This window comes from Neovison vison, chromosome 7 (genome assembly GCF_020171115.1).
Source record: "Neovison vison isolate M4711 chromosome 7, ASM_NN_V1, whole genome shotgun sequence".
NCBI lineage: Eukaryota > Metazoa > Chordata > Mammalia > Carnivora > Mustelidae > Neogale > Neogale vison.
The window spans coordinates 58,743,811-58,815,598 of NC_058097.1; the positions used below are offsets into that span (position 1 = coordinate 58,743,811).

General features: G+C 43.2%; 1 protein-coding gene and 1 long non-coding RNA gene across 3 annotated transcripts in view; both read left to right on the forward strand.

The window, feature by feature from the left end:
- Positions 1-17,303: 17,303 nt before the first annotated feature.
- Positions 17,304-51,017, forward strand: PEG3 (paternally expressed 3). 2 transcript variants are annotated; one of them, XM_044257505.1, is made up of 10 exons: positions 17,304-17,455; positions 22,359-22,445; positions 32,945-33,021; positions 35,433-35,912; positions 36,532-36,621; positions 37,646-37,801; positions 37,883-37,992; positions 42,178-42,280; positions 43,072-43,164; positions 43,340-51,017. In XM_044257505.1, exons 4-10 carry the CDS (start codon positions 35,519-35,521, stop codon positions 47,497-47,499), a joined length of 5,106 nt encoding a protein of 1,701 aa, XP_044113440.1. In that variant the 5' UTR covers positions 17,304-17,455; positions 22,359-22,445; positions 32,945-33,021; positions 35,433-35,518; the 3' UTR covers positions 47,500-51,017. The 2 variants fall into 2 exon arrangements, with proteins under 2 accessions (XP_044113440.1, XP_044113442.1); XM_044257507.1 differs by lacking the exons at positions 17,304-17,455; positions 22,359-22,445 and adding an exon at positions 29,051-29,138.
- A 16,292-nt stretch (positions 51,018-67,309) lies between these two features.
- The window catches only part of LOC122912140, a 4,668-nt gene continuing 189 nt past the window's right edge, over positions 67,310-71,788 (forward strand). The window contains exons 1-2 of the long non-coding RNA XR_006385556.1: positions 67,310-67,347; positions 70,351-70,436. This is a non-coding gene — a long non-coding RNA (uncharacterized LOC122912140). The remainder of the gene's footprint in view (positions 67,348-70,350; positions 70,437-71,788) is intronic.

Genomic DNA, 71,788 nt, shown 5'->3' on the forward strand with positions numbered 1-71,788 from the left:
CGCCATTTTTTCCTTCCTCCAAGAGGAATGCAGGCCCCTTCCCTCCCTACCTTACCGCGCGGCCTTGTCCCTAAGGCCCCGGATTAAATACAGGGGCCGCAGTGCACCCCAACGGGACTACCTAGTGCCAAGAAGACTGGAATTTATGGGAAATGCGATGGAAGCGGGTGGGCCGGTACCTGCGTTTGCTGGAGCCGTGGCCCCCTCCTCGCCCTAGGCTACTCTGCGACGGACGAAGCGCTGGTCTTGTCGGCCCACCTAGGTGACGGCTCCCTGACCACGGCTCCGCGTCCATTCAGCCCGCCGCTCCTCAGGGGCTCTCGCCCCGCCTTTGAAAGGCCGTTGCGGCGCGTCCCTTCCGGGCCAGGCGCCATGGACGCTCACCTCTGACAAGAGCCAGCCCCCGGGGCAGTCGTTCTAGGACGGGTGGAATCCGCTCTCTTTCCCCCAGAACGTATTCAATCCAGTAAACATGTGCCCTGATGGAATTCTAAAACCGGAGCTTACTTCCGGGTTAGCCAACACGTTGCCTCGTGCACCAGACACAGGTAACGGGTCTGTAAACACGTAGCGCAGGCCCTACCCCGGGTGCCTCAGGCCAGGGAAGGGCCGTACATCTGAGCAACCCTCAAGGCCCTAGACGGCGAGGCCCCTCTCCAGCCACGGCGGGTCTCCCAGGCACCCTTGCGCAGGGGCTCCAGGTGCGCCTGCGCACTCAGTACCCACGCTCCACCACGCCAATGCTTGTTTTCTGGGCCTCACCGCATCCTCCCTGGGGAGCCCGGGAAGGCCTAGAGACCTGCGACAGAAGGACCTTAGCAGACCCACGGCGTCGGTAGGATCTTAGCAAACCGACGCCGTGCTTCTACCGACTGTTCTCTGCAGCCGTGGGTGAACGCACAGAACTCTGTAGGCCCGGCTCCAGAGCCTAACCCCGAAGGCCGGGCCGGGTGCCTGCGCAGACGGCCGGGCTGGGGGCAGCGCCATCTTGGGCGGCCGCTGTCTCCCTCTCCTTCCGGCGCGAGGACTCCTGCAGATGAGGGCTTCGCGTCCCTCGCGTGACTCCTGTGGCATCCTCGGCCGGCGTCACAGCCTGGGTTCCGGCGCCGTTATTGTGGCCAGCCCCTGAAAGGCCTCCGGGCAGTCGGGAGCGGCGCGCTTCTCTGAGCCCGGGATTTGTGGAGAGGGCCGTGCGCCCGCAGGAGAGCACGCCCGGGCAGGGGTCTCGGAGGAGCACCGCTGCCGTGTCCACAGCAGCTTCCCGAAGATGGGAGCGCCCGTCCTCGGAAGCTCAGCCGCTGTAAGTGCACAGCCCCGTGGTGTTTGAAGCAGGTGTCAGAGTTGTGCATCCTGGCTCCGAGGCCGTGTTGCCCCCGGTGTGCCCTCCCTCGGCAGGGGTCCCAGCCCCCAAGCAGCCACCCACGTCCTTGATGTCTCTTCAGACGTCCCTTTCCTGGGCCTCTGGTGAGAATGGGGTCGTACGATGTGTGGTCTTTGGCTGCTGGCTTCTTGTACTTAGCAGAATGCTTTTGGGGTCCACGTGTTGGTCACGTGTCGTACGTTCACCCGGCATGGGGTCCCACCTCCCTTCAAGGAAAGTAGTTTTGGTTCAGAACTGCTCTGCGGGAGTTGAGACGGACTGTCAAGACTTGTTCAGACATTGTGGGAATGCGGCCGCACCTACACTGTCCCCCCAGTCCCCCTGAAAGTCTTAGCCAGTTTTGCCAATTTCTGTTTTCCCTGGGTCAAGCATATTTAATTCGGATTTATTACCATGGAATCCTAGGAAGTTATTAAAGATGCTGACTTTGTTTACTGCCTGGCTTCGCTTTGGATTCAGGTCCTCTCACTCGTCGGTGGAGAGACTGGACAGCCGCTCAATCTTTCTGCGTCTCTGTTTGCAGGAGATCATTGTTCCTAGACTGAAATTACTGCATAGAAAGTCTTCGTGCACTGGTGCATACCCCAGATTAGAATGTTAGCTCTTATTAACTTTTACGGATTCTTTTTTTGGGATAGCAAGGGTGGTGGGTCAAGAAATAGATGCTACTGCAACCCATGGGCTAAGGCATAAAGTTCGTTGAGAAACTCTTTTTTTATGACTAAGACCCTTTTGTGGCTTATAATTATTTGCTCCCTGGGAGTTGATAGGAGGTTTATAACCATCTCCCCCCAACCACCAGTATTGTTTTGATAGTTTGGGTACTTTTATTTTCTCAGGAAATTGTGCATTTCCTTAATCTTTGCAGATTTATTAGGTTAAAATTAAATGGCTTGCTCTTAAGAGTGTAGTCCCTGAAGGTAGAAACAAGGGTTAGAGGCCTGAGCCCTTACCAACTTTGGTGACTTGAACAGTGTCCTTGACCTCCTGAGGCTCCAATTTCGTGTTCAGAAATGGATAACAATAGCACCTACCTTCTCTTGTGGAGAGGATTAAGTGGAATTCTTTGACTTAACACTAAACCTGGCAGCATAGAGAAAGTTCCATAACTATCAGCTGTTGTTATTTTCATTATGCAGAATTCTTTCCAATTAAAACAGCTTAGGGATTGTAAACCTCTGTGAACTAGTTAATTAAAAGGAGTTGGGAAGCCTTCCACTGTTTCCTAGGCCTTGGAACATGTTATGGAACAGATAAATTACATGTTCCTTGAAAGTTGGAAGGAAGTTCCCATTCCTACCCCAGTCACCCTTCAAAGTTGTGCTTTTTCTTCCTTTTGGGAGGTATTTCTTATATTCTCCCCTTTCATTTTGCTAAGAGTTTTAAATTTAATACTAGAGAATGGGGGTCAGTAAACCCTTTCTGTAAAGGACCAAATAGTAAATATTTTAGGCTTTGTGGGGTATTTGATGTCTGTTGAAATTACTCAAGTCAGCCATTGTGGTATGAAAGCAGCCATAGATAGTATGTAAATATGGGTAGGGTTATGTCCAATGAGACTTTATTTATGGACATCGAAATTTGGATTTCATGTGACTTTTGTGTTTGATTATTCATTTGATTATTTTTTCAGCTATTTAACCACTTTTTAATTCAACTATATTGTATGTAGTCTGTCCAGAGAGAGGGCTGAATTTGGGTGTAGTTTGCTGACCCCACCATAGGATTTCATGGCACAGTGACTAGTGGTGTGATCTGGAGTCAGATAGGCATTATACTAATATACCTCCCTCCTTGGGCTGTTCAATTGCGATAATATATATGAAAGGTCTAGTGTTGGGAGTCAAGTGATCACATTTTAGCTATCTCACATTTCTGAGACTTAGTTGAATAGAATTAAGTGGTAGAGGTTGACACTAGATAACTTGAGTTTAAATCCTGGCCACTTACTAGCCATGTAACTCTGAGCTGGTCACTCAACCACTCTCCCTCCTATTTCTCATCCCTAAAATAGAGATTTTAATTGTACCCACTTCAGACAGTTGTCCTAAAGATTAAATAAGCTAACACTTTATAAAGTACTTAGAAAAACCCCTGGTGCATATAAATTCTCAATTAGCATTAGCTAATATTATTTCACAATACGATATATTTGGGGTTGAAAATCCCTGTGCTGTGTTGTTAAAATGAAAGATTTTTCATTTTACTGAAGTACAGTTTATAAAGCAGAGGAATTATTTGTTCCTTGGAAGTGTGAAGAAAGTTGCCAGAAAAAGGCAAGGGCTTAGAGAAATATTTCAAGAAAGTACTCCCTTGACATTTGCCAAATTTTTATTATCTGCCTTCCTTTCAAGAATGATATATTTCATTATGGCTTTCAAATTTAATAGCCTAGACATGTACCCAGTGGTGGTTGAGAGTTCAGGTGTCTCACAAATTTGGGTTTGATTCCTGACTCTACCACCTACTAGCATGTACCTGAGATGAGATAACTAACTTCTCAAGGCTTGCCTCTGATGCATAAAACTTGGATAATACTAGCATGTACTTCATAGAGTTGTGATGTGGGTTAGCCATCATAATGCACATAAAGGCTTGGTGCCAGGCTTTTCCCATTGTAAGAATTTAATGAATGATAGCTATTACTTTTATTATCCTCCAGGGCACTCTTAATGTAAGACCCATTTGAGATTGAAAACCATTTGCTAGGTTTTTAAATGGGCCTTCCCTCTTCTTCTAGGTTTGGAATGATTAGTATTATTATAGGAATTTTTGGTCTTAGGAGATTGCCTTCAGGAACCCATTAGTCACCAGTTTACTTCTCATAAAGGGGGCCATTTCTTGAAGATTTTCATTGTATTTGCATATCATTGTATTGGGAAGTAGAAAGCAGTGTAGACAAAAAGACCTAGGTTTGAAATCTGGCTTTCTCAACTGGTCAGATTATGACTTTGAGGAGATGACATCCTCTCTGAGCTGAAGATTTCTCATCTGTAAAACAAATATATTAGTTCTAGTTTCATTATGATGACTGGGAAAATACACCCAGATACGTAAATTTGCCAATAACTTCATCTAGATCTAATTACCCATTTAAAGTGTACAAATCAGTAGCATTTAGTATATTCACAGAATTGTGCAACCATCATCACAAGCAATTTTAGAACATTTGCATTACCCTGAAGGGAAATCTCACTCTCCATTCCTCTCTTCCCCAACCCTGGGCAACCATTAATCTACTTTCTGTCACTACAGGTGTGCCTGTTCTGGACAGTTTACATGAATGGAAGAGAGCTCTTCCGACTGGCTCCTTCACGAAGTGTAATGTTTTCAAAATGGATCCGTGTTGTGGTATGTCTCAGTGCTTCATTCTTTTTTCCCCCCAATACTCTTGTTGTATGGATATACCATAGTTTATTTGTCCACTCAGCACTGATGGGCATTTGTGTTGTTTCTACCTTTTGGCTGTTCTGATAATTCACGTATGTTTTCATGAGGACATACGTCTTCATTTCCTCCAGAAATGGAATTGCTGGGTCCTGTGGTAACTGTTTGACCTCTCAGGGAGCTGCCAGACTTTTCCAAGTGGTACCCAGATTGTTTTGTCAGAAAATGTTCTTGAAAGCCACTCTCCTAATTTAGTTAAGGGAATTGGCAAGCCTTCTGCCTTTTTTTAATGCCCTATAACAATTTGTGCAGACTAAGAATAATTAGTTTTCTTGGGCATTTGAAAGACACTCCAGTCAAACTGAGATTTCAAGTAATTGCTGCCTCCCTAGAAAATGATAGCATTTCTCTAAGTTTTTCCAATGTGTTAGCATAGAATTACATGGCATAGTGGTTGAAGAGCCTGACCTCCGGAATCATTTATGAGGTATGCAATTTTGAGTGAGACTCTGTGAGCTTCAGTCTCCTTGTATATAAAACAGATAAGGACACCTGTCTCACCTATTGTAAGGACGGGCTGCAAAACATGTAATGCTTGATGCAGTGTGGAGAGCCCAAGAAGTGTTAAATAAAGATTAGTTTTTAATCATATAGATCTTATGCAGTTGAAAATCCCTCTGCCGGGTTACTGAAATATATTGGAGAGCATCTTAACATAGTATTCTTTGTAAGAAGATCTTTCCCAATTTTTTTCCTTATCCTTCTAGTAGTCAATTTTGGTCATTTTTATTTTCTTTGAAAATGTTCCTTTTCATTGAATTTTCATATATATCATTTTAAAGTCTTATTTAATATTAATGTGTTTGCTTTAACTTTTAATTATTAATATATTTGTGTGATTCACAATTAAAAAGGAGAAAAGGGTATGTAGTGAAAATTTCCTTCCCACATGCAATCTCCAGCCACCAGTTTCTGTTCCTGTAGATAGCCAGTGTCACTAATTTTCTGAATAGTCTTTCAAAAGTTATCCTACGTATATAGTGGCAAATATAGATATGTTTCCCTTTTAATTTAACAAAGTGTTCAACTCCTTGGCTTTTCATTTAATAATGTGTCTTGGACATCATTCCATCAAATATTTCTCCTTTGGATTTTTTTTGGATAAAATATTTCTCCTTTGGATGGTAATATACTATGGGATTTTCTATTACATACAGAATTTGTAAAATCTTTATTTCCAGCTGTTTTTCTGCTTTCTGAGTCATTTTCTACTTTTATCTCAATGATTGTCTTTTTCTTTCTTTCTTTTGTAAGATTTTTATTTGTTTAGTTAGTTTACAGAGAGAGAGCGAGCCAGAGAGCACAAGGGGTAGAGGATAGCAGAGGGAGAAACAGAAGCTGGCTCCCACAGAGCAAGAGCCTGATGGGGGGCTTAATTCCAGGACCCTGGGATCATGGGGTCAGAGCCAGAGACAGGCACTTAACTGACTGAGCTACCCAGGCACCCCTGATTGGTCTTTTCTTGTTCTCTTTAGATGTATCTTGTGAGGGGCCTTTAGCAAAACCAGCCAGGCCTGCCTGGCCTGATGATCTGCGCTGTGGAAACCATATCACCTCTCCATACCATTTTAGTCACATTTGAGGTGTTGACATGTGAGTATGTGTGGAAATCGTGCCATTTTTCAGGAGACTTGGGTGAGATTTGAGTGTTGGTTGCCCCTAGGAGGATGTGCTGGAGGGTGTGATTGCCGGGGATCTCGTTTTTAAATGGTCTACAGGACCTGTATGGTCTGGCCTCTCTTTCTAGCATTTGTCTTATGCCCGTCTGTTTCCAGTTCTTTGGCTCTCCAGATTCCTCTCTGCCTCCTAACCTTCATACACGCCGTTAATTAGGCATCGGCTATCTTTTCTCAGCCCCAATCCAGGTCAGACTCTCCTGTTGTTCATGTATATCTTCATGACATTTACTGCTTGTCACTCACATTGTGTGGTTATATGTGATTGTTTGGCTTCACCATGGACCATATGGCCCATGACGGCAGAGACTGTTTCCTTGTTCGTTGTACCGCAAGTGTCTGGATGTAGTTGATATTCCCTGCCTGTTTGTTGAATGATTGAATAAATAAGCCTCTAGGATGTTGCCAGTTCAGGATTAGGGCTTTCGGGCTGATACACCAATTTGAGGGAAAGGTATGTGAATAACCCCTATTTTCTAGATAAGTATTTTGATTAACATGTGAAAACTTGACTTCTGAATGTTTTTGCCTCCAATGAGAGAAGGTGCCCAGTGCCCTCTGGATGGGAACATGTGAACAGAACATTGAGTAGGCAGGTGAGCCTTCTTGGCATACAGGAACTCCTGTGGTTCTAAACTTTAGCACTGTCTAGACTTGACATATTTTCCTGTTATAAACTCTGATTTCTGACAGGGTTGCCCTTTGTTTAGGTTTAATCTTATATATAGCTAATTGTTTGAGGGAGCTATTATTTTAATATTTCAATTTAGGGGCATTTTTTGTGAAAGAGTTGTTTGCTTTTATTTATTTATTTTTTTAAAAAAGGATTTTATTTATTTATTTATTTGTTGGGGGGAGAGAGAGAGAGAGAGAACGGACAAGCAGGCAGAGTGGCAGGCAGAGGCGGTGAGAGAAACAGGCTCCCTGCTGAGCAAGGAGCCCAATGTGGGGACTCAATCCCAGGACCCTGGGATCATGACCTGAGCTGAAGGCAGTGGTTTAACCAACGGAGCCACCCAGGTGTCCCAGTGCCTTTAATATAAATGGTTGGTTTTCAGTTGTCCTGACATCCTTTGAGAGGGTTAAAAAATAAAAGTAAGTTTACACTTAAGGAAAACTGCATTACTGAGGAATTTTATACAAATTTGTGTACTAAGATATTTACCCATTCAGCAATGAATATGTACGCAAGAGCCCTAAATACTGAAGACTGATTTCTTTCTTTATCTTGTAAAGTAGTGTTTATTTTAACCTACCTATTCGTATGTTGACCCAGCCCGGAACAGGAGCAGAGGACTCCCAGCACTAGCGCTCCAGCAGAGGCCTCTCAAGACTCCCTGCTTAAGCTCTCCACTTGATAGGAGCACAGGCATTTCAGTGGTGACATGTCCAAAAGAGCGCCCTTGATTTTAGGCTCTTCCCTAAACATGTAATTCAGAAACTCACTAAATTACACTTCCATTTACTAAGTTGCCCAAATGAGAAACATAAGAATCATTTCTGACACCTTTTTTCCTGGCCATGTGCACACAGACTGCCAGCAAGATCTCTCTCTTCTGTCTCCAAATTACATTGTATTTGTTTGCCTCTCCCTGTCTCCACTGCCACCAGGTTAGTTCAGAGCACCGTCATTCTTTGCTAGACAGCTGCCTCCTCTCTTCCCCATCTCTCATTCTCAACACAGCAACATAAATCTTCTCAGGATGGATTGAGACAGACCTTATGTATAAGTCTTTAATGGCTTCCCATCATATTTAGGATTAAATTCAAGATCATCTTGGTCCACAGTTCCTAAAGAGCTGGCTCTTGCACATTCGTACAACCTCATTTTATGTACCTCAACCTCATCCTAACTACCCTCCACCAATTCAGGTGTCTTTCTGTTGTTTCCCTTTATGGTCTTTGTATGTTGCTGTTTTGTCTGTTTAGAATGTCATTCCCCTTGCTTTTCTGGCCGGCTCTTTCCTACAACTGAGTCTTTGCTTCTCTTCGTCAGAAAAGCCTTTCCTGACTACGTTGTAACTACCATACAAACACATCCCTCCTCATTTCCACATCCTGGTTTTTTTTGTTGTTGTTGTTTGTTTTTTTTGTTGTTGTTGTTGTTGTTTTTTTTTGTTGTTGTTGTTCAGAGCCCTCAGCACAGTTTTTAAAGCTTTATTTTGCCAACTTACTTACTGTATGTATTTTCCTAGCTAGACTGAAGCTTGAAGACACATTTATCAAATGAATAAGGGCAGGGGTCATTTTAGTGGCACTCAAAATGAACCATGAACCTGGCCTTAGCATTGGTCCTTATACGTAGTGGGCACTCAAATAGTTGTTGAAAGAATGGATGAATAAGTATTTACTGAGACATTTCTATGTATTTAAGATCTGTATAAGCTATGGGATCAGAATACCCAGTTAGTCCAATCTATTGCAGATTTATTGCAGACCAGAGATTCTCAAACTCTGGTCTTAACACCCATTTACAATCTTGAAAATGATTGAGTCCTCCAAAGAAGAATTCTGTTAATGTGGGTTATACTTGCCACTATATATAGGTTTAGAAATTGAAACAGAAAAATTATAAATATTAGTTCACTTAAAAATAATTGTAGTAAATCCAATAGATGTTAATATAAGCAACTTTTTTTTTAACTGAAAATGTCTTAATTTCTAAAACAAAAGATTACTGAGGAGAGCAGCATTGTTTTACATCTTTGCTAATCTCTTTAACATCTGGCTTGAATGAAAATAGCTAAATCCTCATCTGTTTAAGCATTCCCTCTGTCAGCCTCAGGAGAACTCCACTATACACTTGGGAAAGAAATGAGATTACTGATGTAGATAACTTAGAAGATATTATTTTTGAGATGGTGCTGGGAGTTTTTGCTTTCACACTTCCACTTCTTTTTAATACGAACTTGGAATGATAGAGATATTTATGACATCTCTGTGGATCAAAAACTGAACAGAAAGACACAAAGATATGTGGGGTTCAAAGAGATAAACCTGCAGGACTTTTGCTCTTAAAATAGGCAGAGGAAGTTAATTCCACTGCTGTGGAGTAAGGAGGTCCAGGAGAAGCTGATGTGCACTGAGGTCCCAGGTTCACTGTGTCAAACGGGCTGGGGTGGAGTTGTCCTGACATAAAATGAGACTGGAAAAAGGCAGTGACGGTTATTCAGGCCTCCAGCTTATGATGGTTATACTCAGGGCAGTGGGGAAAAACATGACCATGTAGGGAGTACCTAGCCTAAACTGAAGTCTTGTTCAGTGAATAATATACTCTCTCTTCACATGGCACAAATTCCCTAATTGACAATATAAAACTTGTCTTGGGATTAAGTTTCTCACCGGCAGGTAGAGATTAACCCCACCCCACCCCCCAAAAAAAAGCTGGATGTGGAGGGAAGAGAAGTTCTGAGAGGAGGGGAAAAGATAATCCACAGGAGAAACACTTAGAAATTAAAATTGCAAAGCACTGAGTTAAACTTAGGAAAACCTGTAATAAGCAAGACAATAAAATCAACAGATAGGACATGAATTCACTCCTGACAAAATGCAATTCAAATTAGATAGTTTCAGTGTGATCTTAAGATTATTATTTTTTAAAGATTTTATTTATTTGAGAGAGAATGAGAGAGAGTTCGAGAGGGGGGAGGGTCAGAGGGAGAAGCAGATTCCTGAGCAGGGAGCCCATGTGGGACTCAGTGTAGGCCTCAATGCTGGGACACCGGATCATGACCTGAGCTGAAGGCAGTTACTTAACCAGTTAAGCCACCCAGGTGTCCTTGACCTTAAGATTCTTAAAAAGATGAAAGATAGTATTCATAACATGTTCATCCATTTGAGAAAGGTGGTCATAAAAGAGTACCAATTAAAAATCATAGACATAAAGAAAATATAGCCATTGTAAAACACATAAAGTGAAATACTATACTGGATGCAGATAAAAGGAGGAATTACAGGGGCACCTGGCTGGCTTAGTCTGTATAGCATGCAACTCTTGATCTTGGGGTCTTGTGTTCAAGTCCCATGTTGAGTATAGAGTTGACTTAATATAAAAAAAAAATGTGTGTGTGTGTGTTTAAAAAAGAAAAAAAGGAATTAGCAACCCAGAAAAGAATATGAAAAATAGAGAAATTAAGATAAATGGAGGATAGATGAAGAAAGGCCAGTATACCCCTCCAGTACAGAAGAAAATAGAATTGGAATGGCAGAAAAGCGATTTTGGCCAAGACATACTGGCATGAATTCTCCAAAAGGGAAGAAATACCTTCATCAAGCACACAAGTTCTGAGCAGGATAAACAGAAATAAATCCCACCACCTATTCTAAAAGCTCCAGGAACATTTAAATTGATATCAGACCTTCTTCTCAGCAGTGTCTGAAGACAGTGGAATATTATCTTCAAAATAAGGAGAAAAGATAAAGGTCACCTTAGAATTCCATACCTAGATAAACTGTCATTTAGAACTGTCTCCTAAAGCCATTTTTAGAAATACAAATAGAAAGACTGTCTTACACACTAACTAAAATTTTATTTAAGGATTTATTTCATTAAAAAAAGATGAATCTAGAGAGGAGTGAAATTTAAGCAAAAATGAATGAATAAATTATTAAAATATCAATAAATATAAAATTAGTCATTGAATATAAAAAACTTTTTGGTTTATTTAAAAAGTATGGCTAAATTTCTTGACAATAACTAGAAAGGGGGAATAGGAAATTCAAAAATTGCTAAGGTATTCCAGGATATCTTTTATTATTTATACTGTTAAATATATACTTGTATACAAATTAGGAATTTAAGGTGGACAATAAAATAACTGAAATATAATTGAGAGCTTCCATATTAGCAGACGGGATAAAAGGGGGGTAAAGAAAATTTGATCTACTCAGTAGAAAGTAAGAAAGGAAAAAATAAGCAGAGGAAAAAGCACAATCATCAAGCAAATATATCAGAAATTAATAATGCAAACAAATTAACTCCTCTGTGAAGAATAAACTCACAGAGTAATTTCGTTGATATCCGACTTAACAGAGGAAATCATGGACTTGTTTCTACCTAAAAATATGGCCTTGAAACATAAAGCAAAAGGTAAAGAATTAACCAGGAGCAGTGGATTAAAACCTTAGGCATAATGGGCGGTTTCATGATAATTACTTAGGACTGATATATTAAGCAGAGAGAAAATTAGTAAGAATTCTGAAAATGTGAACACATAGTTAATAAGCTTGTCTATGAACACAAACAGAAATTGGTAGCTAGTATTTATAGAATACTCATTATTTTCTAATGCATTGAACAATTAAAAATTGATTATATCAAGATCACAAAGGAAGTTTTAACAAAAACATCAAATAATAACATATAGGTGATGTCATTTGGCTATAATGTAGTTAAATTAGGAATCTGTAATTAAAGACTTTTGCAGAACTTAGAAACCTAAAGGCATTCTTAAATGTCATGAAGAGGAAGTGTGATGGAAACAATATAATACGGTACTGAACAGCAGTGAAATACATGCAAAGCCAGTCAAGTGGTACTTGGAGGGAAAGTTAACAGTTTTAAGTATATCTGTTAAAAATTAATGGATTAAAATATATGAGTTAAATATGCAACTCAAGATGCTAGGAAGAGAAACCCAAATAAGTAGGAGCTAGGAAATAATAAAATGAACAGAAATTAAATGGAAAAAAGGAATATGGTTTAAAAAGCCAAAAGTCACTTTAAAAACATAAAATTGTCAAATCTTTAATAAAACTGGTAACATCAGAGTAGATGAAATGGTATTAGTACTAGAAAAGGTGACATTTTACCAATGCAGAAGAGATTATAAATCGGAGAATACTGTGAATAGTTCTGTGCTAATAAATTTGAGTGAAATGAACAGTTTTCTTGTAAAATGTAAACGACCAAAATGACTCAAGACAGAGCAGAAATAAAAGTCCCAAACTTACAAGGAAACAAAATCTAAAATATTCTATGAAAGAAGACGTCAGATCTACATAATTTTATGGTGAGTTATACTAAGCTTTCAAAAGCAGAGAACCCTATTTTTTGTATAGACTGTTGTGGAGAATATAAGCAGCAAGATAACAATCCAAGTCATTTTATAAGGCTGGCATAACCTTGATAATGAAACCAGGCAAGGACAGTATAATTAAGAACTTAGATGCAAAAAACAAACATGAAATATAAGCCAGTAGTATCCAGCTGCATATATATATAAATCAGACTCTTGTAGTCATGCTCAAGTAGGATTTAGGAATGCAAACGTGTTTCAGCATCAGAAAATTAGATTTCATTCTCCACATTAACAGATTATATAAAATAATAAAGTATAATCTTCCCCCCAAATATAGAAAAGTCATTGTATGAAATTAAACTTATTCATGGTAAATTTTTTAGAAAATTAGAGCTTAAAGGAATTTCCTTAAACCCCAATAAATAGGCTCTACAAAAAAGCTTGTGAACATTTTTACTTGATAGTGAAAGGTAAGATGTATCCCCACCTCAGAGATCCTAACCAATGTGTTATGATAATGGAATGAGTTATGATTGTCAAGAGAAAAAAATTGTCATTAATAAAGATAGTGACATTACCAAAAACCAGAAAAATTTGTAGACAAACTAACAAGTGTTAGAGCTAACAGGACTGTAAACAAATTCACTGACTACGAAATCAAAAAAGCAATAGCAGATAATTCTTCTCAAAAGCTCATAATCTAATGCAAGTCATGAGAAAATATTAGATAAACTCATTGAGAGACATTCTATAAAATCTTACTGATACCTCAAAACTGCCAAAATCATGTAAAACAAGGAAGTACTGAGAGGCCGTCACAGCCCAAAGCCTAAGGAGAAGTAACAATGTGTCCTGGATAGGATTCTGGAACAAAAGGAAGATATTTACAGAAAAACCAGTAAGATAAAAATAAAGTCTGTAGTTTAATTAATAATTCTGTACTAATGTTAGTTTTTTCATTTTCACAACATTCCAAGGTTAGGCAAGATGTTAACATCGGGGAAACTGGGTGAGGAATCTTTATCTTTGCAATTTTCCTGTAAACCTGAAGTTACTTAAAAAAAAAAAAAAAAAGCTGTACCACATTGTAACCCCAAAATAACTGATTAAGTAATAGGGGGAAAAGATCTTCTAAAATAAAATTGAAATTCCAATAGGATATATTTTCTTCAGGTGTTTTTGTTTGTTTGTTTGTTTTTTTAAGTAATATTTGTACCCAACAAGGGGCTTGAACTCACAACCTTGAATCATCAAGAATCGCGTGCTCCACTGCCTGAGCCAGCCAGGTGCCCTTGCAGTAGTGTGTTTCATCAAACTTGACAAGCTAATTCCAAAACTCATTTGAAGATGGAGGGTGAAGAATAGTCAAAGACGCTTTCAGAAAGCAAGGTAGGGCAGATGCCCTTTCAGGTATCAAGATATTGAAAGCTATAACAATTACTATGATGTGTTAACACACAGAGATAGACAAATGGGCCAGTGGGACAGATGAGAGAATTTAGGAACAGGCCTGCCCATCTACAGAAACATGTCAGGAGAAAAATCAGATCCCAATCACAAAACATACAGAAAATTAAACATAAAAACTTCAGACTTTTAGAATAGCTTTATGACTTCAGTGTGGAAAGGGATTTCTTAAGGTACAAAAAGCAGAAATATGAAGGAAGAGATTGTTAAATTTTACAGCATCAGTATTTAACACCCATAGGAAAGGATTTTGATGGCTTTTCTTTAAACTTGTTTATGGTACATATTGTAGACTTATATTTAAGTGCAACTGGGCTAGGAAATGGGAGGTAATTCAAATTCATTATTTGCCTTTAAAGATCACCCTGGATGTTATGTAGAGAATGTTGGGAGGGAAGGGTTTGGACTAAAAGCAGTTTTTCCAAGTGAGTAGGCTAATGACCAAGGGAATTCATGGTGATTAGGATTGTCAGAAAGAGGGAAAACATTGGACAGATTTGGGATGGCTTAGATGTAGGGTCAGCAGGACTTGCTGATGAATTAGATGGTGTTATTAAGGAAAAGACAACTCAAGAACAATTGTGAGATTTTTGGTTACCACAACGGGTGCTGTTTATAGAAGCATATAGAAATATAGAATGAGGAAAAGGAAAATAAAATATTTGTTTTAAATGCTTTCAGTTCCTGTTAGATATCAAGGAGCAGTCAGCTGTTCAGCCTACAGATAAAGGAGATTGAGCTTCTGTGGAAAGTTCTGTGGCAGAGGATATAAACGTGGAAGCTGCTGGCATCTGGGTGATATTTAAACCATGCTACTAACCGAAACTGCTGCCTCGGGAGTAGATGTTGATGGAGAAGTCTAGTGACTGAGTTCTGAGCTTTTATAAGTTGAACAGAGCAGAAGCCAGCTAAAATGAGGAAGAAGAGGCCACTGAAAATCAGAGTGGTGTAAGGTCACCAAAAAGAAGATAGTGTGTGTTCTTGTTTGTTATTGTTTCTTTTAGTGAGGATGTTGAATATCACTGAAAGAGCCAGTGAAATTAAGATCAAGTGTCCTAACTGCATAGGGAATTGCTCAGCAATTTCTTTGGCTAGAAGGTATGGCATAGTAGAGGGAAAGAATGTGCAGTAAGGCCTTTGAGTTAGAAGACCACTCCATCAAGAGAGGATTTTGGGGAGCGTGGGAGGAAGGAGTGCTGAGGAAAGGGGTAGTAGCTGGAGGAGCTCAGAGGGGATGTGGTATCTGAACGGAATGAATGATCTAGGATGCAGAGAGACACTTGTATTGCAGATAGAGGACTATGAGGAGAGAGAGGATGGGGTCCATAGAATGTGTTAAAATCACCTTCAAAACCTTAATTAGACATTAACATCACCGGGAGCTCCAAAACAGCTAGAGTGCTCAACAGTTCCCCAGGTGATCCTAATGGGTGGCCAGATGTGTAAACCTCTGACCTAAGGGTAGTACCCCATTCACTTGCAGTGGTGCCTCTAGAATTTCTGTAGAGGCTGCTGGGGAATATGTTTCAAAGGTGCATAGCAAGCACAATGTTTTCATTCAGTTTTTATGTTTACTGTGGTGCGGCTGGCTGGCTGAGAAGAGACTGGTGAAGACTTGGGGAGTTTAAAACATCCTCCATCCCACGCCAGTAACTTCTTAATGTAACAAGCAACCACTGATTTCTATTTATACTTACTAAGTATAAATAGAAAATTTAATTTGGGGCATCATATTTTATGTGCTTGTAGGTAACCTGCATTTTATAATTAACTCATGAATTTTTTTCCTCTAAAATTAAAATCCTACATTTTTATTGGCCACATAAAATTGCAATGTATGGATTTACCAGAATACCATTTAATTCTCCTGCGGAGTACACTTTTCTAATAAAAGATGATGCTCCATGAATATGCTTGCGTATTATCTTTCATACAACACTGCTTATCTTCTTTGTCTTAGTCTTTTGAAGGTAGAATAGTTGGATCAATGAGTTTCACAAAATTCATTGATTTTATTGCTAGAAAAGAAATTGGTATTTCTATCAAGGATATTCAGACGGCATAGGTTGGAGAAGAGAAGAAAAATCCTTCCTTCGTCCTCCTCCCTTGCCCCCTCCATTCCTTTTCCCTCCAGGTAACCAGTTAACGAGTTCTTGTATTGTTTTGTGCAAGTTTTATCTGCAGATGTGTTCATCCTTAACAAACAAACAAATGAAAACACTTACCAGCTCATTCCTACAAACTTGAGCAACTTATGTGTTTACCTAACTCTGGGAGTCCTTGGTCCTTCCTAGTCCCGGACAGCTGCCCCTCACTGTTGTCCCGAGCTACCGGTCCCCTCCCTGGTGTCATCTGCGGTTCGGTGGTCTGCCACCCAGTGCGGCGGGGTTCTGCGGAGCGGCTTGCAGGGTGTGTGCGGGGCGCTGCAGGGTGTGTGCGGGGCGCTGGGTCTTCCGGGAGTCTGTTCAGGGATCTGTGCGGGTGCTGTGGGGTCTGTATGGGGACCGGTGCAGGTCTGCCAGGTGGCGGTAAGGTCTGCCGGGGTCTGTGCCCGGTACCGGCGGGGTCTGCGAGGGTCTCTGCAGGGATCTGTGCGGGACACTGGCAGGGTCTGCGGGGGTCTGTGCAGGTCTGTGCCAGGCAATGGCGGGGATGCGTGCGGGGATCCGCGCACCGCACTCGTCCGTGGCGCCCACCTCGCCGGGCTTTGAGGCAGCGCGGGATTTTTTTGCCGCGGGTCTGTCAGCCATTTGTGTCTTCCCATGAGGTACCAGCGTCTCCGTGGCCGCCCAGCTTTCTGGCGCGGCTGGTGTTTCCCGTACTGGTTCCGAGAGCGGCTCGTTTACTGAGGGAGCTGGCCCGCGTCTTTCCTGTGTCCCAGGCGGAGAAGTGTCGTCTCCCACCTTCTCGCTTGTCTTTGCACTTCTACATACTCGGTTTTGCCCGCTGGATTTTCACATTTTGGACAAATGTACGTTATTTTTCTAAGTTGGTTTTGTGTTTGGGCGTCATTAGTTGGCCCTTCTCGGTGTCACCCCCCTTTCTTTGTGTGGGGGTCACACACACCCGCCCACCGCCCCCTCCCCCCTTAGCAGACCCCTCACAGGGGCCCCTAGTATCAGCTCAGTTGACGTCAACCTCCAGCCTTCGCGCCAAGCTGTAGGCACGGCAACCACAGCCTGATTGGCAGGGTTCAGAGGCGTGGCGAAGGGGCCCGGGGTGGGAAACTTGGCTGCTGATTGGCCTGCGCTGGAGCCCCGCCTCTGCGGAGAGCCTGACAAGGAGTCGCGCGCAGAGGCTCGGTGCAGACGCCGGGAGCTTGCAGGAGGACGAGGTCGGAGCAGAGGAACTGGCATGTCCACCCTGGGCTGGTGGCGCCGCCGGGCGCCAGGGGTCCTGTGGGCGTGCTAGACCGTGCACGGCGGCTGTACCTTGGTCGGGCCCCAGGCCGTGTGGTGAGGGAGGTGAGTCAGACTGGCGCCCGTCCTGCACAGCCACATCAGGACGGTGTCAGGATGCAGCATGAGGCGGCACAGCGGTCACACGCCACAGTCTGGGACCCTGGTCAGCCGGGGGGTGGGGCCGGCGGACGTCGTCTGGCAGGGTCCTCCCTCAGCGGGTCTCAGGCAGGGTTGCCGTGCTTGCCGCAGGCGCCATCCTGTGTGGCCCACCAGGGTCCCGGGGACGGGTCATCCCTCTGAGGTGGCCCCGGGGCTGGGGGACTGCCGCGCCATCTTGCCTGTGGAAGTGGGGAACGGGGACGGGTTGGCCGCGGACTCCTGTCCAGCGAGCCAGCCAGAGTGGGCACTGGGGAAGTGGCGGGCTGGCGGGTTTCAGGGCGCCCCCTCCGTCCGCAGCTGGGTCTGGGGGCTGCAGACCGCTACGTCCATCCCACGGTGTCCCTGACAGGCTGGTTCGCTCCGGCTGTCCCTGCATCCCTGCTAGCCCTTGGGGGTGGGGCCTGTTTTGCCGCAGTGGCAGCGGGAGGAGCTACCGGCTGCAAGGGGCGGGGCCGAGGGCTTCATGCCTGTGGGGTAGTTTCTCTGGCTGTGAGAGGCTGGGAGCCCTCCTCCCTGCCTAGCGCCTTCTTCGGTGTGTGTGGTGACGTTAGCGGCACAGGCGCTTCCTGATTGGTTGGCTGCAGGCTGGGCGGGGCCAGGGGCTGTCAAGACTGCGGCTCAGCTGGGTTACCACTGTCTGCTGAGACCCGCCTACCTTGGCGCCATCTTTGGGGGGGAGTGGCCGAAGTTTGCCGCGCAGGCGTGGTGGTGGTGGCCGCAGGAGGGGGCGGGGCCAGGGGCTGTAGCGGCTTTTCCGAACCTGTGTTCCACGCAGTGATTGAAGGCTGCAGGGTCTCGACTACTTCGCAGCTCCTTTGGTAGTCATGGGTCTGGCTGCAGAGGCCGACTAGCGTGGGGTCTGGACTCTGACTTCTGAGAATGGGCCACGGCAAGTGACTGGGGGCCATTTTTATTGGCTCGCCCCATCTGTGTGGTCTGGAGAGGCAGTGTCTACTGAACGCCTGAAGTTTGCCGCGGAGACCGCGGCCGTCATGAAACCATCAGTTCTGAGGGACAGGGCTACAGACTGTTGGCGTGCCCGCTCTTTCTCCTAGACCACCCTTTTCCTACTGTCTGGGGACAGTTGGTGCCCTGGGTGTGTCTGGCCCCATCATTTGGCTAGGGGAATTGCTGGGGGTGCGGGAGCGGTGGAGCTGTGTTGCGCAGTTTCTGTTGGTGGGCTTGGGGTGGGGCCTGGCCTGAGAAGCCCCGCTCGCTCTGGCACTATTTTTGTTGGTCGACAGGGGGCAGCCGAGACTTACTGCGCAGGCGCCATCCTGCAGGCCTGCAGAGCTGCAGGGGGAGGATCCAAGGGGAGGGGCTGCAGAGCTCGGCCCACCTTAGCGCTGTTTGGCCAACAGGTGGCAGCCGAGACTTATTGCGCAAGCGCCATCTTGAGTGACAGTAGGGCTGGCCGCGGCGGTGGGGGTGGAGTAGGTGGGCCTAAGAGGAGGGGCTGCAGAGCTCGGCCCACTTTAGCGCTGTTTGGCCAACAGGTGGCAGCCGAGACTTATTGCGCAAGCGCCATCTTGAGTGACAGTGGGGCTGGCCCCGGCGCGGGGGCGCCGGGGGTAGGTGGGCCCAAGAAGAGGGGCTACAGAGTTCGGCCCACTAGCACTCTTCATTGGCCGACAGGTGGCAGCCGAGACTTATTGCACAGGCACCATCTTGAGTGACCGTGGGGCTGGCCGCGGCGGAGGTGGGGCAGGGAGTAGGTGGGCCCAAGAGGAGGGGCTGCACAGTTCGGCCGACTAGCACTCTTCGTTGGCCCATAGGTGGCAGCCGAGACTTACTGCAGGTGCCATCTTGAGTGACAGTGGGGCTGGCCGTAGAGGGTGCTCAAGAGGGTGGGCTGCAGAACTCAGTCCATTCTAGTACTGTTTGTTGGCCGACAGGTGGCAGTCGAGACTTATTGCGCAGGCTCCATCTTGAGTGACCTTGGGGCTCCTGCGGAGGGATGGGGTGGATCCAAGGGGAGGGGCTGAAGAACTCAGCCCACTCTAGTACTGTCGGCCAACAGGTGGCAGCCGGACTTACTGCGCAGGCTCCATCTTGAGTGACAGTGGGACTGGCCTGGGGGGGCGGGTCCAAGGCTCAAGGCCCACTCTAGTACTGTTAGCCGGCCAACAGGTGGCAGCTGAGACTTACTGCGCAGGCACCATCTTGAGTGACAGTGGGGCTGGCTGTGGAAGAGTGGGGTGAAACCAAGGGGAGGGGCTGCGGAGTTCGGCCCTCTGTAGTACTGCTTGTTGGCCAACAGGTGGCAGCTGAGATTTACTGCACAGGCGCCATCTTGAGTGACATTGGGGTGGGGGTGGGGCCAAGTGGAGGGCCTATGGAGCTCCGCCCACTCTAGCAGTGTGTTTTGGCTGCCACGTGGCGGCCAAGATTTACTGCGCAGGTACAATCTTAAGTGACGGTGGGACTGGCTGCTCCTGCTGGGGGTGTGGTCCCCACGAGGCCAAGGGGGTGCTTCGGAGCTCCACCCATTTGATGAACAGGTGACAGCTAGAGCTTATTGCTCAGATGTTACCATCAGTGATTTTATTTCTGGGAGCACACCGAAGGGCGGCTTTGATGTTTTGAGTGACTAACAGGAGACTGTAGACCCCATGTTGGCCTGGGATCGGCCCCCCCCCCCCCCGAGGTTTATTGCACAGGCACCATCTTGAGTGATGCCTCAGCTGCGGGGGAGGACGGCCCTGAGGGAGGGGCTGGCTTGTCCTGAATGACAGACAGGATCTGCAGACCCATACCCACCCTAGCGGTATGTTTGTTGGCCCGTAGATGGCTGCCGAGGCTCACTGCGCAGGTGCCATTTTGAGTGAGTGGCAGAACTACACGGGGCAGTTGTGAAGGACAGGCTGTCTTGTCCTGATTGATGGGACTGCAGACTCCTGCTTGTTCTTGTGCCATGTTGGCCAGTAGGTGACTCCGAGGGTTACTGCGCAGGCACCATCAGGAATGGCCATGGAGTTGGAGGGTGGGCCTGCAGGTGGTGTTGCCGTGTCTTGAGTGACTAAGGGCACCTGTGTAGCCCTGCTCACCTTTGCTGGCCAAAGGGAGTGTGAGGTTTGCTGTGCAGGCACCCGTTTGGCAGGCCCAGAGTGTTCGCCGCAGTGGCCATGCAGCATGGCGGGCGGCGCGTTTCCTTGGAAGGATACCAAAGCCAGCTCTCGGGGGAATGCGGGGGACAGGGCTCACCCGTACAGCTCGGAGGGTCAGTCTGGAAAACTGGGGTTCATATTTAGATCTTTTAATATGTTTGGGGAAGGGCAGGGTCTCAAGAAAATGGAGATGGCAGGCTGTGGATGTAAGGTTTGGGGTTTGGAGGCTCTGAGGGCAGTATGGAGGTTATGCAAAGAAAAAGGTCTAAAAGCCTATGAACTAGACAATTCAGAGCTACAGACCGTTACAAGAGGGGCGTGGTATGGGAGATTATGGAGTGGATGCTTTCTAGGCAAGTCCGGGCGTGGTTTTGGGTGGAGGCTGTGGGAGAGCTGGAGGGGCAGGGCTTCCTGCTTAGGTGAGGTGGGGCTGCTCCTGCGCAGAGCTTTTTGGGGCACTGTCACAGCGTCCTCTGGAGGGCAGTGATGCTTCCAACACTGAATTAGCTTTCACCATGTTTCCTTAAGTTTATTCTGGACTCCAGGGGGTGCTGCTTCTAGTCCTAGCTACAACAAAGGAGCCTGTAAGTCCCTACCTTTATTTATTTATTTATTTATTTATTTATTTTTAAGGTAGTAGGGAAGGTGACACATTGCATTCTTCCTTCCCAATGGTGGTGAGAGAAAATTAAGAATATACATCCACTGGTGAACAATGTTTCAATATATAGTAGAGTGTAATGGTGAAGATGCTTCCCCCAGGTGCTTCTAGTTGACTGAATGCATGCTCTGAGGCACAGAGGGACTTGAAATAGGAAGTATTAATCCATTGGAAGCGTGTTGATAATCTCTAAAATGTTACATAAGGTTAAGGAATGATGTTACTACTTAATGATAGTATTGAGTCCACATTTAAGTTAATTTTAAGTTAAGTTCATATTACTTAAATTTAAAGTAGAGTTAAGTGTCTGGCCCTGCATCACTGGCTGTTAAATGACAAAACTGGGATTTAATTCACTTTTCTAAAGGGTGCATATTGTTGCTGCTGTGCGTGGTGTTCATGGAAAATGTCAGATGTTCTGTTTTCCAAAATGACATTACGATGATCTATAATAGTCTGCCATGAGGTCTGAGATTGAGTTCTCTGAGCATCTGCTTTTCTGTGAACTGGGAACTAGAAAATTAATAATGTTGTGGTAAGGAGTGACAAATAATGAATAATAAAAGTAAGATGTTAAGCACTATATAGGGCATGTAACTAGTAAATCACTGTACTGCTTTAGCTATTCTTTCCTCCGATTTTTGCCTGCAACATGCATCCTTTGCTTTTAGAGGGACAGCCAATGTCACATAGCTAATAACTTCCGTTGAATTCTTGACTTGATTTCTTAATCCAAAGCACTGTGTCTTTACTATTTTGCTCTGTTTGTTAGAAAGGGTTCTGAGATACTCAGAAATTGGCTTGCCACCCATTGACATAACCTCATTGGAAAAGGGTTGTGGTTACAGTCCAAGGTGCATCTGCCTCAGGGAGCAATGCCCATGGGCCCTTCCATCCTGTAAGGAAGAGCTCTTCCTGGTCTGGTTTGACCTCTGTCACTGGAAGAAGTGGAGATGCATCTTTTATGCAGTCCTTTTCAGCCTGAGTAATGTATATACAAAGTAAATTTGATATCTCATGTTTTCGTTTCTTTCCCCAGCTTTGCCTTCTCGAGCTTCTACCCTTCTGAGAGACAGCTGGCAAGAGGACGAGGGACTAGGTCCAAACACTAGGTGGCCAGGTCCAGGTGAGCTGAATTCCCTTCTCACAGTGCTACACTCATCCTTGGAGCGAACACATTTTTCCTCATCCTGACACTTTCCTACTGCATAGGTGTTCCATATAGCCATGCAAGTGTCATTTGTGCTCTGAAAACTCACAGACTCTTCTGGTGAGTTTGTGTGTTCACCAGAAATTCTCCTTGGCTCCACGCTATCCTTTGCAACACTCAGTTGCACCTTCAGGCATGCTCTTTCTCTCTTGTTGGGTGATTAAAGAAGCATGAGAGATTCATTGGTTCATCTATCAAACGTGACCCCGAGTGGGAAAGGAGATGTTTTCTTAGAGCTCCTGCTCTATTGGGTAATGAAAATGTTGAAAAAACAATTGTATCTTTCATGTTTTGGGGACAGAACATTCATTATGAACAACAGTTAACCTGAGAAAGGCCACATAGGGCCTTCCTGGGAAAGTCATTGAGAGTCCTGAAGAAAGGAGGACAGTAGTATGCTTTAGGAAGTGTAGTCTTAAGCAGAGGGGACGGGACATTTCCTGAGGGATCCAGAGATAAAGACCAAAAGTCTAGGATACCTGGAGCAAAGGAAAGAATTGAGTAGCAGTTGAGCAAAATGTGGATTTTGAAGGTCAATAGGAACTGTATTGTGAAAGGCCTTGCAGTCAATGGTAAGTATATGTGCTTGATATGAAGCATAGTGGGAAACCATTGAGGTGTTTTAGCCATGAAAGTAACATGGGAATCAGATTTGTGTTTTAAACGTACCATCTGGTTGTCAGGTTTAGAAGGGGAGGGTGGAAATTGGTTGCACCCTCAGGTCTGGGTGAGAGGTGGTGGCGTGGATTCAGATCAGAGCATGGAGTTAAGTGAAGTGGATGGATTTGAGAGAGGTTCTAAGAGACTCAGGAGGGCCTGTACTCTTCTTTCATGGCTTGCTGACTGTTTCAGATAAGGTACAAGATATCACATTATGTGGAAAAAAGAGAAGAATAGCAAAAGTTGTTCATTCCATCAGCAAACATGGACACTATATGCCCAGTCTGGGATAGGACCATGTTAGATTCTGTGTCTCTGGAAGTGGGTAACGTAGTCACTGACATCAGTATCTTCTGAATGAGAACTCTATTTAGATGGAGAGTAAGAAAACATGCTCACCAAGATAGGTGGCCATGTTGATGGTATTATCATCTGGAGAAAGGCTTACATGATGTCCCAGGTGGGCCCCTGGGAATGGATTTGTTTATTCCTGGCCTCAGTGAATGCTCCAAGTAGCTAATGCCTGATGCTGAAGCCTGTGGAGACTCAGGAACCTTATTTTACTCATGTTAGTAGGTACACGTGACTGAAGCTCAGAAGACTTCTAGAAACCCTACTGACATAATAATTTATGTTGAAAAATAGTGTGGCTAAAGTACGATGTTCCTGTTTTCTCAATTTTGGTTTATCAGTTTTTGGTGGGAGATAAGTACAGCAGGGACCCGAATACTCAAAAGTATGTATGATCAGTAAATTCTTTCTCTGTATGCAGACCTACGTGGGAAGTGAAACCATAATGAGCAGGTTGCTTGGCGAGTATGGAATCAAGATGAGAGGATGCAGACAAGGTTTAATAGCACTGGCCTGTAAAGTAGGCTGGTGCTACCCTCTGGTGCAGTGAAGCTCTTGGTAGGATTACTAGGACACCAGAAGCTCCTTGTCTACAGTCCCTTTCCTTCCCAATTTCCATTCAGATTAGGTCTAGCCAGAGTAGCCCTTTTCTGTACATGGTTAAATGAACCATGCTTTGTGGCCTGCCTTTCCATGCTCTTTCTCTTTTGGGGAAAAAAAAGTCTGATCAGCTAATTATTGACATTTAAGTATGGTCAGATATATCATACTGGTTCAGAAGACATTTTCTTTAAGGTAGCTTTATTCATCTTGAACTGTTTGGAATCTGATAATTAAACTAAACTCTGAGATACTGTTTCCTCTCTTCTGAAATTTTTGGGGAACCCCCACAGGAATGGACAACAACAAGGAAATTTTGCTGCAGTGTGGTAAGTGCTGAGCTTATGTGAGAGAGGTAAGCCCAGAGTGATGTGGAGATTACCTGAGAGGAGCCATGTAAAAGACCAGAGAGTAGAGATTGAGGCCAGTGTGGTAGGGAGAGTGGTCATTTCCTCTTTGCAGACATTCTCATATAAAATTGGTTGCCCAACAGCTCCTGTTGGCCATATGGTGCTGTTCACGGTCAGTTGTACAAGACCACACATCTAAGTCTAGAGCAGTGGTTCTCACTGTATAGCTTCTGGAGGGCTTGTTTGAATGCCTCTTGCCTAGAGTTCCACAGACCTCCTAAGTCATCATACCTGGAAAGGCAGCTACATATTTCACAAGTAACTCAGAGAGCTTTTGGCACCCCCAAATTTGAGAACCACTACCCTAGAAGAACTTGAGCCATGGTGTGCACTTGCAAATTCAGAGAGCTTGAGTTGTTAGTCTCTCGGCACTGAGCACTTCACTGGGAGGTGAGGTAGGTCTGGGACAGGGGCAGCATTTACCCAGGTACATGCTGTAGTAGAGACTGTTGGTCTGCAGAAAGAGGCAGGAGAAGGGAGCAAATGAGAAGAGAGAGGAGACTGCACACCATGCTGTCCTTGAGAAATGAAGAAAGTAACTGCCTCGCTTCCTGACTTTAAAGTTCTCAATTCCAGCCCCCTTGGATGAGGTAGGTAGAATGAGTGAGGGGGCTAAATCTAGGTGCTCTGTGCTGAGGGACCAAAGTAAGTAAGTCGAGATGGGGATAAAGAAGCTCTCTTGGGGAAAAAAAAAAAAAAAGAAGCTCTCTTGGAGCTTCTTTCTCAACTGATGGGATGTGGGGAGCCTGAGGTCAAACAGTGGGGTCACAGGATTTTTTTTTATCTCTCCTTACACATCCCACTTAGGTATCCAAGCCTCTGGTATGTGTTCTTTGAGTTTTTCCAAGTTCAGTTAAATTCTTGACCCACTGATCCTTTGAGGCCAGAGACACTGCGCTTTGAGGCCAGAGACACTGCGCTTATAGCAGGGACACCTGATGAATTCCATCTTTGTTTCAGTTGAGACCCATATTTTTGTTTTCTATTCATGAAATAGAGAAGTGAAGTGCTTTAAAACTTCTAAAGAATAGTGCTAAAACTGCAGCATAAACCGCAATGGCAACACTGTTGTCCTGGCAGCAGCATTGTCCTGTGGTTTTGGGTGGTCAAGCTCATGTCTGAAATTCACTCCATATAAATGTATGTAGTGCATGTAACATTTCATGGTTAGACGTCCAGTGTGTGTAAGAACAGATATTTGGAGGTTAAAGAACAGCTAGAAATCTGGAAGCTCTTCTACCTGGTGTGGAGATTGAGACTGGTTTTCCCTCATATGTCTCCTCTCTTGGATTTCGTGGTCTCCCTTGGCCCCTAGGATCAGAGTTGGCCTGGTCCCTTTGTGTCTCCACCGTTGCCCCTGTCTGCAGAATGTGGTCAGACCTTTTAAGATCCTGCCTTTGGCTAGTACTTAACCCACTTACTACTCTAGAGAACAGAGGGAAATGCAGAAGCTTTAGTAACTAGGGGCATGTGAAGGTCCACCTTCAAGTCAGAAAAGGTGATGGGTGGGCCATGTGGCCAGAATTCAGTTTGAACTAAACAGGACAGAGGGGAGGCCCTACGTGAGGAGTGCCATCAAGTGGTGCACAGGCTCGAGGGGGGTTACAGATAGTGAGTGGAGGACTCCATGGGGGCAACGTGAGGTGGCCTGACGAGGAGGGGGAAGTGTCAGAGTAAGCAGAGGCCATGTCCCAAGCACCACCACAGCAGAGGGAGTGCTGATAAACAGTAACAAGCAGAAAGAAAAAGGACAAATAGCAATTAAATTTACTTTGGATTTTTATATTCAAAAAATGTTTTTCAATTGTGAACTTAGGAAAACATTTAAACTAAAATGCAAAAAGAAATGGAAGTATCTTTTATTACTTTTTAAAAAAATGTTTCAGGTTTATGTTTAAATATTTAAAAAATGTTTTTTAAAAAATGTTTCAGGTTTATGAAATCTTTACTCATGATTTATGTGGAAGTTTTCTTCTGGTTTATACTTCCATGTTTAAATATTTTTGTAATTTTTATTTTAACACAAATGAGAGATCATACCCAATTCATTAATGTTTCAGACAAGTTATAAGAGTGCAAGTTTGTAGGATGTGAGACAGTGGTTGGCAGGAAGGTGTGATATACCTTCTGGAGAGCTCAGAATGTGTCCACCACATTTTCAGTCTCCATTTACAAGGATGTGGTTTTTTATGCGTGTACATGTACTACTTTGTCACTGTTTAACAGTGTCTACAAGAATTTTTATATAAATACATTTCCACTTAAAGCTTTGCTTTCTAAAAATTGCATTATATTCTTTTGTGTGGATATTTTCATCATTTTCTAACATATAAATGTCATGTGTATGTACAAATTTATACCTTATTTTAACTTAATGCTTCAAAATTTTTTTACATTAGTGGTTTCTGTCAAGTTTAAATAAACCAGTGTGTTTGTAGAATGGAATACTATGTGGCCTTTAGAAAGAATGATGTAGATCTGTAAGTACTAGTACAGAAAGATAACCATCAAAAATTACTAAGTTTTACAGTGCACACATAAGGGACACCTGGCTGGGTCAGTGGGTAGAGCATGTGACTTTTGATCTTGGGATTGTGAGTTCAAGCCCCATGTTGGGTGGAAAGTTTATTTTAAAAAAACAAATTAAAAAAAAAACATACTCATGGAGAACTCCTAATGTGATCCCATTTAAGTAAAAATGAGATCCTACTCTATATATGGATGTTGAAAGGTTTAGAATAGCAACAAATTTGATCAATGGGTATGGCTTTTAGTTTCCCCATCAAATATTCTGTAACTGAACATTGCCCTATCTTCTGTGTTTGTAATCAGAAATAAAATTTTTTGAAAACATGACTTAATGGCTACATAACATTCTATTAAAGATTTTTATCTGTTTTCATTCCTTTCTGTTCGAAATTTTTGGAAGAATGCTGTGTTTTGAGTACAGTGATTTATTTTGGTGTGAACAAAGTATGTTTGTTATTGGCCTTAGTGGTCTTAGCCTTCTAGTGATGTTTTGAAATAAAGAATTTCTTGTCAGGAGGCCAGACACCAACACTGGTTTTATTATTCTTTCCTAATGTCAAAGGCTATCTCCAGCCTCCTTGGAAAACATACTTGAATAACTGGTCAGAAATTAAAGTGTTGGCTGTCGCCTCTTACCATGTTTGTTAAAATTACTTTACTACTTAGTCCTCAGAAAGTTTATAGTTTGTATTTAAACAGTTAATGCTCTTCTTGACTGAGAGACATTTCTTTATTGTAAACTAAATCCCGCATGCGTATATACTTCCTTGCAAGTCAGTTTTTCGACTGCGTTAGCTCTGTTAGTGTATTTGTCTTAACACTTGGATCATTGTGTTGAAAAGAATATGTTTTCATATGTTTGGGTCATTTTACAGACAACTCACTCCTCCCACCACACACATACCTTACTCAAAATTCTCCTGATATTTTTGTACATTTATTTACCTAGAGGAACTGGATTCTCATTTTGTTAAAACTCCGCACCCTGTTACTGAATCTTAATTTATGTTCAAGGAAGGATTGACAAAAATTTCCACATTCCCATCTGAAAACATATGTTTTCATTTATTAGGACTTGTTTTATGTTCTGTACGTCTAAAATTTTTGTTTGAGGTTCCAAATACTTTGGTGAATTTATGCAAATTTATTTTGTTATTAATGGACTTCTTTTCTTGTATTTATTGATGAGGTTTTTCAGTTCAAAATAATGCTTTTTTCACATCACACCTTTCATTTCTTCTGTTGTGTTTGCTAGGTTTTTTCCAGAATACCGTTGAATGGTAGTTTGGTGGAGGACCTCCTTTCCTTGTCTTCACCTTTAGTTGGAATAGCTTTAGTGTTTCACGTGCTTTCTTGTATTTATTTGAGATTAAATCTTTATTCTTAAATGGTCTCCTTTTTCTTTTGCTAAGAACAAAATAAGGAGAGGCTATTGAAGTTTGCAAATGCTTTCCAATGTGTAACAGTGCTCACGGGGTTCCCTCCCTTCCCCCTTTAATAGCTCATATAGAATAGTCCACTGGAATTGGGATATCTTCCTTGTATTCCTGGAATAGGCTTTCATGGTTATGGGCTATTTAGACTTTTCTAGATTGGATTTATTAAACATTTTTTGCATTGAAGTGCAAGCAAATATTTATTGAACACCTTTTCTGTGCCAGTCCTGTGAAGATAAAATACAATGATGGAAAAAGCAGCAGAGGCCTTGCCCTCAGGGACTTTGGGTATAAGTGTGGGCACTCATTTCTACTGGCTTCATGCATCTTCAAGCACATCTCATTATATGGGTAAATTGTTATTGTTGGCCTTTCTGAGCATCCTTGGAGGCGTTCCCCCTCAGCCTTAACATTTCATGTGATCATATCAGGCAAACCTTCAGTCGACTCCTTTTTGATGCTTTAGTCTCAGCCACTTCTTCACCTGTATCTTCTGTTTTCTTTAACTGTAGGCTGGACTGGGGAAGTGGGGACGAAGTGGGTAGAGCAGTTATGCTTCTGATTGGCCAGAGGTGCTGTCACAGGACAAGTTCACCTGGGATCTGGGTCTTCCCGAGGGTAAGGTGAGTATGGGGCCGTGGCAGGTACTAAGCATATCTGGCCCCATTCTTAGTTGCCCTTTGGACTGCAGATGGAGGACAGAGTGAGTCAGGGTTAAGGGCTGGGTCACGTGGCGAGTGGGGCATCTTACCTCATCTCACAGGGCTCACCTGCTCTTAGGTATCCCAGTAGGAGGATATTGACCAGTGTTTTGTTTTCCAGAGTTTGACTCTTAATGACTCTGGTAGGACTGCGTTATACAACAACACACCGACAGCAGAATACTTCCCTGACATGTGCTTGTCCCTTCCTCTGACTTTGTGTGTAAAATGATGTCACCTGCCGTCATTTACTGCCACAGGTTTTTAGCACCACAAGTGTTAGCTTTTATAAACTGGAAATTAGATATCCATATAAAGACTTAATTGTAGTGGGCAGCCAACTTTTTAGCTCTTATTTTTATCTTACTAATATTTTATTTACTTGACTATCCTTAAATGGAGACTTGCTGGTTCAAAAGGAATGGGTATTTTTAGTGTTTTTAAGCCATTTGCTGAAACAGCATTCAGAAATATGGTTCATGTCTGCACCAGCCAGCTTCTCACCAACATCAGGTTTTCTTTTTTTTATTTTGATTTTTGAAATATTTGCCCATTTGATAAGCCAAAAAATGTTCACCATCATATTTCACATTTCTTTGATTTCTGATGTAACTGTTGGATCTTACCACTGTGTGTTTTTATTTTCATGTTGAGACACTTACCTTTCTCTTACTATTTTCTAAGAGCTTTTCACATTTCAAATATTAACTGTCATCTATATTGTGAAATATTTTCCCCCTCACCTTCTGGTTTGTTTTTGTTTTGGTTGCTTTTTATAGTGCTATAGAAAATTTGTTACCCATTTTTAGTTTCAGGTCTGCTGAGTAGTGGTCTTTCAGTGGTCTCTGCTGTTGAGATTCTGCTTGAGCATTCTCCTTTCTGTACCTGTTCTTTGCTATTGTAAAGAGTGCCTCTGTGAACACACTGGTGAACTCTTGTCTTTGTGCAGTGGACAGATAAGTCTATTAGATTTCAGATGCGAAAGCACTAACATAGTAGGGGATGGCATTGCATTTATATAATAATAATTGTTGGATATCTGAGGAATATGTTCAACTTTGAGCTGCAATTTCCATATGTCATTCTTGGGTGTCAGAAGTTCCACAGTTGATTCTTGGCGTTTTTCTAAATTGACTGCCATCTGGTTTAGGGTGTGACCTGACTCCAGTAGGGTGGAATGGATAGGGAGAGGAGAAGACCCCGCTCAGCATTAAGGTGTCAGTGTTGTGTTACCTATGCAGTGGGCAGCACAGTCTTTAAGGCCTCCAGTGCTTTTGTTTATTGTTTTGTTTTAACTTAGAATATATTTTTTTGACTAGGTAGTACATGCTCATGGTAAAAAATAAATAAAAACAAAAAATAAAAGGAGAGTATACAGTGAAAAAGTAAGTTTCCCTTCTCTCCCTGGCCCCCAGTTCCCTTCCCCAGAGGCAGTCACTATTGATCACTAATAGCAGTCTCATATATATCCTTAGAGAAATAATCTGTTTAGGTAAATGTACCTGTTTTTATAGTTTCTTAGAATGCTCTACACATTGTTGTGTCCCATTTTGTCACTTAACTGCCTTAGAGAGCATCTCGTAGCCATTTATTTACAATTGCCTCATTATTTTAAAAGGTTTCATAATCATTAGATGAATATGTACTGTATTTTGTGCATTTTAGCAGTGCTTCAATGAATATATTTTGCACATGTCATTACATATATCTAGGATAAATTCATGGAAATAGAATTTAGAGGACAGGGTATGTGCATTTAAAATTTTGATAAGCTATCCAAATTGCCCTCCGTAGAATCTACATTGCCATAAGCACTATGTGAGTATCCCAGTTTTCTCATACAGATGTATATATTGTCCATCTTTATGATTACTCTGTTCTAAAGGCCCAAAACTCTCAGATCTCAAATGACTTTCCTCTGCCATTGTGGGAAGGAATTGTTAGGGTCTGATTCTTATTTTTTTTTTAAGGTTTTCCTGTTAAAATAAAAGTGATGGTCTTACTCACCAAGGGCTGTTTATTCCCCTGGTTAGAAAAATCTATGAACACATTTAATGAAGATTGTATTTGTTTGCTCTAGTCCTGAATTTCTTGAGAAAAGAAATGAGTGAATTTTTTGTATAGAACTCGGCATCTACCTTGTGATAGGATTCATAAGGACATTTAAATGGTCAAATTATTAATGAATAGAAAGTCCTTCATCTCTTTTCTGTGTTCTGGAAGGGTTTTTATAACATGGTAGATTCATTGCTCATGGAAATTTTACGGGAGGTTGCTCCTTAAATCAGTTCATCTTTTAAAGTTTCTTCCCTAGATTTTGCTCTGCTTTCTGATCAGATTGTCTGTTTCTATGTTCTTAGAAAAATTGTTGATTCCCTATCAAACTTTTTAACCCATAGAGTTCTTATATATAGTTCACTTACTGGTGCTTTATGCTTCAAATACATGCCTACTGGGAAGAAAAGTTAACATAGTAAGTAAGTACCTATGTGGATTGGGAGTTACCCTTTATATCTCCTGATTTTATTGTCAGGTTAGACAAGCCCGCCTTTGTTCCATAATTATAAAAATTAAACTTTTGTTTATTTTTATTTTAGTTTTAGTATATATATATTGTATATAGTATGACCTTTTCCCCTAAGTGAATGATAGGCTAGTTTTCCTATATACCAATCACCAAAGTAATTTGTACATTCTTTACTAGTTTGAAATGTCACTTTTCATGCCACTACTGGATACTTGACTATATATGGTCGACTCAGACTAAGATTCCTAAATGAATTCATTTTTTTGGTCATAAGTTACAAGTGCATCTTTTTTGTTGTTTTATTTCTTTGATGGTATAAACAAAACCATAATTTGTTATTTTTCTGTAGTCTTTCTGCCTTTAGGCATATTATAAAAGAACTTTCTTACCTGAGATTATGTTAAAATATTTTTTAAATGTTGTGTTTGGTTTGTTGACCTTTGATACATGAATTCTTAAAATATTGATCCAAATGGAATTCCTCTAGGTCAACCTTAGAACCATTGCCAAGTTACCCAATGTTAATATTCTTTGAAGTTCCATATATTATAGATTGATTTGGGGGAGGTTTTAGAACTTTGATACACCAGATCTATACATCTCCCATGATTATATTGTGTCTCTCCAGTTATTGCCTTTTATTACTATAATTTATAATTTTATTCACATGGTTGCGGTTGTCTTTTATTAAATCTTTCCTATCTTTATAATAGGAGTTCTCTTCCCATTTATTAAAATTTATAATTGCTGAGACATTTTTAGGAAGTTGTTATAAGTGATTTCCATATTCTTATAAGGTCTGTTTGCATTGATTCACAGTGTCTGAGTGGATAGTCTTATATAAGTGAATGATAGTTTTACATCTTTATGCTTCAGATTTTTTTCTCTTACCTTGTTCTAATTGGCTAGAACTTTGTAGAATCATGTTCAGTAGTGATAGTGTTAAAGATTTGTGTCTGCTTTTATAACTGAGTTCAGTCTGTGGTTTGTTAGCGCTAGCTCTATCTTGGGTTTTTACAATTTGAAAGTTATTTCTCTCTGGTTGGTTTACATGACATGGGAATTGGCCTTTTCTTGAATATGATATATAATGCTCTCACCTCTAATGCTATCTGAATTCGCAGCCATTTGGAGAGTTCTCTGACACTCTTTTTACATTTTTTCCACGTTTGTCTTTTTTTTTTTTTTTAACTGTCTGCAGGTTTGTTTCATTTTGGCTCACTTCCTGTGGAAAGCTGCTTATTCTGAAGTTCCAGAAAGGATCCTGTTCCCAAACAGGTACCCTGTTGCCTCCAAGAAGTTGGACTAGTGTTTTCTAGGGGACTGGAGTGTTGCTCTGGAATCTGGATGCCAAAGAGCAGACTTGGGCTTTCTGCCCTTTTGTCCTTGCCATTCAGGCATGCCGCTCTTTGGGAACTCTGCTCTTATCAGAGGCGGTCCCTCTTAGCCAAATCCTGGATAAAATGGACTGTTCTCTCATCCAGATTATCATACCAGTTCCCCAGAGCCTTTTCCTTTGCCCTTTTCCTTTCCCTGCTTTGAAAGTCTTCTGTCCAGAAGTGCCTTGGTCTCTGTTACTGCTTGTCCTCCTCAAGGAGGGCAGGGCAGTCAGGGAAACGGTGCTTCATTCATGAGGGTCTTGATGATGGATGTGTGTTTGTGAGGCTTGGTTCTCCCGGAGATAGTGGTGGGAGAGGGCATGGGAGGGCAGTTTGCGCATGAGTAGCATGCAAGCCCATCACTGCCAGGGGAACATAACGTGGCAGAGTTTGCTACATTTATTCCCAAATAATAAAGGAAACACCTCATTTTCTCTTTAGACATTAAAAAATAAAACCTTAATTTTAAACATACTTGGTTTCCTTTTAAAACAAAAACAAAACAAAACCAAAAAAGCAGAGAATTTTTGCTGCATATGATTTTGTTCTTCTGTGGAAGTAAAGCCAGAAGTACAGAACTGTCGGGTGAGTTAATTGACCCACCCAAAGCTAGATTTTGTTTCCATAGTGCCTGCTTCCTTGTACCATTTGTGGCTGTCCACAGGGAGACATGTATAACCTTAATTGGTTACATTAGAAAAAAGATGAAAGCGTTTTTACTCTGTCTAAAGCGTTTTTCTAAAAAGAGGGGGCAGATAATAAAAGAAAAATAAAGAACTAGGGGAATAAATGAAACCATACAGAGGATTATCAAAGCTGGTTCTTTCACGACAAACTTTGGCAAGATTGATCAAGGTAGAAGAATGTGTAATAGCATGAGGAAGCCTGACGGCCACTGCATCATATTCTTACTGTTCATGTGAATAACATACGTTTATCACCTTGGTTTCACCACTATTATGTTTAATTTCCCCCCAGTGTACTAGGCAGGACAGAGGCTTCCCATATACCCACCAGGGCTTCCCACCCAGTTGTTTGGAGATACGGAGAAGGGGCTGATAGAACAGTTGGCAGGTGAGGAGGGTGACACACCAGAATGCTCTTTCAGAAGCAGTGGCCTAGAGGTTAACCTAGGATGTTCTCTCTCCCTGGAAACTTCTCCATGCTTCTGCAGGCACATAGTAATACTTGCCTGTGTCTAAAATCAGTTCTAGGATGGGTCTATGTATGTTATTTTTGATAACGTTATTGCACTGTTGACACCTGACTTTGTGTTACGCTGGCACTAGAGGACATGGGGATAGAAAAGTTAATCTCTAATCCATTTAATAGAGTTTATAGTTTGCTGTGGGGAGAGGGGCATGTTAATTCCAGTATTTAAAAATAAATGTGGTGAGTACTTGCAACACTTAAAAGATGAAGTACAGCAGGGGTGCCTGGCTGGCTCAGTGGGTTGAGCCTCTGCCTTCGGCTCAGGTCATGATCTCGGGTCCTGGGAGCGAGCCCCACATCAGGCTCTCTGCTCGGCGGGGGGCCTGCTCCCCTACCCCCCCGCCGCCCCTCTGCCCGCCTCTCTGCCTACTTGTGATCTCTGTCTGTCAAATAAATAAAATTAAAAAAAAAAAAAAAGATCAAGTGCAGCTCAGGAAACATACCTGAGAATGTGGTGTTAGCAGAGCCTTGAGGCTGGGTTTTGGGACAGGCACTCATCAGAAGGGTCTGCAGTGCTGAGGGAAAGGGTCCTAAGTATACCAGCAAACTCTGCCGCTCTGGCCAGTAGAACCTTCAGCAATGATGGAGATGTTCAGAAATAATCAGAAATGGCAGGCTTGGCCATCATTCCCTATATTCCCTTTTCCATTTTTGCTGAAGACAAAATTGACCTCCAGTTTCAGTAATGGCTAGCACCTTGAGCATTTCCCATGTGTGGACATTGGGTAGTTAGGTCTTTATTTTTTTTATTTTATTTTATTTTTTTTTGGTAGTTAGGTCTTTAGAAATACTAACTTATTTAATCTCAGTTTTAAAAGGGTTGAGGGCTTTTTTCCCCTTGTGTAGATAAGGGGACAGACTCTAGGGCATTGAATGGTTGCCCGTGGTCACAAAACCAGTTAGTAGCAGAGCTAACTCTCAAACAGGTGTGCCCAGAGGTTATGCTTGTAAGTCCTTTGTGAAGCCAACTTTGTGTGCTGTGTGTGTCTGTATATTGTGGGTTTATGCATCTCTGTCCCCTTGACCATGTAGGGCAGCCCTGCTCTGATGCCTGATCCTCAACTTTGGGACATGTGTATATCTCCTTACAATCTACAGGTCCCTGAGTACTGACTGTCACAGGCTGCTGCGTCTTTCCTGTTGACTCATGTTTGGTTCCTCAAGTGAAAATTTTACTTAGAAAAATGCTGCCTCCAAAGTACTTGTCTGCCACCAAACCCAAGAAGTCTTGGGCCCCAGATCTGTATGAGCTAGACAGTGACTTGACTAAGGAGCCGGATGCCACCGTAAGAGAAGGTGCAACTGACCCTGAATTCTTTCATCAGAGGTTTCGAAATTTCCTCTACGTGGAATTTGTCGGGCCTCGGAAGACACTGTTCAAACTCCGAAACCTCTGCCTTGATTGGCTGCAGCCGGAGACTCGCACCAAGGAGGAAATTATTGAGCTCTTGGTCCTTGAGCAGTACCTGACCATCCTTCCAGAAAAGATAAAGCCTTGGGTGCGGGCAAAAAAGCCAGAGAACTGTGAGAAGCTAGTTACTCTGCTGGAAAATTACAAGGGGATGTATGAGCCAGGAGGTGAGACTTTATAGAAGCGTGGTGAAGGCCGTCATGGAGCTGTGAGCTCCTGGGGGTTTGCAGCCTCAGCATTGTTGGGGTTCAAGGCTAGATCATTCTCTTCGTGGGGGGCCAGCTTGTTATAGGACATACAGTGACATCTCTGGCCCTTCTCTACCCACGGGATACCAGTTGCATTCCCTCCCCAGCTGTGACAACTACAACGTGATTTTGACAAATGTCCCCTGGGGAGTAGAATGCCCTGGTTAAGAACCACCACCCTAAGTGGTGTGAGAAGGAAAAGCAACACTTCATTGAGGGCCTCCATGAGACATTGGTGAGCCTCTGTGGGCTTCACAACCCTGGTCCAGTCTCCCTTTCGTGAAACAGAGGGTGTATTTCCCCCAAAAGTTGTCGTGGCTGCTATTTAGAGGGAAGGTGGGAGGGCAGTTGCAGCCACTTGCCAGCCCAGGAGCAGTAGGAAGCTGAGGGATGAGAGGATCTGATCACTCCTGATCCAAACTGTTGAGGTTGGGGGTTAGTGCAATAGGGGCAAGAGCAGACTCCACTTGGGGGAGCGATTTCGAGAACACAGGCAAGAGGTGATAAAGCATTAAGTCAGTGTCTGGTGTCCTCTCAGACGACAACAGCAGTGACCTCCTCAGCGAAGACAGCATGAGCCGGAAGGGAGCAGAGTCCCCGCCACCGCGCTCCGCCTCTTCTTTCTGCAGTGAGTAACCCTGTCCGATTATGCTCCCCCTGCATTCAGCATGCTTCCAGACTTCAGCCTAACTTCCCCTCCACCAAGCCTGTCGCATGGTATAAAAGTGCATGGTGGGCATGAAGTCTTCAGGGAAGACAGCAGCGCCTTCCCCAGGGCAGCTGCTGCTACTCAACATCTGAGCGGAAAGTAAATTAATTGATGACATAGTGAGACTTTTTTTAAAAAATTAAAGCAGATAGCAGTATGTGGCATGAAATACAATTTTCTTTCTTTCTTTTTTTTTTTAAGATTTTATTCAGTTATCTGAGAGTGAGTGAGGGGAGGGAGAGGGAGAAACACTCAGATCCTGAGCAGGGTGCCTGACCTGGGGCTCGATCCCAGAATCCTGGGATCATGATCTGAGCCAGAGGCAGTCGCTCAACCAATTGAGCTGCCCAGGCACCCCTACAATTTTCAAGATAGTATTTAAAGCTGTTGGAAATTTGCAGCAGGCTATTTGAAGGAATGCCCACATCCTACCAAAGAGGGACAAAGTCCATTACTACTTTGTTTCTAAAAGCTATTTTATCTGTTAAAGGTTCTTCAGTGAACTTTCTAAAAGCAGGAGTGCTTTTGGGAAGGGCATGTGTTTTGTTTCTTTGGAGTAGTGTAATGTGTCCATTAAGATAATCAGGGGTAAGCCCAACAGCAGAGAGTCTCAAGTTATTGTCCTGAGTGTGGGTTTGAGTATGTAGGAACTGGAAAACCAACAGAAGTGTTTGAAGGGGAACTAACCTCTAAACCAACCTTTGGAACTTGCTTTGCAGTATGTCCCACTTGAGCAAAGCCTCCAGAAATGGTGTTCCAGGTCTAGGGTAATAAGAAAAGCTCAGATCATGCTTAGGAGTCTGGAAACCTCATTGTGGGATCCCTTTCATCAAGGGAGGAGCAAGGAGAGTGTTCCTTTCCCAAGTGGTATGTGTGCACATGAAGGGAGAACACACATGTCAGAACATTTCGTGTTAACTTCTGGAATGTCTGGTTTTCTCAGGTGACCGGGACCGGGAATGGGACCAGGACTGGGATCAGGACCGGGACCGGAATCGGGACTGGGGGCTGGACTGGGACCGGGAGCGGGAACGGAGAGGGAGAAGCAGAGACCTGGAGTCTCGAGACCGCTGGCCGTACACCAGGAATCCCAGAAGCAGTAAGTCACCTGCTTCATGTCCTGATGAGCGTGCAGGGTTAGACTGGGCCTTGTCCTTCATGATGTCTTTTCTCTTCCCAGGACTTCCTCAACGGGATCTTTCCCTTCCTCTGATGGAGAAAACAACTTTCGCGATGGAAAGGGAGCGCAAACGTAGGGACTCCGTGATGGATTATGAGTCAGGATCCCAGGTATGCTTAGGTTTCCTCTCTTTCTGGAAAGGCCATCTTCTTTTCATGGCAGAGATGCCTTTCTTTCCCAAGAGGGTATGTTCATCTGCTCCCTAGCATCCCAGCTGGCTGTAGGGAGGGGGTAATTACTCCCTGCAAGGAGCCCAGGCCCGTCCCCAGAGGAGGCAAGTGGCTGGGGCGACTCCTGCCTATTTTCCCATTTATCCACATAGTCAGAGGAAACACTTTTCCACTCAGCATCTGAGTCGTGCTTTGGTCATGTCTGTTGTTCCTGTTGAGCCAGGAATGCAGAACTGTTCTGGAGAGCTTTCTGGCCGGCCCACTGTGGGGAGCCAAGGAAGTGGCCAGGTCATACAGCAGACTGGCAAGTGAGAGCAGAGGCTCTGGAGCCAACCAGAGCGGAGCTTTGGGTTTGAAGCCCAGCTCTGCCACCTGTTGGGTGTGCAGCCTTGGAACATTTACTTAAGCAAGCTGAACCTCAGTTTTCTCATCTGTAGGATGGATGTGGTGATTGGCTCAGCAGGGCTGCTGGGAGGAATGAGTGCAATTCACGTGTGTATATGAAGTGCTTATCATGAATGCCTGGCATGGGCAGTAGTTTTAAGAGGCGGTATGCTGGGGCAATTGGTGAAGGGAAAAGGGACTTGGGATTTGAGCTGACCTTTAAGGAGATGGGTCACTTAGAACATGGCATCGTAAAGGGCAGCCATAACATTGAAAGGGCTTTGAGAGGAAGCGGGTAGCTGAGTGTGAGGAGCCTGTGTCTCCTCTTAACTATTAAGGACCTCCCTCAGGTCAAGGAGTGCAGTAGTGACTGAGATAATTAGGGTCCCTGGATGCCCTGGAAACTTTGAGGCTTATAACAGAGAAGGGTATTCAATAATCCCACAAATAAATTTCCATAAAAATACCATATATGTTAATTATACAGGGTGCTGTTAAGGAAAAATTGGGAGTTACAACAAGAAATTGTCATGGACGTCTTGGTTTGGATGTGAAAGGAGATCTCTTGAAGGCAGTAACATTTGGCATCTGAAGGACAGGAGCACTTGACTAGGTGAAGTGTTGGGTTCAGGAGATCCCAGGCGAAGGCCCTGAGGCAGGAACCAAACAAAGGTCAGGTTAGCCAGAACACAGAGGACAAGAGACCCAAGACATCCTGAAGCCTGGGTAGGCCTGGTTGCTGGTGTCCTGTAGCCAAGTGGAGAGCTCAGGTCTATCCCCAGTGCACTAAGATATATTAGTAATGGTGACAGTGAGATTTATGAGTTGGGATCAGCTGACGGAGGGATTTGTGTCCTACCCTGAGAGGTCTGTCATTTGTCCTCTGTCCCAGGCAAGCAAGGATCCACAGGTGTGTATGAGAAGGGAGGATGGGTAGCATCTGGCTATTGAAAGCAGAGCTCTTGCAGCAGCAGAAGGATGTGGAAGAAGGTAGATGGGGTCAGAGGTGACTCAGGCCCTCCAGCCCTTGTGTCAGGGAAACAATCTGTTTGTGACACACTTAGTTTTTCACTAATTTTGATGCTTTATTTGAAGAAACCAAAGTAACCAAAATTTTAGGAACCTAGATAAGAATACTAAATCATAGACTCTTTCTTAAATTTGATTTCAGAAAAAAAAAAAAGTCTCATTGATACGTATTTTCCACCCATGAAGCTGGTCTGCAGTGAAGATCAGTGGCTCCTGAGCACTGCTATGCCAGATGGTCACTAAGTTTTCATTGATATGTGGGGAAATGAGAAATGCAAGTGTCCTTATTTTGGGAGTGTTAGAATACTCTTAATGAGACGAAGATGATGGGAGATTGGTAATTGACTTTTGTCTTATTTTGCTTTTTAAATGCCCTTCCTTGAGGGGCGCCTGAATGGCACAGTTGGTTAAGTGTCCCAGCTTTTGATTTCAGCTCAGGTCTTGTCTCAGGGTCTTAAGTTCAGTCCCCAAGTCAGCCTCCATGCTGGGTGTGGAGCCTCCTTTTAAAAAATCAAAAATGCCCTTTCTTGACTCTGAGAAGAACTGGCTCCATGTCTGTGTCTTCTTAAATGTCTAGAACCCATTGATTGCTGCTGACTCAGTGTGGTAGGAGTAGCAGCTGCAGCAGATGTAAATTATATTGTGAGGGTATACACAATAGAAAATCCTCACCCTCTTTTAGCACTGCGTGTAAATCTCTGAATCACTTGGCGTGTGGGTCCTGCCATGAAAGTGAAGTGGTGCCACGCTGCCCTCTGGGTGGTGCCCATTTGAGTGGAGTTTGATTGCTGCTTGTGCAAATTTAGATGCCATTTTGGTGGCATCTAATGCCAGCGACTGCTTTAGAGAAGCCCTGTTACATAGATTATAACTTCACTTTAAATCAGAGCACCATTTTTCTTTCATAGGAACAATGTAGTTAAAAATTTAACATGTATTTATTTTACTCAATCAAATGGAGAGAAGAATATGAAAAACAGCCATTGCTTTTTGCCATTGTCCTTGGGGGTGTCTGTCAACACCAGGGGTGGTGACCCTTCTGACTTCCCTGTGCTCCCCAAGTTCTTAACTGCATCTGTTTCTCTGCTAATCCCCCAAGTTAAGAGCCCTGGTTCCCTTTCTCTCACCTGAAATGATCTATGTTCCCACCCACACTTTCCTTTGTAGTATAATAAACTGGTGCTGGGACTTAGGATGCACTGTCACAGACATGAGCATAGCATGGCTTTTGCTCTTGAACTTGCTGTTGGGCAGGAGATTGGCACCCAGCAAAAACAATGCAAGTCAGCTTTCTGGGGTGGCAGTTGTACCCAGTTTGCAGTGCCTCCTGAGCTATGTAGCTTGTTCATTATTCTAGGAATTCTCAGCCTGGACCTAGAAAGGATTTCAGTTTTGAACTCTGCTTAGTTTTGGTTGTGGTTTTTGCTTTGTATCACTGGATGTTGGCAGGTGCATAAATGAGGCTTTCCTCTTAACTCGTAGTGTGTGTGCTTATTATCTTTCTTCGTAGGAGATACACCTAATTGTGAATGCACTTTTTTTTTTTTTGCTACATTTCACATGGCTATAATGCCACTTCCCAGAGAAAAACTGTAATAAATTTAATATCAAAATATCTTTATATAGTAATTTGGTGGTTTACATTTTCTTTATGTAGTTTTTCTTGGTGTTTAAACAACACATCACATTGCAGAAAATCATCACCCACAATATTGCACGGCAGGTTGGGCCTAACTCACCATTTTACAGACGAAGAACCTGAGGCTCAGAAAGATTTCTTTTCCCAAGGTTGCATGGCTGATAAATGGTACAGTTCTCCTTTGACACTCGAGTTTTCTCTGGCTCTAAAACCTGCAGGCTTTCCATGGTGCTGTGTCCATCCTTAAGTCTGTCTCTAGGCCATGGTGCCGTACTCCCTGGGACCACACTTCCGTGAGACCATTGACATTCTGGTGCAGCAGTAAGGAAAGATCCTGTAAGATCCCACATAGAAGATTCTTCTGAGTAATGCAGGGAATTTAAAAATTACTTTTAGAGTCATAGCTGTTACAGTGGAAGAGGATCTATAAAATGAAGGCATTCAGTACTTAAAGTTACATCTGGGTTATTTGGAACTTGTCCACACCTAGAAGAGCCCACCAAGTATCCGTGTTGTACAGTGAAGGTGAGCATAGGACACAGTGAGACCTTGGAGGGAGTCTTAAGTCACAGTTGCTGACTAGTTGTCTGCTGAAACGTGTTTTCCTTCTGTCCTTGCATATGCCACACATAACTGATGTTTGGCCTGTTGAAGCTCTCCCACCAGTCCCTTTTCTCTGTGTTTGGAGTCTTAACCACTTAAGGTTCCACCCAAGTCCTACAAAACCCTGAGCTGTCCTTCTACCAAAGCTATTTAACACTGATTATCTGTACCCCACTTTATTGTTTATTGTTCTCTAATTGTTTCATGAGTCTTTTCTCTCCAACCAAATTATAAGCTGCATGAGGGCAAGGAATATGTGTCATACGTCTTTTGGATCTTCCTCAGAGTATAGCGCCAAGGTAGGTACAAAGTAGGTCCGTAGTAAAACTTGCCTGGGATCACTCAGAACCCCAAACACTGTGAGCACTTTCTACCTATCTTTTTATGTGTAGCACCCATGTTGCCAGAATTCTTCTCTCTTGGATGCCTGTGGAAAGACTCCATTGAGAGCTCTGTGTTTGGTATTTTAGGATGCAGTGTCATACCAGGACGTTGTGAACCTGACTGAGGACAGGAAGCCTCAGAACCCAATTCAGGACAACATGGAGAACTATAGGAAGCTGCTCTCCCTGGGTAAGCAGGTGCTTCTGTCAGTTACTCCAGACCTAGTCATTGAAGCTTTTTGTCACCTTATTCTTAAAGCTGCAGGATATTAGAATTGATGTTAATATATTTGGACTTTAAGGGCAATAAGAAGGCTTTGAATATTTCAAGGAGAGAAGTAAATGATGAGAGTTATGTTTTTGAGAAATCATTCTGGCTTTGGGTGAAGAGTGTTTTGTACAAGGTAGAAGAGAATGGGGTGATGTCTCTTGCCACAAGAGTTGGCACTTTTTTCTAGAGAGGTGGCAGTGAAGATTTTTAAATACAAAAGTAAAATGGGATCCTGAGTTTCCGTTTGGACTGTCCTTGAAGTCCTCTAGCTCCAGTCATAGTGGGCACTTGGCTATGCAGGTCTGATGCTGGGGAGAGAGCTGTGCGAAGCAGTGGAGTTCAGAGAACAGCTGGAGAAAAGAGTCAAGGAAGAAGAGAACCATGGAGGCCGGTGAAAAAGAGGGTGTCGGGATTTAAAAGGTTATGAAAAGGTTACTAAAAAGGATGCATTGGATTTAAGGACATGGGTGGTCTCTAAGATTTCTAGGTGGAGTTGGAAGAATTAATTAAAATGCGGGCTAGAATGGACTGAGAGATGGACAGTGAGGATGTGGGACTGCACATAGGACTGTTCAGAGACAGGGGCTGTTCATGGAGTTGGGTATGAGCTATCTCCTTTAGTGGTTTGTAGGACACTATTTTGTGTTGAGTCTTGTACCAAACCTGATTGCAGCTATATAAGCCATAACTCATATTACTCTTGTGAACAGGGGTTCAGCTTGCCGAAGACGATGGTCATTCCCATATGACACAAGGCCATTCATCGAGGTCAAAGAGAAGTGCCTACCCGAGCACCAGTCGAGGTAAGCACTAGGCAGATCCCAGCTAGTGGCCACTTTAGGTAGTAAGATGGGAGCTGTATCTACACACTGGTAAATCTCTCACATTTTGTATTCACACCATCATCTCAGAAGTCCCACTGTTACTTTGCACACGTACAGGGACTAGGGAGTATTTACATTTGGGGTTTCTTTTCAGGTCTGAAAACCATGCCTGAAACCAAAAAGTCAACCCATCGGCGGGGAATTTGTGAAGACGAATCTTCCCATGGGGTGATAATGGAAAAATTCATCAAGGATGTTTCACGAAACTCCAAATCGGGAAGGGCCAGGGACTCTAATGATCGGTCACAGAGGTTCCCCAGAAGGCCAGACAATGATTGGAAAGAAGCTTCATTCAACAAGAGGGAGTCGGTGATTCAGGAGAGGGGCTATGAAGGGAATGCTTTTGGGGGAAACTATAATTGTAACTCAAGTCTTGTTTCCAAAAAGAGAGTTCTTGAAAGAAAAAGGCGCTATCAGTTTGACACAGATGGGAAGGGCTCCGTTCATGAGCAGAAAGGCTGTGCAAGGAAGAGACCTTTTGAATGTAGTGAAATGAGGAAAGCCATGAGCATGAGCAGTCTTAGCGCCCCTTCCTTCACTGAGTCGCACCCACTTGATTTTGGGGCAATGTCCTATGTGTGTGATGAGTGTGGGAGGTCTTTCAGTGTGATTTCAGAATTCGTCGAACATCAGATCATGCATACTAGAGAGAATCTCTATGAGTATGGCGAATCGTTTATTCACAGTGTGGCTGTCAGTGAGGTTCAGAAAAGCCAGGCTGGGGGGAAACGCTTCGAATGTAAGGAGTGTGGGGAAACCTTCAATAAGAGTGCCGCCCTTGCCGAACACCGGAAAATTCATGCTCGAGAGCATCTTGCAGAATGTAATGATGAAGAGTACGAGGAGCCCTTCATGCCTAGCCCAACCTTCAGTGAACTTCAGAAAATATATGGAAAGGATAAATTTTATGAATGTAAGGTATGTAAGGAAACCTTCCTTCATAGTTCTGCCCTGATCGAACACCAGAAAACCCATGGTAAAGATGACAAAGATAATGAGCGTGGGGAAGCCTTTAAACCTAGCCCACCCCTTAGTGAGGTTCCGAAAATGTATGGTAAAGAGAAAATGTATGAATGTAAGGTGTGCGGGGAGACTTTCCATCATAGCTCATCCCTGAAAGAACATCAGAAGATCCATACTAGAGGTAACTTATTTGAAAATAAGGGTAAAGTGTGTGAGGAAACCTTTATTCCTGGTCAGTCCCTTAAAAGGCGTCAGAAATCTTACTCCAAAGAGAAGCTCTATGACTTTAAAGATGGTGGGGATGCCTTTAGGCAAAGCTCAGACCTCAGTGAGCATCAGAAAATTCATTCTCGAAAGAACCTCTATGAAGGCAGAGGGTACGAGAAGTCTGTCATTCATAGCGTGCCCTTCACTGAATCTCAGAAGAGTCATACTATAACAAGACCACCTGAAAGCGAGGAGGATGAGAAAGCGTTCACCATCAGCTCTAACCCTGATGATGGCCAGAAGATTCCTGCTAAAGAAAATGCCTGTGAGAGAAAACCATATGAGAGGTCTGTTATTCATAGCGTAGCCTTTGCTAAAGCTCAGAAAAGTAACAGTGCAGTGGCGCCCAGTAAACCACAAGTGATTGCAGAGTCTACCCAGAGCTCAGGTGTTACTGAACATCAGAAGGTCCATGCTGGAGAGAATTCCGAAGGAAAGAAATACGAAAGGTCTGTTATCCATAGCTTAGCTTCTTTCAGACCTCCCAAAAATTGCAACGGAAATGAAGTTGTTGAATGTGATGAGAAGGGAGAATCCTCCACTCACATTTCCGACCCTCGTGATAAGCAACAGAAAACTCCTGCCAGAGAGAACCCTTATGAAGGGGCTAAGAGTAACAACTACAAGGACTCTGTTATACAAAGTGTGTCCCGTATTGAACCTCCGAGAAGTCTGACTAGTCAGGGGTCCAGTGAGTCGTCTGTTCCCAGCTCCAATGTCCGCGAACATCAGAAGGCTCGTGCTAAAAAAAAAAACATTGAGCGTAGGAACCATGAGACCTCTGTAATTCACTCCCTACGTTTTGGTGAACCTCATACATTTCGCCCTAGAGAGAGATTCTATGAATGTCCAGTGTGTGGAGAATCCTTTGTTCGTAGTTCCGACCTCACCGAGCATCAAAAGATTCATGATAGAAAGAAGCCCTCTGGAAGTAAAAACTATGAACGATCTGTAATTCGCAGCTTAGCTTCTACTGACCCTCAGAGAAGTTATGCTGAACAAGCGCAGACAAGTTACGCTGAACACCCGGGGCAGGCGAGATACTCTGAACAACCAGTGCAGACAAGTTACGCTAAACCCCCAGAGCAAGCAAGTTCCACGAAACCCCCAGCGCCGGTGAGTTACCCTAAACAAATAGGGCCGACAAATTACATTGCACACCCAGTGCAGATAAGTTACCCTGAAAACCCCATGCAGATGAGTTACATTAAACAAACAGCACCACTGAGTTTCACCAAAGGACCAGCACCGCTGAGTTTCATTAAAGACCCAGCAGCGCTGAGTTTCCTTAAAGAACCAGCACCACTGAGTTTTATTAAACAGCCAGCATCACTGAGTTACACTGAAGAGCAAGCACAGACGAGTTACGCTGAACAGCAGGTGCGCAACAAATGTAAGGAGTGTGGGGACTGCTTCGCCACCATTGAAGAGCTTGGGGCACATCAGAAAATCTATGCCCGAGAAGAATTCCATGGCCGGAAGCTCTTTGGAAACTCTGTTATTCAGGGCATAGGCCTTGATGGGTCTCGGCAGGTAGAGTCTCAGCCTGATGAGCCAGATGAGCAGGACGAGCAGGATGAGACTGAAGACTCAATCTATGGATGTAAGGACTGTGGGCTGGGTTTTGCAGACCGTGCAGACCTGAAGGATCATCAGAAGGTTCATGGCAGAGAGTATCTCATTGATAGTCGTGAGTACACACATTCTGTAATCCATACCCATTCTGTCAGCGAATATCAGAAAGATTATATTGGGGAGCAGCTCTACGAATGCCCTGCCTGTGGGGAATCTTTTGTTCACAGCTCATTCCTTTTTGAGCATCAGAAAATCCATGAGCAAGATCAATTCTTTGGCCATAGAAGGTATGAGGAACCTTTTATGCAACCCTTGGTCATTAACCCACGGAGGCCTCGTGCCCCACAGAAGAATCCTCCTGCAGGAACATCCCTTCAGTGCCACGTGTGTGGACAAGACTTCATTCATGGCTCTGTCCTTAGTGAACATATGAGAATTCACACTGGTGAGCATTTACCAGAGCAGGACCAGAGAAGTGAAGATGCAGTCAGTCCAGGCTTGGCCCTTACTGAGTTTCAGAGAAGTCAGACCGAAGAGAAACATTATGAATGTAAAACATGTGGAGAATCCTTCCTTAATCAGTCAGACCTTAGGGAGCACATGAGAGTTCATGAGAAAGATGAGCCCTATGATTATGGGGCCTCCTTTGTTCACACCTCATTTCTCACTGAGCCCCCTAAGAGAGATTCACCATTCTATGAATGCAAGGACTGTGGGAAGTCCTTCATTCACAACACAGTTCTCACAAAACATCAGAAGCTTCATCTTGAAGAGGAAGAAGAAGAAGGAGCCCAGGAGGTGGAAGCCAATGTCCTTGTTCCACGAGAAGTTCTGCGGATCCAGGGATCAAATGTAGAAGCTGCTGAGCCAGAGGTGGAGGCTGTTGAACCAGAGGTGGAGGCTGCTGAGCCTAACGTAGAGGCCGCTGAGCCCAATGGGGAGGCCGAAGGGCCAGATGGGGAGGCTGCGGAGCCAAATGGGGAGGCCGAACAGCCCAATGGAGAGGCTGAACAGCCCAATGGAGATGCTGATGAGCCAGATGGTGCAGGGATTGAAGACCCAGAAGAAAGAGCTGAGGAGCCGGAGGGAAAGGCTGAAGAGCCAGAGGGAGATGCTGACGAGCCAGATGGGGCAGGGATCGAAGACCCTGAAGAAGAAGGTGACGATCAGGAGATTCAGGTTGAAGAACCATACTATGACTGTAGGGAGTGCGGAGAAACCTTCACCTCCAACTCAGCCTATGGTGAGCACCTGAAAACCCATGCCAGGGTGATAATATTTGAGCCTGGAAGTGTCTATGGGGAAAGCTCACGCTACACTGAACATGCCAGCACCAGCACTAGTGACAACGATAGAGCCGATGACAAGTACTTCAAATGTGATGTCTGTGGGCAGCTTTTCAGTGATCGCCTGTCCCTTGCTAGACACCAGAATACTCATACTGGCTGAGAACACAAGTATAAAGTTTAGAAAACCTTCAATTAGAACTTGACCACCACTAAACCGGAGACTTGAAACCAATCTATAATAGCGTCGGAAGGAAACTTACCCCGGCATGTACACACCTGACTTGTAGTATTAGACAACTCAGACTAAAGAGACTGAAGTGGAAACTTCTTTGGTTTTAGCTCTCCCCCATCACACATCGCTGAATGCATGTGGGAAAGCTATAGCACATACCTTTCATCTGAGTCATCTATTGGAGGGAAAATCCTAAAAGTTTTTGAGATTACAGAAATTGCCCCAGTCAAATGTAAATGACACTTCCGTAACCTATATATAATATTCCCTGCAATGTATATAAAATAGCATATGGTAGCAAAAGCAGTAATCACATATATTTGGATTTAATATGATATACAGTTTACTGTGCAGAGGCACCTTACCTGGTACTCTGATTTTTTTTTTTTGGAGGAGGAAGAGAGCAACAAATTAGAATATATTTCTAAATATCTTAGATTCTGAGAAAGACTTATTGTGCATTATTTGAACCCCATCAGTATCGTTTTGAGTAATTGTGTATTGTTCCTTACCCTTAAGTATTCCTGTAAAAGTGTAAGCATGAAAAGTAAAATGTCTTTTATTCTTTGCTGTTTGAAAAGAGAAGTACTTGGAACTTCCTTTTCAGCCTTTTTGTCTATACCAACACTTTGGAACCTAATGCTGTGTAAGCCTTTACAATATGTGGATTGGCCTTCTGTGACCCGAAGTGGTTGGTTGCTACATTGTACCTTGCAGTGATTCTCATGCAAATATATTACAAGTTTTTGTTTTTGTTTTAACCAACTTGTGTGTTTGATAGTGAATTTTTAAAAGTTGAAGCTTTTCCCTATAAATCTTATGCTTTTGCCTTTAAAGAGTGGGTTGCAACCATCACTAGATCACAGTAGTGCCTACTGATGATTGAAAACCAGAGGGAGAGGCTTTCATGTTGTAAATAAGGACGCAGGCTTACAATTTCCATCACTTCCTTTGTGCGCTTCCTGCCTTAAGTGACAAGTAGCAGCGTGGCTTCATTAGTATTATATGGCCACAAGTCAGTTTGCACCCTGGATGCCCAGGAGCTAGTATCCTTAGAGCTTTCTATCGCTTAATTCTCGTCTTCACCTGTCCGACCCTCCACCCATGTCTAACTTGCATTTTAAAAATTTTAAAAAAATTAAAAAAAAATTTAAAAAAGCTTTCTTTACAGTCAACTTAAGCTTAACATGGACTCAGGTTCCCCAGCAGCCTTAATTTCTTTCCTTACCATTTGTTCCTCCCTCTTTCAGCCCTTCTAAGTATTTCTGAGCTATCCATTTAGTGTCACGTTCGTCTGATCACCTCAGTTTTCCACTTAATCACAAATTGACCTTATAGCTTGAGGTTTCCTGTGTCCTGTTCTGTGGACCACCTGTGCTCTTTTGCTTCCCCTCCCCTTGCATAATAACTATTAAATTTTTTGGCTTTGAGTTGGCTGGGAAAAAAAATTAAAAAAAAAACTTAGTGGATCTATAGATTAAGTGAGCAAAAGATAACAGCAGATAATTTGAGCAAGCAAAATTAATACACCTGCTGGGGGAATGCGTCTAAGTCTCACTCTCCTGGATCTGCAGGGTTGGGGCTCAGAGAGTGTATGTCAGAGCTGCAGGGAATGCCAAAGTCGAGGGAGCTTGTATTGTTGAAAGCATGAAGCAGAAATGAGGAAGCCAAAGAAGGGAGTCCTAATACATCACCAGATCTAGAAGGGTAAGGAAGCAGACAGAAGGAAACATGGAAAGCAAGGCTTAGAAGGCCAGGTTTGTGGGAATGAATTGAGCAGGATGTCCTGGGCAGTTAAGAAGGGGCCTTTTCAATGTAGGTGAGGGCCAGCTGCATGGAAAGACCTGAGGTTGGAATGGACATCCAAGGAGCATTGAGGCCCCACAAAACAGGAGGACCCTTTAGATGGGAACCAGCATTGATGTTATTGGGGTGAATTTGGATTTATCACTGTTGGCAGTATTAAACAACTTGCCAGACTTCAGGGTGCCCATTCCAACCTTAAGTTAGTGAAAAATTAGGAACAACATAAATGCCAAACAGTAGGAAAATGATTACAAGAAGGTATCCATGGACTGTCATGCAGTTGTTTAAAAATGATAATCATGAAGAGTTATGTAGCAGTGTGGAAGTATATTTACGGAATATTGAGTGGAAAAAGCAGGACACAGAACTATATTTATACTACAGTTATAACTGATTAAAAATGTATGCTTATAGTCAAAAGCTATTGTGTTGTTCTTGTTGTAGGCTTATAGTTGAGCATTATTTTCTTAAATTCTTTGAATGTTCTTTACTGTAGTGTTACTAAGAAGTTTATAATCACGTTTCCATTGTGAACATAATTTGAACTCATTATCAGACACTTGGAAAATACAAAAAAGTAGAGGAAAAAAAATCCATATTCCAACCATCCAAAGACAGATATACTCTTCAACATCTTGTTTATTCTTGTTTCTGTGCACAGGTTTATGACTATAACTGTGTCAAATGTGTATTCAAAATAGCTGTTATGTTATCTTTGTGGAATTATGGTTAAATACTTTCATCTTAATGTCTTCAAATGTTCCTTATAATAGTGTTCTGATAACAAAGTTTATTATGTTTGTTTACATTACAAGCATAATACATACCCAGAGAAAATATTGGAAAATACACTAAATTAGAAAAGAGAAAAAAGTCACCCATATTCCCAACACACAACAACTACTGTTAACATCTTGATCTATTTCCTCCATCTTGTTTTAGTGCACACACTTGTGATTATAACAGTGTTAAATATGTATGCATAAAGTCTAAAATGAAAAAAATATATGGAAAATAATTAAAATAGTGTTGTCATTGTGGGATTATGGTTAAATATATTGTCTCAAATTCCTTGAATGACCTTTGGTGTTTTGGTATTAAATCTTATGTATGTATTTCTCCATTACAAATATAATACATACTCATAGCAACCTTTGGAAAATTCAGTAAACTAGAAGAAAAGAAATTGACCCATATTCCCAACATCCAGCAACAATTGCTGTTAACATCTTGATCTGTGCACCAATCTATAATTAGGGTGTTAATGATAAGTATACATAGAGTAAAAGATGGGAAGAAATATGGAAGACAGTTAAATAGTTATGTGGTTGTTGTGGGATTATGGTTAAATATTTTGTCTTGGTTTCTTCGAATGATCTTTATCATAGTGTTTTGGTAATCCACCTTTATCACATATATTTCCATTATAAACACTGTATGTGTTCATTATAGAAACTTGGAAGTTACAGAAATGTAGAAGAGAAACTCACCCATATTTTCACCATCCAAAGACTGTGGTTAACATCTTGATATATTTTCTTCATCTTGTTTCTGTGCACAGGTTTTTGGTTTGATAATATGGTTGTGGTTGTTCTATCTATCTGTAATAGTGTCAACAATAAAAATAAAGTTAAAAAGAAGGTATTTGTCAGTCTCTTCTTTTTTCCATTCTAAGTGTTTGGGGTTGGTAAGTGTAGTTTTTTGTTACAACTATAAATCCAAAAACTTAGTTTCTCCTTAGGCCTTTAAGTTTGGCTTACAAGTCTTACTACATTTTTAAGTATTTATTTCAATAATTCCTTTTAAGAGATATTTAAATGCTACAGGATTCTTCATTTTTAACTACACTTCTGTATATTCCAGTAGTGTTTTTTAAACTTGCTAATAAACACAAGTATATTTCACTCAACTTGAGTCAGCATTTTAATTTTTAATCTCAAATATGAGATTCTTTCAAGCAAAAAAACTACAAATGAGTAATGCCTTAACATAAAAATGTTAGTACTAGGTGCCTGGGTGGCTCAGTGGGTTAAGCCGCTGCCTTCGGCTCAGGTCATGATCTCAGGGTCCTGGGATCGAGTCCCGCATCGGGCTCTCTGCTCAGCAGGGAGCCTGCTTCCTCCTCTCTCTCTCTGCCTGCCTCTCTGCCTACTTGTGATCTCTCTCTGTCAAATAAATAAATAAAATCTTTAAAAAAAAGTTAGTACTATGGTTTAGAATCTCTTTATTATTATTATTATCATTATTTAAGATTTTATTTGACAGCACAAGCAGGGGGAGCAGCAGGCATAGGCAGAGGGAGGAAGAAGCAGGCTCCCTGCTGAGCAGGGAGGGCCATGTGGGACTCAATACCAGGACCTGGAGATCACGACCTGAGCCGAAAGCAGACGCTTAACAGACTGAGCCATCTGGGTCCCCTAGAATCTCTTTAAAGTGTCTATTCCTAATTCTTCCTTGAAGTTAAAAGTCTTCAGGGGAGTCATTTCCCTTTTTTTAACCAGATTTTACCACCCAAGGATCTCATGCAATTTGGTGGGTTACCATCCCAGGTAAATTGGGAGGTAATTTTTAAACATGCCTGTAATTCTGTTATGATCAGAGATTTTTGGCCAGGTTGCTAGTGGGATCCCTGTTGGTTAGGACTGTGGTTTGCATCTTACCCAATTTGGAATTGCTGTGTCCTTGACTCCATGACACAAAGGAGGTGCTTATATACTTGACTCCTTCTAATCTGCATGTCACAGGATTGGATTCTACTCCTCAGGATATAAAAATGTGATTTTCATTTCATTCTAACTACTCTGGAATTTGACAGTGGCAGAGCCCTGGGTTCTTTCATTTTATTAGAAATTAGCTTATTTATATTAAAATGAAAGCCCACCACGCTATGGTTATCTCTTGTGAACTCTGACTCCTCAGTCACAGCTTTGATGGCCCCTCTGTGGTGAGGGGTTATCAGCATAGGTCAGGGTGAGAGGGTCAGTTCTCTTAAGACTGATTTCCTGAAGTTTATATTACAAAAGGAAGTAGAGAAAAGGAATTCAGTGAAGGTCATCTGGGGTTGCCTGACCAGCACTTTCACACTTCCAGAATTCCTCCACTGTGTGTCTGTTGTAGCAGTAACCATGCTCCAGCCCCACATTTATTCCATGATATTTGATTCTTCCCTGGTCCCAGCTGATAGGTGCCCTTTGGCTCCCAGTGTGTAGTCAGACTCAGACTAAGGGCTACCTGAGAGCTCACAGGTTGGGGGCTGGGTGTGCTGATGAACAAACGAGTCTGGAATTAGGCCATATAACTGAAGGGAAGCTTGGCTCCTGGTGGCTCACTCACCCCAGTACCTTGTGGATTCTGGCTGAACTGCCCACTTTTGGGTTTCCTAAGAACTTATGTATTTTTAACCTTCCTTTCACATGAGGTAGCTTTGTTATTGAGGCAGTTTTTGCCCTTTTCACCAAGCAAAAAACTCTTCCTCTTTCTGGAGACTACTCCATAGTTCCCTGCCCCTACCTCAACTAAAGGCTAAGCCTGGTGCCTATTTGGCTCCCTGAGTAGAAGGACACAACATGCCTCATTCCAGTGGTAGCACTGACTCATTTGTTTCTGCACGGATAGAGCTGTTCTGGTAACTGTCCTTCTTGAGAACTCTTTAATTTTTCCTTTGATTTTCTGGGCTACCCAGTATCCTCTCAATCTACTCATTATTTGCTTTACTTGGCCAATGTTTGTTATTTGCAACCCAAAAGAGCCCTAACTGATAGAGAGTTCATAACAGAGAGTGGGTTGAAGATAATAAACATGAGGGAAATATGAGATACTTTGAATTCAAATTTGGGCCTTGGGGTGGAAAACTAGAAGAACAAGGCATGTGGTAGTAAAATATCTAAATACTGCTTGAGATTGGCCTTCTGGACTCACCTCTCCTTGGGGTGAAGGGCTTTAATAGCTATCATCATAGACAGATTCAGAAACTTGAGTGTCAAGATCAGAGGTATGGAAGGATTTCTATATATACCTTGATCCTGCAGGTCACTGACTTACTCAGTTAAATTGATAGCCTAGCTCTGTTTATAGAGCAAGGCTGAAAAGTTTGGGTGGCCCTGGAGAAACAGGATCCTGGCAGTTGTAGTGATGGTACGTAGGAGGCTTAGAAAGACTTGAGAAAGCTGAAGCTCCAACCCTTTGAAACATGCCTCATTTTATCACTTCCCTCCCACACAAAAGAAAGTTGAGGGGGTCCCTGTAGGAGGAGCAGCAGTTGAAATGTTCTACGATCTCCATAGTGATGGGAGGTCCTTGAGTGTTGAAAAGGGGGACACTTCCCATAGGAAGATGGCTGGTATAATGCGATCCTGGGGGGAGTAGACACACAAAATTGGGTGTGATGCTCCCCAAATAATTCATATAACAAAATAAGCAAAAATGTAGGTTCAAAAGAGGTGGTCAAGGGCCACCCTACTGGAGTCAGAACTTCTTTGGGTCAGTTTGTAAACACTTAAGGGAGAGTCCAGATACCTTTGAAGAAGGACTCTGCTATGTCTGATACTTCTGCCTTCCACCTAGCAAAGGGACCTGCAGCCTTTTACATAGATAATTCATTTGTTGACAAAGAAAACTTCCAAAAACTAGTGGATGTTGCACCTAAACAAATTATTGGGGATCAGAACATTGGTGACTTGAAGAACAATTATAAATACAACATGCTGTCTGTGGGGAAGCCGGCTATTGAGAACTGGGCTCTGCACATCTTAGTTACACCTTCCAAACTCTTCACTTGATTTAAGTCAGTCCTCCCCCGTGAAGGCATGAATGAGAAAGAACCCAGGACTGGTTCTATATCCACCCCACACCAGCCAGAAGTCTGGGGGCAGGTGCATCACATTGAACCCCTTTTATCATGGAGAGGCAATGTTTTATCCTTAACGGAATAGAAACTTGTTTTGGATTTAGACTTTTCTTTCTCTGCCCACCCACCTCTTAACATCTGTGGGCTTGCTGCATGCTTTAAACACCACTTTTGTACTATATGTAGTAGTCATCGATTGCAATCATGCTGCATAATCACCAACCACAAACCTTAAAACACACAATAAATATTTGTCTCCCATACATCTAGGATCAGCTCAAGATTGACTAGGAGACTCTTCTTACCTTAGCTGGGCTTGTTCTTATGCCTGGGGGTTGGCTGGCTGTCAGCTAATGTAGGCTAGTTATAGTTGGTGTGGGAGGCCCTTAGCTACATGTTTCTTATCCTCCTGAAACTAGTGGACTACTTCCTTATGGTAATAGAAGTATAGTGGCACCTGGGTGGCTCAGTGGGTTAAGCCTCTGCCTTCCACTCAGGTCATGGTCTCAGGGTCCTGGGATCAAGCCCCACATCAGGCTCTCTCTACAGGCGGGGAGCCTGCTTCCCCCTGTCTCTCTACCTGACTCTCTGCCTACTTGTGATCGCTCTCTCTCTGTCAAATAAATAAAATATTTACAAAATAAAAGAAAAAATATATATATTTGCAAATATATATGATATATATATTTTATTATATTTTATAATATATAAGATATATATTTTATAATATATAAGATATATATATATATATAACCTTTAAAAAATTTTCAGTAAGAAGAGAACATGGATAGACAGCGCTATCCTGAAATCAGGAAAATGATGCAACAAACAATATCAACAAAGATGTAGAGACAAACAGTCAAAATCCAAACACTGATGTGAAGAATACAATAACTGTACTGAAAAATACATGAGTGGGGTTCAAAAGCAGACTTGATAAAAACAGAAGAAAAAAATGAGTAAACCTGAAGATAAAGTCATTCAAAATGATTCAGTCAGAGGAATAAAAAGAATGAAAAAGAGTAAAGACAGCCTAAAGGGCTTATAGGACTTCAAAAATGAACAAATATACACATAATGGGAAGGAAGGGAAGGGAAGAGAGAGAAAGAAGAGAAGCAGAAAACGATTTTAAGGAAAAATGGCTGAAATTTTCCCAATTCTGGGGAAGCAAATAAACATCCAGACTCATGAAGCTCAAAGAATTCCAAATAGATTGAATTTTAAAAGACCTACACCAAGACACAAAATAATCATATTCTCCAAAGCCAAAGAAAAAGAGACTTGCCATTAACTACATAATCCCAGATTTCTCTGCAGAAGCTTTGCAGGCCAGAAATAAATGGGATGACAGAGTCAAAATTGCTGAAAGGAAAAAACTGCCAATCAAGACTACTATACCTGACAAAGCTGGCCTTCAGAAGTGAAGGAAGATAAGGCCTTCCAAGATAAGCCTTACGTCACCACTAGACCTGCCTTATAAGAAATGCCAGAGACAGTTCTTCAAGCTAAAATGAAAAAAGACACAAATTAGCAGTATGAAAACATATGAATATACCATTCACTGGTAAAGGTAAGTATATTAGTTAAATACAGAGTACTCTAATACTGCTATGGTGGTGTATAAATCACTGTCAGTTCTTGTATAAAAGTTAAAAGACAAAAGCATTAAGAAATAATTATAATGACAATAACTTAGTCCATATAAAAAGATGTAAATGATAATATCAATCACAAAATGCATGGGGAAGAGCAAAAGTATAGAGTTTTTCTGTGCAAAGTCAAGTTGTGCTCAGCTTAAAGTAGACTGTTGAAACTATAAGATGTTTTAGATAAGCTTCTTGATAAAAACAATTTTTAAAAAATAGATAAACAGAGGCAACCTGGGTGGCTCAGTCAGTAAAGCATCTGCCTTCAGCTCAGGTCATGATCCCAGGGTCCTGGGATTGAGACCCATGTTGGGCTCCCTATTCAGCAGGAGCCTGCAGCTCCCTCTCCTTCCCACTCATGCTCTCCCTTGCTGTTCTATCACTATCTCTGTCAAATAAATAACATTGAAAACACAACAGGGATACCTGGGTGGCTCAGTCGGTTAAGCATCTGCCTTCAGCTCAAGTCATGATCCCAGGGTTCTGGGATTGAGCCCCCATCAGGCTTCTTGCTCAGTGGGGAGGCTGCTTCTCCCTCTCCCTCTGCCATTCGCCCTGCTTATGCTCTCTGGCTTTCTCTCTATCAAATAACTAAATAAAATCTTAAAAATTAATAAAATAAAGACAAAAAGAAATCCCAATGCTTCTAAAAAAACAGATACACAAAACGTAAAAAATAAATGAATCAAAGCATATCACTACATAAAATTATCAAATGGCAAAGGAAAATAGCAAGAAACAAAGGAACAAAGGAACATTCTGAAGAACAGAACACATCCTGGGTCACGAATCAGGTCTCAACCGGTACCAAAGATTGGAATCATTCCCTGCATATTTTTGAACCACAATGCTTTGAAACTGGAGCTCAGTCACTAGAGGAAAGTTGGAAAGAACTCAAATACATGGAGGCTAAGGAGCTTCCTACTAAAGAATGAATGGTCAGTAAATTAAAGAATTTTAAAAATTCGTGGAAACAAAGGAAAATGAAAACACAACTGTTTAAAATCTTTGGAATTCAGGAAACGTGGTCCTAAGAGGGAAGTATATAGCAGCACAAGCCTTTCTTAAGAAATAAGAAAGGTCTTAAATACACAACCTAACCTTACATCTAAAAGAGTTGGAGAAAGAACAGCAAATAAAACTTAAACCCAGCAGGAGGAGAGAAATAATAAAGATTAGAGCAGAAATCAATGAAATAGAAACCAAAAGAGCAGTAGAACAGATCAATGGAACAAGGAGCGGATCCTTTGAAAGAATTAATAAGACTGATAAACCCCCAGCCAGACTTATCAAAAAAGAACAGAGAAAGGATCCAAATAAATAAAATCATGAATGAAAGAGGAGAGATCACAACCAACACCAAAGAAATACAAACAGTTATAAGAACATATTATGAGCAACTGTATGCCAACAAATTAGGCAATCTGGAAGAAATGAATGCATTCATAGAGATGAATAAACTACCAAAACTGAAACTGGAAAAATAGAAAACCTGAACAGTCTCATAACCAGCAAGAAAATCGAAGCAGTCATCAAAAATCTCCTAACATACAAGAGCCCAGGGCCAGATGGATTCTACCAGGGAATTCTACCAAACATTTAAATAATTAATATCTATTCTTCTGAAGCTGTTTCAAAAAATCAAAATGGAAGGAAAACTTCCAATTTTTTTCCATGAGGCCAGCATTACCTTGATCCCAAAACCAGACAAAGAATCCACCAAAAAGAAGTACAGACCAATATCCCTGATGAACACGGATGCCAAAATTCTCACCAAAATGCTAGCCAATAGGATCCAAAAGTACATTGAAAGGACTATTCACCAGGACCAAGTGGAATTTATTTCTAGGATGCAAGGGTGGTTCAACATCCAGAAATGAATAAAAGTGATAACACTATGTAAATAAAAGAACAAGAATGATAGGATCCTCTCAACAGCTGCAGAAAAAGCACTTGACAAAGTACAGCATCCTTTCTTGATTAAAACTCTTCACAGTGCAGGGATAGAGGAATATATCTCAATATCATAAAAGCCGTCTATGAAAAACCCACAGCAAATATCATTCTCAATGGGATAAAACTGAGAGTTTTTCTCTTAAGGTCAGGAACACAACAAGGATGTCCACTATCACCACTGCTATTCAATATAGTACTAGAAATCCTAGCCTCAGCAATCAGACAGCAAAAAGAAATAAAAGGCATCCAAATTAAGAAAGAGGAAGTCAAACTGTCATTTTTTGCAGATGACATGATACTCTATGTGGAAAACCCAAAAGACTCCACTCCAAAATGGCTAGAACTCATACAAGAATTCATCAAAGTGACAGGATATAAAATCAATGCACAGAAATCAGCTGCATTTCTATACACTAACAAAGAGACAGAAGAAAGAGAAATTAAGGAGTTGATCCCATTTAAAATTGCACCCGAAACCATAAGATACGTAGGAATAAACCTAAACAAAGAGGCAAAGTATCTGTACTCAGAAGACTATAGAACACTCATGAAAGAAATTAAGGAAGACACATAGAAATATAGAAACATTCCATGCTCATGGATTGGATTTAACAAATATTGTTAATATGTTTATGCTACTTAGAGCGATCTATATATTCAATGTAATTCCTATCAAAATACCATCAATTTTTTTCACAGAACTGGACCAAAAAATCCTAAAATTTGTATAGAGACAGAAAGACTCCAAAAGTATGTTGAAAAAGAAAACCAAAGCAGGTGGCATCACAATTCCAGACTTCAAGCTCTGTTACAAAGCTTTCATCATCAAGACAGTATGATACTGGTACAAAAACAGACACATAGATCAATTAACAGAATAGAGAACCCAGAAATGGACCCACAACTCTATGGTCAACTAATCTTTGACAAAGCAGGAAAGAATATCCAGTGGAAAAAAGATAGTCTCTTCACAAATGGTATTGGGAAATTGAACACCCATATACAGAAGAATGAAACTGGACCATTTCCTTAAACCATACACAAAAATAGACTCAAAATGGATGAAAGACCTAAATATGAGACAGGAATCCATCAAAATCCTAGAGGAGAACAGAGGCAGCAACCACAGCAGCTTCTGGCTAGACACATCTCCAAAGGCAAGGGAAACAAAGGCAAAAATGAACTATTGGGACTTCATCAAGATAAAAAGCTTTTGCACAGCAAAGTAAACAGTCAACAAAACCCAAAAGACAGCTGAAAGAATGGGAGAAGATGTTTGCAAATGACGTATCAGATAAAGGGCAAGTATCCAAAATCTGTAAAGAACTTAACAAAATCAACACCCAAAGAACAAATAATCCAGTCAAGAAATGGGCAGAAGACATGACCAGACATTTATGAAAAGAAGACATCCAGATGGCCAACAGACACATGAGAAAATGCTGAACATCACCGGCATTAGGGAAATACAAATCAAAACCACAATGAGATACCACCTTACACCAGTCAGAATGGCTAAACTGAACAAGTCAGGAAAGGACATATGTTGGCAAGGATGAGAGTAAGGGGAATGCTCTTACACAGTTACTGGGAATGCAAGCTGGAAAGACCACTCTGGAAAACAGTATTTTGAGGAAAAACAACTTTTTCATCAAAAAGTTGAAAATAGAGCTACCCTATGACCCAGCAATTGCACTACTGGTATTTACCCCAAAGATACAAATGCAGTGATCCAAAGGGGCACATGCACCCCAATGTTCATAGCAGCAATGTCCACAATAGCCATCTATAGAAAGAGCCCACATATCCACCAAAAGATAAATGGATAAAGAAGATGTGGTGTGTATACCCACACACACACGCACACAAACACACAGTGGAATACTCTGAAGCTACCAAAAAATTGAAATCTTGCCATTTACAATGATGGGGATGGAACTAGAGGTTATTGTGCTAAGCAAAATAGGTCAGTCAGAGAAAGACAATTATATGACCTGACTGATAGGTGGAAATTACAAAACAAAACAGAGGATCACAGGGGAAGGGAGGGAAGAAAAAAGCAAGATGAAATCAGAGAGGAAGACAAGCCATAAGAAAGTCTTAATCACAGGAAACAAACAGAGGGTTGCTGGAGGGGAGAGGTGGGAAATGGGGTAACTGAGGGTGGATGTTGGGGATAGTATGTGTTGTAATGAGCACTGGGTGTTATATAAGACTGATGAATCACAGACCTGTACCCCTGAAACAAATAATACATTACATGTTAATTAATTGAATTTAAATAAGAACAAAAAAACAAAACAAAGATTATATGACTTTCTAACAATAAAACTCAAAGTTATTAATACAGATAAATATCTATGTATAGAAATATGCATTAAAATTATTGGTGATAGAATAGAAACAGACTAAAATGAGACTGTCCAATAATAGATGAAGAGTTGAAGACATTTTGATAGTCAACCATACTGTGAAAATATGTAGCTATTAAAAAGAGACTTACAAGGCACCAATAATAACAGGGAAGAATGCTAAATATAAAAGGAAGATATACAATTTTAAAAATGAAATGTGACATTAAAAATATTTTAATTAAAAAATTAAAAGTCAGGGGGCGCCTGGGTGGCTCAGTGGGTTAAGCCGCTACCTTCGGCTCAGGTCATGATCCCAGGGTCCTGGGTCCGAACCCCGCAACGGGCTCTCTGCTCAGCAGGGAGCCTGCTTCCTCCTCTCTCTCTGTCAAATTAATAAATAAAAAATCTTTAAAAAAATTAAAAGTCAGAAAACAGTTAAGGAAATGACAATAATATGCCCTAACCTATCAGTAAGTGCTTTTTAAAAAATATTTTATTTATTTATTTGAGAGAGAGAGAGAGAAAGAGAGAGAGAATGAATGAGTAAGGGGAGGGGCAGAGGGAGAGGAGAAGCAGGCTCCTGCTGAGCAGGGGGCCAAACTTGGGGCTTGATCCCAGGACTCTGGATCATGACCTGAGCTGAAAGCCGATGCTTAATGGAGGGAGCCCCCCAGATGCCCCTCCGTAAGTGATATAAGTGTACATGGATTAAATCCCTCAATCAAAAGACTATAGAAGAGGGTCGTCTGGGTGGCTCAGTGGGTTAAGCCTCTGCCTTGGGCTGAGGTCATGATCTCAGGGTCCTGGGATCAAGCCCCGCATCGGGCTCTCTGCTCAGCAGCAAGCCTGCTTCCCTTTCTCTCTGCCTCTCTGCCTACTTGTAATCTTTATCAAGTAAATAAATAAAATCTTAAAAAAAAAGACTATAGAAGAGCTGAGCAGGTAAAAAATGAAAACAAAACAAAACCATAACCTAAATATATGCTGTTTACAAAAGACATATTTTAGCTTTAAGGATACACATAAGCTGAAAGTGAAGGGTTGGAAAAAGAGATTTCATGTAAATGAAATGGTAACCAAAAGAGAAGAGTGGTGGCTATTTTTATATCAGATAAATTATACCTTAGGTCAAAAACTGTTACAAGAGTCCAAAATAGTCATTATAGAATGGTAAAGGGATCAATTCACCAAAAGAATATAACAATTATATATGCACCCAACTTCAGAGTCCCTAAACACACAAAACAAGTATTAACACAAATGAAAGAAGAAAAAGACAGCAATACAATAAAAGTAGGAGACTTTAGTGCATCACTTTCAATAATGGATAGATCAGACAGAAAATAAAGAAACAGCAGATTGAATCAACACTATCAAATGGACCTATAGATGTACAGAACATTCCATCAACAGATAGGTAGCAGAAATACCTTTTTCTCAAATGCACACAGAACATTCCCTCAGATACATGATATGTTAGGTCACAAAACAAGGCTAAACTAATTTAGGAATATGGAAACCACATTAAGTATATTTTTCAAACACAATACAAAACAATGAAAAGGATCAATGAAACAAAGAGCTGGCTTTTAAAAATAAAAACAAAATTGACAAAACCTTAGCTGGACTGAGGGGGGAAAAGGGGCTCAACTAAACAAAACTATAAATGAAAAAAATTGATACAACTGATAATCACAGAATTACAGAAGAAAATTATGACACTGCTATAAACAATTACATGCTAATTCTATGAACAATTACATGCTAATAAGTTAGATCGCCTAGAAGAAACGGATACATTTTTAGAAATGCACAGCCTACAAGAAGACTGTATCATGAAGAAATAGAACATTTGAACAGGCCAATAGTGAATAAGGAGATTAAACCAATAATCAAAGGCTTCCTAACAAAGAAAAACCCAGGACCAGATGACTTCACTGATGATTCTACCAAATATGTAACGAAGGATTATCACTGATCCTTTTCTTTTTTTTTTTTTAAGATTTTATTTATTTATTTGACAGACAGAGATCACAAGTAGGCAGAGAGGCAGGCAGAGAGAGAGGGGAGAAAGCAGGCTCCCTGCCGAGCAGAGAGCCCAATGTGGGGCTCGATCCCAGGACTCTGGGATCACGACCCGAGCCGAGGGCAGAGGCCCTAACCCACTGAGCCACCCAGGCGCCCCTCTTTTTTTTTTATTAAAGACTTTATTTATTTATCTGACAGACAGAGATCACAAGCAGGTAGAGAGGCAGAGAGAGGAGGAAGCAGGCTCCCCGCTGAGCAGAGAGCCCAATGCGGGGCTCGATCCCAGAACCCCGGGACCATGACCTGAGCCAAAGGCAGAGGCCTTAACCCACTGAGCCACCCAGACACCCAAATCCTTTTCAAACTACTCCCGAAATCTGGCCCCCTCCAAAAATAATAATAAGGAAATAGAAGATAACCCTTCCAAACTCATTTTACAAGGTCAGCACTACCCCAACACCAAAGCCAAACAAGGACAAGAAAATAAAACTACAGGCCAGTATTGTTGATGAACATAGATGCAAAAATCCTCAACAAAATACTAGCAAACTGAATTCAACAGCACATTACAAGGTTCATACACCATGATCAAATAGGATTCATCCATGGGTTACAGGGATAATTCAGTGCCAAAATAATGTAGGCCACATGTGACAAGTCCACAGTTCACATCACACTTAATAATAAAAAAGCTGAAAGCTTTTCCTCTAAGATATGGAAAAAGACAAGGATAACCACTCTCACCACTTCTATTCAACATAGTACTGGAAGTCCTGGGCAGAGCAATGAGCAAGAAAAAGAAATAAAAGGAATCCAAATTGGAAAGGAAGAAGGAAAGTTTCTGTGTGTGTGTATGTGTGTGTGTGTGTGTGTGTGCCATCACAGAAGATAATATATAGGTTCTAGTGATTAGGGTGCAGACATCTTTCATCTTTGGGGAGCCATTATTTTACCTAAAGTTTCCTCCCTTAGTTTGGAAAAGAGGGAAAGGACAGGGTGTTGCCTGCTTTATTTTTCTGGAGTGAGAAGGGGAGAAGCTTTCCTTCTACTAAAAAGGTCTACTAATGTCAGATGTTGCTTTGACCCGTGGTTAAGCGACCCTTGAGCCAAGCTGACTCTGGCTTCAAATCCCAGCTTCCCATTTCCTAGTTGCTTTTTCTAACAGCTCTGTTCTTTCATTTCTTATAAATCAGAACTAATATCTATCCAGGATCAGATATGTAATTTGGGAGGTCTATTGCAAAATTAAAATGTGGGAGCCCATGTCAAAAAATTTTAAAAAATTAAGAATTTCAGACAAACACAGAGAGCATTAAACTTACCTAGGGACACATTTCCAATCCCACCTCCGACACCCAGGAAGGGGATGTTCTGGGTCTTGGCCATGGTTGGGGGTGCTGGTGACACAGTGAGCCCTGGGCGAAGGACCTCCTCTCTCTCCACTGTCTCAGGGGCAGGGGGTCCCAGTGGTCTGCAACTATCATTCCACCAACTTGTGAGAGCGGGGACAGGAGTCCTTCCTTGCCCCTACTCTGGGCGGGTCCTGGGTGAGAGCGGCAAACTTAAGGCAGCAACTCCAGACGGGAAGGGATACCCACCTCCCCCCAGTCCCTCAGATCTGGGACAAGGGGTGGAGGGACCCTCCTGAACCAAATTCCCAACAGGCCTCCTAGAGTCAGCTGTTTTCTGCCCTTAGTTCCAGCCAGTGTCATCCCCACTATTCTTCAAACATGCTACACATGTGCCCATTTCTAGCCTTTGCACCAGCTGTTCCCTTTGCCTGGAACAGATCTCCTTCAGGTATCAATGTATCTCACTTCTTGGGCTCCTTCAGATCTGTTCAAATGTTTTCTCTTTAGGGATACTTTCCTTGGCCACCCTGAAATTGCAGCACTTCCCAAGCACACGTCCCACCCACCACATCCCCCCATTTGATTTTTCTCTATAATATTACTTTCCACCATCTGATTTACTACTTACCTTACTTAGTGTTTAATTTTCTCTCTCCTGCATTAACAAGGAAATGCCACAGATTCAGGGATCTATGCTTACTTGTTTCCCTACTGTATTCTCAGCACCTGGATTAGTTCCTCTTCTAACCCAGCTCTTAACCAGTAGACCTGGCATACATAATAGATACTCAGCAAATGTTAGTTACACAAGGAAACAGTATTTGGGCTCTGGATCCATTCTTCCTGGGACTGGATCCCCATTTTGTCACTGGTCCACTATGTTATGGTGGGCATGTATTTTTAAACTTTTTTTTTTTTAACTTTAGATCTTAACTTCCTCATTTGCAAAATGGGGTTATTTTCATGGTTCAAAGCAGAAATACATGTAGCTTGGCTACTCTTCCTTAAGTTACCTTTGCTATTCTTACTACAGAATTCTTAACACTGCCCCCCCAGACACCCACTGCGTGTTTCCTTTGGTTTGTTTCCAGCTTTTAAAGAGAGATGATTGACAAATAAAAATTGTATCGATTATTTTAAGGTGTATGATGTGATGTTTTGATATTCATCTACGTGGTGAAATGATTACCACAATCAAGGTAAGTAACATATCCATCACTTCACGTGGCTATCATTTTATTTTATTATCTATTATCATTTTATTTATTATTATCACTGAAGATCTGCCCTCTTAGCGTATTTCCAGTATACAGTGCCATATTACTAACTGTGGTCCCAGGCTATACATTAGAGCTCCCAAACTTACTCAGCCTGCATAACCGAAAATTTGTGCCCTTTGCCCAGCACCTCCTCATTTCCCCTACCCGCCAGCCACTGGCAACCACCATTCTATTCTCTACTTCAGAGTTTGACTTTGAGTCCGCAGATAAGTGAGACCATGCAATGCCGAACGCCTTTCTATTTTCCGTAGTGGCTGCGTCAGTTTGTATTCCCACCAGCAGTGTGAAAGTGTTTCCTTTCTCTGCAGCCTCGTTATCTTTTGTGTTCTTGGTCATGGCCATGCAATCAAGTATGAGGTGACATCTTGCTGTGGTTCTCATTTGCATTTCCCTGCTAGTTCATGATGTTGAGGCCCTTTCCATACACCCATTGACCATTCGTATGTCTTCTTTGGAGAAATGTGTATTCAGATCTTCTGCCCATTTTTAAATTGATTATTTTCTCACCATTGAGTTGTATGAGTCCCTTGTATATTTTCGATATTAGCCCTTGTCAGCTGTGTGGTTTACCAGTAGTATCTCCTCCCATTCCTTAGGTTCTCTCCACTCTGCTGATTGTTTACTTTCTCAGCAACATTTTAGTTTGATGCAACCCCACTTACCTCACTTATTTATTTTTGCTCTTGTTGCCTGTGCTTTTGGTGTCACATCCAAAAAACCATTGCCAAGACCAATGTCAAGGTGATTCTGTTAATTCTTCCAACCTATGAACAGGGGATATCTTTCCATTTATCTGTGTCATTAATTCCTCTCATTAGTGTTTATAGTTTCAATGTATAGATCTTTTGCTTCTTTTGTTTAACTTATTTCTCAGTATTAATTTTTTATTGTATTGCAAATGGAATTATTTCTTCATTTTTTAATTGGATAGTACTTTATTAGTATATGGAAATGCTACTGATTTTTTGCATGCTGATTTTATATCCTGCAACTTTGTTAAATTTGTGCATTAGTTCTAACTTTTTTTTTTTAGTGGGGGCTGGAGTCCCCATATAAGATCACATCATCTGCAAACAGAGAAAATTTTACATCTTCCTTTCTGATTTGGATGCTTTTTGCTATTTTGTTCTTACTTAACTGCTCTGGCTAGTGCTTTCAGTACTGTATTGGATGGGAGTGGTAAGAGTGGACATTCATGTCTCCATCCTGATCTTAGAGGGAACGCCTTCAGCCTCTGCTGCTGATGTATGATGGTTAGCTGTGGACTTACTGCACATGGCCTCTATCATGCTGTGGTTCTATACCCAGCTTGTTGAGAGTTTTTATCATGAAAGGGTATTGAATTTTGTGAAATGCTTCTTCTGCCTCTATCGAGGTGATCATGTGGTTATTAACTTTCAGTCTATTAATGCTGTGTATCACATTTATTGATTTGTGTATGTTAAACCATCCTTGTGTCCCAGTATGTATCTCCCAAAGAGAAATACTGAAAAAAGTCTATCTTCCAAATACCACTGTTAGACCTAATATATATATTTAAATTTTTAAAAAATATTTATTTGAGACGGGGTGTAGAGGAAGAGAGCCTTCAAGTAGACTCCTCACTGAGCTGGGAGCCCCAGATGGGCTCCATCTCAGGACCCTGAGATCAAGGCCTGAGCTGAAACCAAGAGGCTGGTGCTCAGCCCATTAAGTTCTCCAGGTGCCAGAAAATAATTCCTTTTTTTTTTTTTTAACGATTTTATTTTATTTATTTGACAGAGATCACAAGTAGGCAGACAGAAAGGGGAAAAGCAAGTTCCCTGCTGAGCAGAGAACCCTTCCTGGGGCTAGATCCGCATACCCTGAGATCATGACCTGAGCCGAAGGCAAAGGCTTAACCCACCGAGCCACTCCCAAAAAATAGTTTCTTAATATCATTAACTACTCAGCGCTCAGATTTCTCCAATAGAAACAACAAACTGGTTTTAAAAGTTTATTTTCTTCTCATATAAAAGTCACAAAAACTTGAGATCTTGTTGAATGTAGAGTTTTGTCTGTTTTGATTTCCTTTTCATTGAGTGAATCTTGGCCTCCAGCGGCTGCGGAAGGATGCTGAAAATTTTGAGGTGGGGTCACTACGGGCCACTACTGCCAGGTAAAAGGGAGGACTGCAGAGCTTTAAGTCCACTCTTCCTCGAAAGCTCCTTCCCTCTGCGGGAACCCAGACCTTCCCTTCTGCCGGGTGGGAGGAATGGGACATCCTGCCACCTCCCAGCCACCACCGCCCCTGAAGCGCGGAGCGCCCGGCGCCGCCCCCATCGGTCTCGGGACTACATTTCCCAGCGGTCCTCGCGCCCCCACCCTGGCTTGGGCCCCTTAGCGGACACAGAGCGGCGGGAGCGGCGAGGCGCGGGGACTTCTGGGGCTGGTAGTTTGGCGGGCGGCGCTGGCGCGCACTTGGGACGGGGTTTGAATTCCGCTCAGCCTCATTCAGCTCGGGGAGACCGCGGGCTGCGCGCGGGGCGGTGAGTTTGCGGCGGGAGAGGACCGGGGAGCTACGGGAAGGGAGCGTGTGTGGGTCTGGGGCGCTCGGGGTCTTGCAGAGGAAGCGGGGCGGCTGGGCTGCGCGCTTACCAGGAGAGGAGCGGTCCCGTCCCCCCTTCCAGTGCCTCTGGACCGCGGACAACGGCGGGTGTGTGGGGCTGGGGGCTCCGAGCAGCTATCCGCTCCGCGCAGGTGAGTGTGCGAGGGAGGGCGCGTGGCTGTGAGGGTGCCCGCGCGCGAGGCCCCGACTCGGGGCGGGTGGCCACGTGTATAGCGGCGTCGGTCCCAGCGCGGGAGCTCCTGCGGGACCTCGCAGCCCGCGGCTCCGCATCTCTCCGATCGCGGGCGGTGCAGGCGGCTGCGGGGCTGTGCGGCTGCGGGCATCTGAGTGTGTCCCACTGCAGCTGCCTCCCCTGAGGCGTCTGAGTTGGGGTAGCTGGCGTCTTCTCCGCGGGAGGGTGTCAGTTTGTGTCACCCTGAGTCCGCCGGTGAGTGTGGCCGAATGTGTGGGCTTGTGTGTCTGTGAATCCTGGTGGGTCATGACTTTTTGTGCAGTTGTGAGACTGTGTGTATCTGACTGTGTGTGAGTTCGTGTCTGACTCCTGGGTGTGGCTCGGTTTGGTTGTGTGCCTCGCTCTGTGTATGATTGTGCGTGGGACGTTGTGCCTGCTGGCACGAGTTTGTGCGTACCTTCCAATGTGTCTGATGTGTCTGCACCTGTGTGGTTGTGTGAACTCGTGTGGGGGAACACACAGGTGAAGACTGTCTGTGTGCTTGTGTAAGTGTGGCTGCCGCTGTGGGCGTTTGTGCGACTCTGAGTGTGTCCACCGTTGAGTGGGCTCGTGTGCATCTGAGTTTGTGTGTGCTGGTGTGTGTGTGTATTTGAGTGTGTGTCTTGTTTAAATATGGGTGTGTGTGAGTGTGTTCATCTGTATCTGTGGGACTGAGTGAGTGTGCGTGTGTGCTTGTGCGAGTGTGTACTCCAAAGTAGGTTTGTGTGTTTCTACCTGTTTGATCGCGGAAGTTTGTTGATTCCCCCGGGGCGGTCCCTGGGTATCTCCGGAGCGGCCCGCGCGGGCTCCAAGGAGACACTCAGGGCGAGCGGACCCAGCCGGTGCCCGGTGGACAGCCTGCCCTGGAGGAAGCCCTTGTTGGTTTAGACTCCAGGCAGAGAGGACAGCCCGTGGCTGTCGCTTTCCCGCAGCAGTGCTCTGGCGGTGCTGGGGCGAAGTGCCCAGGGACTCCCTGCTATCGCAGGCTCCTGCTGCCCTGCCACCCTGGGTCTGGGAGGAGGCGCCCTCAGGCTACGCACTGGCCATCAGCCAACCGGGCCTTGGGACACCGGGCACTGTGATGCCCAAACTCCACTGGTGTGGCCCCCATGCCTCAGAGCCAGGCTGAGGACCACACATTAGTCCCCAGAGCCACTGTCATTTTCGGGTCTTTCTGAGCCCCTGGGTCTCAAAGTTCCTCCTGTCATTGTTGGGGAGAAAAATGAAGCAAAAGACGATGCTGGAACTGCTCCTCTGGGGACTCACTCCAGGACCTGCTGGGGAGCACGGGTCCATGTGGGAGGCAGGATGGTCAGACTTGAGGCATGCTAGTTTGATGGGGGAGGCAGCGAAATTCAGGTTAGTTTTGGGTTGCTAAAGTAGACAGATGGAGGTCAGGAGGCTATGTTAGTGACTTGGCCTGCTGCAGCATGGAAAAACTGGGCGGGGGGCAGTCGTGAGGGGAGTTTGGGGGAAGTGGAGAAGCAGGGAGCCCCTCAGGAGGCATTTGGGCATCATCGCCGGACAAGATTTGAATCACACACAGTTTGCATATATCATCATTTAATGGCTTCATTTTTATGGCAGGCAAAGCTGAAGGAGCAAGGAGGCTAAAAACTCCCAAATTGTGTGTTGCCGGTTAACAAATAGGACTCCCCTAAAAACTATACGACACCCACTTAAATTTGAGTTTTGCATAAATGTGCATTACATTTTAGTATAAATCTGTTCCAACTATTGCATGGAACTTGCCACGTTATACTTAAAAATAATTGACTCAGGGGGGCGCCTGGGTGGCTCAGTTCCTTGAGCCTGCGACTCCAGATCTCAGAGGTCGCAGTCCCATGTTGCGTACAGAGCTTCTTAAAAAAAGAGAAAAGAATTTATTCAAATAAGTAAGTAAAAAGAAAAGTTTTAATATAGACGTATCCCATGCAGTGTTTGGGACTTACTTACACTAAAAATTATTCAATTTTTTATCTCAAATTCAAGTGTCAGGTTGCTGTGTGCTTGTTGTTAGTAACTATGGCCATCCTGATCCTTTCAGCTTCATAGCCAGTGTCCACCAGACTGGAAGTCCCACTCCACCCGCCAGACAGACTGGCCTGCAGTTCTGCCTCATTGCTGGGCCTTCCTGCCTGGGTCAGACCAGGGTCCCCAGATCCCTGGATCCCAGGGCTGGCCCTGCCCAGCAGCGCCGTGGCAAAGCAGGCCTCCCCCCCTAAGGCTGTGGTAAAGGCTCCTGTGGACTGGTCTTCACCACAGTCCCAGGAAAGAGGGTATAAGCACTCACCAGGCAAGGCAAGGTCCAGCTCTGAACGTCAGGCTGACTTACAGCTTTCAGGGCCAGAAAGACAGCAACACCAGGGCTGGCCATGAGCCATATGTATTGAGTGCCTGCTGTATGCCTGGCACCAGAGGCCTGCTGTATGCCTGGGTAACCAAGCTTCCCTGTCAGGGCCGCACGAGCCCTGGACTTGGCCTTGCCGGGCACCATGGCAAGCACTGTCCATAAACTACCAAGTTGGCCTTGAAGGTGACTCTATGAGGAAAGTGTGGCTAACACCTCTACTCCACAGTTGAGGACACAGATTGGTGGGGAGGTGGCATCACCTGCCCCAGACCACACGGCTTCTCTGGTGCTGGGACTAGAACTGGGGCCCCCGTCACCATGGCTCACACCCTAACTGCTCTGGTCTCTGCCCCTAGCAGAGTCCTGCACCTCACAGGGTCCTGCCTCTCAGCACCGTGGAGGGAGGGGACCATGGAGGTGAAGACCCAGCCATCTGACAAAGGCGGTAAGAGAAACACAGGGTGGAAAACTATGGGCAGGAGGTGGGGGAGGCAGGCCTCTAGGGCCCAGCGATGGTGGGAAGTTTTACCCTGGAGATGGGCCCCTGGCTACGACAAATCATCCCCATCTCTGTGATTCTTTCATTTTGAGAACCTTGTATCAGTAGAACCATACAGCTGGTGACCTTCTGAGATTTGCTCCTTCCCACTGGGCACGGTGCCCCGGAAAGCCATCCGGGCTGTTGTGGGAACCCATGCTTCATCCCACCTTATTGCTCAGTGGGGTTCCGTGACATGGCTCTACTTCTGGAGGGACACCTGGGTTGTTTCCAGTTGCTGGCTATCGCGAGCAGAGGTTTTTGCACAAATGTGTGATTTCCTTTCGCTGGCAAAAGTGCTCAGGAGTGCAGTTCTTCACTGACAGATCAGCCAGACGAACCAGATGAGTTGGGATGCTGTGTCTTAAAATCTAAGAAACCACTTCCCCCCCATATCCTCAGGAAATTACCCACGTACTCTGATCCAGGAAGAAGCTACAAACTACTGTCTCTCTGTGCCAAGTGGTCTCCTGGCTTCCACTCTTGCCTCCTCCAGACTGTTCCCCGTTCAGTAGGCCAAGGCATCTTATAAAAAAATGAGGATTAGGTCCTGTCAGAACTCTCAAGCTGGAGAATAATAGAAATTCTATACACGGGCTCCAGTGGCCCTGAGGGACTGGACCCTGCTGGCCTGACTTCACCACTCCCATCTCTCCCTCTCCAGTTCTGCGGGCTCCGGCCACCCCTGGCCTCCTAGCTTCACCTTTAACATTCTATCTCAGGGCCTTTGTTCATGCTGTTTCCCTGCTCAAGAACACTCTTCCTTCATATGCTCACTTGGCCATCTCCTTCTCAAAATGAAGGTCAAAACAAAATCTTAGCTCCTCAGAGAATCCAGCCCTGACTGTCTTAACTAAAGCAGCATCCAGGGATCTGCCTTCATTCCAACCTAGCTTATTTTGGTTATGATGTCTGTCACTCTCTGGTATTTTAAAGTGTATTAATTTGGTCTTGGACTCTTTGCCTCTCTCAGATGGGAGCAGTTGAGATCCTGGATGTCATATAGTCCATCACAGACTCTGGTGCCATTGTCTAACCCCAGCCCCTTCACTCACTGACATTTCCTGCCTGTTCCCCATTGAGCTTTGGGATGCAGTTTAATGCATGTCTTAAGGCACCCCTGCGCAACCTTGAGTGAGTGTCTAAACCTCTCTGTGCCCATGTCCTCATCTGTAAAGTGGGATGGTAATAGTAGCTATCTTGTAGCATTATTATGAAAAACCAAATACGGTGATACCTGTACAGTAGTTAGAAGACGG

Coding starts and splice junctions, on each gene's coding strand:
- PEG3 (XM_044257505.1), top strand. CDS start 35,519: ATGCTGCCTCCAAAGTACTTGTCTGCCACCAAACCCAAGAAGTCTTGG. Junction 37,993..42,177: donor ATTATGAGTCAGGATCCCAG/GTATGCTTAGGT, acceptor TTGGTATTTTAG/GATGCAGTGTCATACCAGGA. Junction 42,281..43,071: donor TAGGAAGCTGCTCTCCCTGG/GTAAGCAGGTGC, acceptor TCTTGTGAACAG/GGGTTCAGCTTGCCGAAGAC.